At 37.0% G+C, this 72,089-nt stretch overlaps 2 protein-coding genes, 1 non-coding gene and 2 pseudogenes across 3 annotated transcripts; 2 read left to right on the forward strand and 3 right to left on the reverse strand.

Annotated features, from left to right (window-relative positions):
* Positions 1-4,629: 4,629 nt before the first annotated feature.
* On the forward strand, positions 4,630-5,592 carry LOC139184426 (olfactory receptor 13C8-like). Its single transcript, XM_070794181.1, has one exon. The coding sequence runs from the start codon at positions 4,630-4,632 to the stop codon at positions 5,590-5,592; it is 963 nt and encodes a 320-aa protein (XP_070650282.1).
* An 11,707-nt stretch (positions 5,593-17,299) lies between these two features.
* Positions 17,300-28,614, forward strand: LOC139184427 (olfactory receptor 13C3-like; annotated as a pseudogene).
* A 3,017-nt stretch (positions 28,615-31,631) lies between these two features.
* Positions 31,632-31,703, reverse strand: TRNAC-ACA (transfer RNA cysteine (anticodon ACA)). Its single transcript has one exon. It is a non-coding gene; the product is annotated as a tRNA-Cys (tRNA).
* A 1,462-nt stretch (positions 31,704-33,165) lies between these two features.
* Positions 33,166-37,897, reverse strand: LOC139184631 (olfactory receptor 13F1-like; annotated as a pseudogene).
* Positions 37,898-63,019: 25,122 nt separating this feature from the next.
* Positions 63,020-66,507, reverse strand: LOC139184632 (olfactory receptor 13C7-like). The gene has a single exon (XM_070795222.1). It carries the CDS (start codon positions 66,027-66,029, stop codon positions 65,067-65,069), a length of 963 nt encoding a protein of 320 aa, XP_070651323.1. The 5' UTR covers positions 66,030-66,507; the 3' UTR covers positions 63,020-65,066.
* Between the last annotated feature and the right edge of the window lie 5,582 nt (positions 66,508-72,089).

The following is a 72,089-nucleotide window of genomic DNA, read 5'->3' on the forward strand; positions in this document are numbered from 1 at the left end:
GTTTTAGTTAATCATGCTCTTCTGTATTTTTTCTTTTTATATGTACATTACTTTCCTCAGTCTTTAAAAAGTCACCTACATTCTCCTAAAACCAGATTCTACTATCATTTCCTTCCCTAAAAAATGAATGAACCCTTGTACAATATGTATTTAAATTTGATGTATAAATTTTACCATGCTACTAATCACAACTTTGCTTATTTTTTTCAACACTTTTATAAGGATCTATTTATGTTGCTATTGACATCTAGTTCATTTGCTCCGCACTTATGCAAACTGTTCTATAATGCATGCTCACATATGATAGACTAATTCCTCAGATGATGAATATCAAAGATGCTGCCAAACTGCTTTTGCCAGAAACAATGCAAGGATGAACATCCTCATGCTTATCCCCTTACAGTCATAGGCAAGAACTTACCTGAGACATATTCCCAGGACCGGAATGACTGGGTCCTGTCCAACTTTAATACATCCATAGCATTTTCCAGTATATCACTGTACACTCCCATCAGAGTTCTACCTGCCCACATGCTTGGCAGCATTTGATACATGTACTTTTTTAAAGAAAAGGAATACTTTATGGATATTTCAATGAGAATTTTTCTGATATGGAACATTTAGTAATCATTTTTCAGATTTTCCAAGTTTTAGAATCTTTCCATATACTTATCAACCCTTCTGTGAATCACTAATTGATATCCTTTGATCAATTTTCTATTAGTTTAAGGTTCTAAGTTTTAAAAGCTTTTCCTCCACCAAAAGTTCTCAAGATTTTCTATACTCTTATTAATTTAATAATTTTTCACATGTAAGTTGTTAATATATTTGATTTCCAACTGTATGTATGATAATACAAGGATCAACTTTTATTTTTTTCATATATAAAGACATTTTCTTAACATGACCAACTGAGCTATCACTTCCCCACTGTTTTAGTATTACAACACAATATGCCACATTCCAGTAAAACCATATGTCTATATTTGAGATCTCTTTTCTTTTCTACCAGACTATTTAAATGTTCCTGCACCATTATCATAAAATTTTTGTTACTGTGGCTTTCTTGGCATGTTTTAAATATGGATTTTCCTCTTCCTTTTCTTTTATAAAACTGTGTGCAAGTTGTACAATTTTATTCCTCAGTTTACATTTTAGAACAGATATTCATATACCTCAAAAAAAATCCAGCTAAAATTAGAATGCATTTAATTGACTGCGTAGACTAATTTTGGGGAAAATGGAAGCCTTATATTTTTATCCCATTTCTTAACATACTATACTTTTTAATTACTCCTGTTTTGCTATGCTATATAATTTTTAATGATATCTGTAAAGCCCTTGCAGCTGTAAAACTAGGCAACCTTATCTTAATTCAGATCTCAATCAGAGTGTATAACCTGTCTCCATTAATTATTAGTGAATAGTAATTTCCTGTAGATTTTATTATAGTTTCCTTTCAAGATTAGGAAATAACATTCTGTTTGTGAACTTCAACTAGTTTATATTAAAATTATGAATTGATCTTCACCAAATTTATTTTGTGCCTCTCTTGAAATAATTGCTTTTCACTTTCTTTTGTTTCATTTTTTTAAAATTGAAGTATAGTTGACTTAAAATGTGTGCCAATCTCTGCTGCACAGCAAAGTAACTAATTATACACAGAGATAAGTTCTTTTTTATAATCTTATTCACTATAGTTTATCATGGGATATTGAATATAGTTCCTTGTACTATACAGTAGGACCCTGTTGTTTCTCCATCCTATATACAATAGTTTACATCTGCTAATTCCAGACTCTGACACCTTCCCTCCCCAGCCCTCCTCCCCCTTGGCAACCACTGTCAGTGAGTCTCTTTCTGTTTTATTTTTTTTTTTTTTATTTTTAAACTTTACATAATTGTATTAGTTTTGCCAAATGATAGGTTCATTTGTGCTATATTTTAGATTTCATGTGTAAGTGATACCATGTGGTGTTTCATCTTTCTCGTTCTGACTCACCTTGATTAGTATAATAAGCTCTAGTTGCATTCATGTTGCTGCAAATAGCATTCTTTGGTTCTTTATATGGCTGAGTAGTATTATATTGTATACATGTATCATATCTTCTTTACCCTCTCATCTGTTGATGGACACTTAGGTTGTTTCCATGTTTTAGCTATTGTGAATAGTGCTGCCATGAACATGCAGGTGCATGTATCATGTGTCTTTTTTAATTATAGTATTGTCCAGGTATACATCCAGGAGTGGGATTGCTGGATCATATGGAAATTCTATTTTCAGTTTCTGAGGAACATGCACACAGTTTCCATAGTAGCTGCACCAACTTACATTCCCACCAACTTTAAGAGGGCTCCATTTTCTCCACATCCTCTCCAGCATTTGTTATTTGTAGACTTTTTAATGAAGACCATTTGACCAGTGTGAGGTGGGTACTTCTTTATAGTTTTGATTTGTGTTTCTCTCTAATAATTAAGGATGTTGAGCATCCTTTCATATGCCTACTGACCATATCTGTCTTCTTTGGAGAAATATTTATTAAGGTCTTCTGACCATTTTTCAGTTGTGTTGTTTGCTGTTTGTTGTTGAGTTGTATGAGCTGTTTCTACACTTTGGAGAATAAACACTTATCTGTTGCATCATTTGCAAATATTTTCTCCCATTCCCTAGGTTGTCTTTTCATTTTTTCTATGGTTTTTCTTTGCTTTTTATTTTCTTTCATCTACTGATATTATGATTTACTGGTGATGTTTAACAAAAATCTAAGGAAGAACAATCCATATGCCATAAAATAACAGTCCTTCCTTGGATTGTTATGAACACAAACTTTTAGAAATGTATCTGGCATAAATTAATCAATATATAATTATTTTATAATTATTGTTGCTAATAAAATTATTTAAAATGCAGCTTACTAAAATTATCTATTATTTATTGCATTGGTGGTTTTCAAACTATGCCCTTTGGAATTCTATAAAAATAAAATTGAAGGAGGATGAGTGAATAAGACCCTGAAGAGATATTGCTTTTCTCTTCCCTCCAAACCAGTGTAACTTATATCAGAGAAACTCTCTTTTATTTGCTTTGTATATTATCCTTCTTATAAATATTATTTTTGAAAGAAAAATGCTAGTTGCATATCAGTAGTATTTAAACATATTTTGAATAAAAACATTGTTACTAGAGTTGATTCCCTAAGTGACAGTTCTTACATAGGTAAAAATAAATTATGTGAGGCCTACAATACACAATATTACAATTCTCTATTCAGAATAAAAATGGCTTCATAAATATATTCATTTATTTTCTATTTTAAAAAAGAAAAAACATTTACTTGAACACATAATTCCTCATTATACTGAGGGAGTTAGATACTGTAGTGATACAAAGACATGTCCCTTCAGTGAGGCCACTGTCCTCATGGGGCAATATGCAATGACTAACTACCACCAAAGGATACTGAGCTCTAAAAGAGACTTAGTCACACAGGACTGCATTAAGACTTTGATGAACTCTAGACATTTTTGCTTTCATGGGCCCTTTCTTCCATAAAATAAGATTAAACCTTACATCTTATGTTTTTATTAATGTAGATATACTGTGTTGTTTAATCACTCAGTTGTATCTGATTCTTTGTGATCCCATGGACTGTAGCCTACCAGGCTTCTCTGTCCATGGGATTTCCCAGGCAAAAATACTGGAATAGGTTGCCATTTCCTTCTCCAGGGAATCTACCCAACCTAGGGATCAAACCCAAGGCTCCTGCCTTGGTAGGTGAATTCATTACCATTGAGCCACCAATTGGTAACTAATAATCATCTCCATTGACAAGCAAAGAAAAGAGAGAGGATGGTATTCTGGTACACTCTGGTAAGATGGAGAATGTGCTTCAAACCTAATGAGTCAGTTATACCTGAGCTCCATAATGGAAATGGATCTAATGTTTTCAAATACTACAGTTTTTTTGAACACAAGCTGAAAATAATTTTACAGCTTATATACTACCTTTAAAACATTTTTAAAATGTAATTCAAATTTACAAATTCAAAAAACACAGCACAGGAATCACTTGCAAATAAATTTTATCTGCCTGCTGCATCCAGATCACTGATACTAAATCAATGTGTTAAGAAGTAGAACCACTAGAAAGGGCAATAAACTGGCTTGAGATCGAAGCATCCTACAATCAAAAAGTGTTCCCTCTTAACTCTGAGAAAATTATCTTAGGATTCCTGCTCTAGCAGTCAAGGTTTAGAGTAAGAGATTGTCTCAGAGTTATCTTGTTGCTTTCAAATACAGAACTAAATAACAAAGGGCTTTCTTGGTGGCTCGGTTGGTAAAGAAACCGCCTGCAATGCAGGAGACCCAGGTTCATTTCCTGGGTCAGGAAGATCCCCTGGAGAAGAGAATGGCAACCCATTACAGTATTCTTGCCCGGAGAATCCCATGGATAGAGGAGCCTGGTGAGCTACAGGCAATGGGGTCACAAAGAGTTGGACACAACTGAGCAACTAACACTTTAATAACAAAGAATATGATTCTTAAAACAGGAGCTCTTGGAGACACTGAATTAACAAACATCTATTGTATTATCCATAGAGTGCTGCTGGAGAAAGGATATACACAACATGGGAAGAACCAATGATTCCGTGTTGAGAGAATTTGTTCTGACTGGGCTTTCTGCTCACCCAGAGCTCCAGACAGTATTCTTTGTGCTAGTTCTGTGTATGTACCTGATGATCCTGCTGGGAAATGGAGTCCTTATCTCTGTAATCATCTGTTATTCTCATTTGCACACCCCCATGTATTTCCTCCTCTGTAATCTTTCCTTCCTGGACATTTGCTATACAAGCTCCTCTGTCCCATTAATTCTTGACAGTTTTCTTACAGTAAGGAAAAGGGTTTCCTTCTCTGGATGCATGGTGCAAATGTTTCTCTCTTTTGCCATGGGAGCCACAGAGTGTGTACTTCTGGGCATGATGGCACTTGACCGCTATGTGGCCATCTGCTACCCACTGAGATACCCTGTCATCATGAGAAAAGGTGCTTACATGCCCATGGCAGCTGGATCCTGGGTTGCAGGTATTGTTGACTCAGTGGTGCAGACATCTCTTGCATTGCAATTACCATTTTGTGCTGACAATGTAATTAACCATTTTGTTTGTGATTTTCTGGCTATCCTAAAATTGGCCTGTGCTGATATTTCAATTAATGTGATCAGCATGGCAGGGTCAAATCTGATTGTTCTAGTTATTCCATTGCTAGTAATTTCCATCTCTTACATTTTCATTGTTGCCACTATTCTAAGAATTCCTTCCACTGAAGGAAAACGTAAGGCCTTCTCCACCTGCTCAGCCCATCTCACAGTAGTGATTGTATTCTTTGTAACAATCTTCTTCATGTATGCTAAGCCCAAATCTAAAAGCTCCGCTGGTACAGATAATCAAGACATCATTGAGGCCCTCATCTCTCTCCTCTATGGAGTGATGACTCCCATGCTCAATCCTCTCATCTATAGTCTGAGGAACAAGGATGTAAAAATTGCTGTGAGGAACATGCTGGGTAGGAAAAACTTCTCTGATGGAATATGAGTTATGATTTATTTATAGTATATATTCTGAGTATAAACTCAGAATTCAAAGCTGCTGCAGACACAAAATTCAAATAGAGAAGATTACCATGTGAAAACAACTTCACAAAATGTCATTCAAAACTATAAGATATTGTAAACTGCAACTGTCGCTTCAGGCCATGTTTTTTCCCAGATATATGATGAGGAATGTGATGGCAGGATCATTCAGTTTCAGTTCAGTCACTGACTCTTTACAACCCCACGGACTGCAGCACACCCGGCTTCCCTGGCCATCACCAACTCCTGGGGCTTGCTCAAACTGATGTCCATGGAGTCAGTGATGCCATCCAACCATCTCATCCTCTGTCATCCCCTTCTCCTCCTGCCTTCAATCTTTCCCAACATCAGGGTATTTTCCAATGAGTCAGTTCTTCCCATCAGGAGGCCAAAGTACTGGAGTTTCAGCTTCATCATCAGTCCTTCCAATGAATATTCAGGACTGATTTCCTTTAGGATTGACTGGTTTGATCTCCTTGCAATCCAAGGGACTCTCAAAGTCTTCTCCAACACCACAGTTCAAAAGCATCAATTCTTCAGCACTCAGCCTTCTTTATAGTCCAACTCTCACATCCATACATGACTACTGGAAAAACCATAGCTTTGACTAGATGGACCTTTGCTGGCAAAGTAATGTCTCTGCTTTTTAATATGCTGAGTAGGTTGGCCATAACTTTTCTTCCAGGAAGCAAGCATCCTTTAAATTTCATGGCTGCAGTTACCATTTACAGTGATTTTGGAGCTCCCCAAAATAAAGTCTCTCACTGTTTCCATTGTTTCCCCATCTATTTGCCATGAGGTGATGATCTTCGTTTTTGAACAATGGGTTTTAAACCAGCCTTTTCCACTCTCGTCTTTCATCAAGAGGCTCTTTAGTACTTTGCTTTCTGCCATAAGGAGGCAGGATCATATAACAGCTCTATTTTTACTTTTTAAAGGAACCTCCATACTATTATCCATAGTAGCTGCAACAATTTACAACAACAGTGTAGGAGGGTTTCCTTCTCTCCACATCCACTCCAGCACTTGTTTGTCGATTTCTTGATGATAACCATTCTGACTGCTATGATGTGATATTTCAATATAGTCTTGATTTGCATTTCTCTAATAATTAGCAATGTTGAACATCTTTTCATGTGCCTCTTGGCCATCTGTATGCCTTCTTTGGAGAAATGCTTATTTAGTTCTTCTGCCTATTTTGATTGCATTGTTTGATGATTAAACCATATGAGCTGTTTGTAAATTTTGAGACTAATACCTTGTCAGTCACATCATTTGCAAATATTTTCTCACATTGTGTGTGTTGCCTTTTAGTTTTGCTTTACAGGTTCCTTAGCTGACCAAAAGCTTTTGAGTTTAATTAGGTCCCACTCATTTTACTCTGAGAGACAGAACAGATATTGCTGTCATTTATATTAGAGTGTTCTGCCTATGTTTTCCTCTAAGAGTTTGTCCATTTACAGATGAATAGAAAAAGGAAATGTGATACATATATACAATGGAATATTACTCAGCCATTATAAAGAATGAAATAATGCCATTTGCAGTAACATGGACAGACCTAAAGATTGTCATACTGAGTGAAATAAGTCAGACAGCAAAAGTGAAATATTGTATAATATCACTTATATATGGAATATAAAAGTGATACAACTGAATTCCTTTATAAAATGGAGAGTCACAGACTTACAGAACAAATGTATGGTTACTGAAGGGTGGTGTGTAGTACTGTATTTAAAGTCATTAACCAACAAATACCTCTGACATACTACATGAAACTCTGCTCAATAATATGTAAAAACTAAATGGGAAAAGAATTTGAAGATGAATAGATACATGTAAATGTATGACTGAACTACTTTGCTGTACACCTGACAATAACATAACATTGCTATTCAACTATACTCCAATATAAAATAAAAAGCTTAAAATATATGATAAAATATACATTTATGACATATAAATACATGATATATCTTGGTTGCCAAAATATGTCTTGGTTACTGTTGTTACTATTAGTTAGTTACTTTTTAATTTCTAACTGCAGAAATTAAACATGCTTGTGGCTTTTCAGAAAACTATTATGGAAATGCAAAATATTGAAAATCTCTTAGGAAGCCCCAGGAAAACATAATCACTCTTAAATATTTAGAAAATAATAAAGACACATGTATATTACCATATGTGAAATGGATGACCAGTCCAAGTTCAATGCATGAAACAGGGCATACAAAGCTGGTGCACTGGGACAACCCAGAGGGATGGGATGGGGAGGGAGGCGGGAGGGACTTTGGGGTGGGGGAACACATGTACATCCGTGGCTGATTCATGCCAATGTATGGCAAAAACCACCACAACCAGGCAAGAGTACTGGAGTGGGGTGCCATTGCCTTCTCCAGTAAAGTAATTAGCCTCCAATTAAAATAAATTAATTAATTAAAAAGAAAATAATAATAAAGACAAAAAGTGTTCTAAAAGATACTTTGTAACCTAAAATAAGTACATGGCCAATTATTCAAAATCACTATGAATTAGTACATATATCATATATTTATTTTATATTGTTCATTTATTTATAATTTCTCTCTACCAACATATAAAGCTCTTATATGATGAGCAGGAACTTTTTATCATCCTATAATATCAAAAAGATCTAGTACAGAGCATGACATATAATGGATGCTCAATAAATATTTTTTAAAAAAATAAATGAACCACATCATGTATATATGCTGAAATTTGTATCTTCCATATCTGAGTTAACAATGGTTTTTCAAAAAAATATCTGATTCAATATAATATTTTATAAATTAACTAAATTAACATTTTCCCCTTCATGGATCATAGCCTTCTCATGGTAAAGGGGCTTATATAACTCAATGAAGCTATGAGCCATGCCATGCAGGGCCACCCAAGATGGACAGGCAAAAGTGGAGAGTTCTAACAAAACATGGTTCACTGGAGAAGGGAATGACAAACCACTCCAGTACTCTTGCTGTGAGAACCCCATGAACAAGAACAATATGAAAAGGCAAAAGGATGACACAGGAAGATGAGCCTCCCAGGTCGGAAGGTGTCCAATATGCTACTGGCAAAGAGCAGAGGGCAATTACTAATAGCTTCAGAAAGAATGAAACAGGGCAAACCGGAAACAATGCTCAGCTGTGGAAGTGTCTAGTGGTGAAAGTAAATTCTGATGCTATAAAGAACAATATTGCATAGGAACTTGCAATGTTAGGTCCGTGAATCAAGTTAAATTAGGGGTAGTCAAGCAGGAGATGGTAAGAGTGAACACTGGCATCTTAAGAATCAGTGACCTAAAATGGACAGGAATGGGCACATTTAATTCAGATGACCATTATATTTACTGTGTGCAAGAATCCCTTAGAAGAAATGGAATAGCCTTCAGAGTCAAAAAGAGAGTTTGAAATTCAGTACTTGGGTGCAATCTCAAAAAAATGACAGAATGATCTCGATTTGTTTTCAAGACAAACATTTCACCAAAATAGTAATCCAAAACTATGCCTGAACCACTGATGCCAAAGAAGCTGAAGTTGACCAGTTCCATGAAGACCCACAAAGACCTTCTAGAACTAATACCAAAAAAAGATATCCTTTTCATTATAGGGGATTGGAATGCAGAGGTAGGAAGTCAAGAGATATCTGGAATAACACTGAAGTTTGATCTTGAGCTCCTTAATGCAAAATTGAATTCAATTTCTTAAATTGAAGAAAGTAGGGAAAACCACAAGGCTATTCAGATATGACCTAAATCAAATTCCTTATGATTATATAGTGGAGGTGACAAATAGATTCAAGGGATTAGATCTGGTAGACAGAGTGCCAGAAGAACAATGGGTGGAAGCTCCTAACTAAAGGAGGCAATGAACACTATCCCAAAAAAAGAAATGCAAGAAGGCAAAGTGGTTGTCTGAGGAGGCTTTACACATAACTGAAGAAAGAAAAGAAGCAAAAAGAAAGGGATAAAAGGAAAGATACATCCAACTGAATGCAGAGTTCCAGAAAATAGAAAGGAGAGAAGAAGGCCTTTTTCGATGAAAAATGAAAAGAAGTAGAGGAAACAATAGGATAGCAAAGATTAGAGATTTCTTCAAGAAAACTGGAGATATCAAGGGAACATTTCATGCAAGGATGGGCACGATAAAGGACAAAAATGGTAAGGACCTAACAGAAGAAGAGATTAAGAAGAGTTGGCATGAATACACAGAAGTATATGCAAAAAATTCTTAATGGCCGGGATAACCATGATAGTGTAGTCACTCACCTAGAACCAGACATCCTGAAGTCAAGTGGGCCTTAGGAAGCATTATTATGAACAAAGCTTGTGGAGGTTATGCAATTCCAACCAAGCTATTTCAAATCCTAAAAGATGATGCTGTTAAAGTGTTGCAGCCAATATGCCTGCAAATTTGTAAAATAGCAGTGGCCACAGGACTGGAAAAGATGTTTTCATTCCAATCCCAATCTTTGGCACTTTTCAGACTACCAAAAGAATTTTCAGACTACCAGACAATTGTGCTCATTTCACATGCTAGTAAAATCATGCTCAAAATCCTTCAAGCTAGGCTTCAACAGTACGTGAACTGAGAACTTCCAGATGTACAAGCTGGGTTTAGAAAAGGCAGAAAAACCAGAGATCAAATTGGTAACATACGTTGGATCATAGAGAAAGGAAGGGAATTCCATAAAAGCATCTACTTCTGCTTCATTGACTATGCCAAAGCCTTTAACTGTGTGGATCACAACAAACTGTGGAAAATTCTTGAAGAGATGGGAATACCAGACCACCTTACCTGACTCCTGGGAAACCTATATGCAGGTCAAGAAGCAACAGTTAGAACAGGACATGGAACAATGAACTGGCTCAAAATTGGGAAAGTTGTAAGACAAGGCTGTATTTTGTTACCATGTTTATTTAATTTACATGCAGAGTGCATCATGTGAAATGTCAGGCTGGATTAATCACAAGCTGGAATCAAGATTGCTGAGAAAAATATCAACAACTTCAGATATGCAGAAGATATCACTCTAATGGCAAAAAGTAAAGAGGAACTAAAGAGCCTCTTGATGAGGGTGAAAGAGAGTGGAAAAGCTGGCTTAAAACTCAACATTCAGAAAACTAAGATCACAGCATCTGGTCCCATCATTTCATGGCATATAGATGGGGAAAAGTGGAAGCAGTGACGGATTTTATTTTCTTGGGCTCCAAAATCACTGTGGTCAGTGACTGCAGCCATGAAATTAAAAGACTCCTTGGAAGGAAAGCTATGAAAAACCTGCCTACTGCTGCTGCTAAGTCGCTTCAGTCATGTCCGACTCTGTGTAACCCCACAGACGGCAGCCCACCAGGCTCCCCGTCCCTGGGATTCTCCAGGCAAGAACACTGGAGTGGGTTGCCATTTCCTTCTCCAATGCATGAAAGTGAAAAGTGAAAGTGAAGTCGCTCAGTCGTGTCCAACTCTTGGTGACCCCATGGACTGCAGCCTACCAGGCTCCTCCATCCATGGAATTTTCCAGGCAAGAGTACTGGAGTGGGTTGCCATTGCCTTCTCCTATGACAAAACTGAACAATGCATTAAAAAGCAAAGATATCACTTTGCCAGCAACAGTCTGTATAGTCAAAGCTATTGTTTTTCCAGTGGTCATGAGAGATGTGAGGGTTGGATCATATAGGCTGCACAACCAAGAATTAATGCTTTTGAATTGTGGTGCTGTAGAATACTTTTGAGAGTCCCTTGGACTGCAAGATCAAACCAGTCATTTTGAAAGGAAATCAACCCTGAACATTCATTGGAAGCACTGATGCTGAAGCTAAAGCTTCAATATTTTGGCCAACTGATGTGAAGAACTGACTCTTTGGAAAAGACCTTGATGCTGGGAAAGATTGAAGGAAGGAAGTAAGAGAAGGGGACAACAGAGAATGAGATCATTGGATGGCACCGTTGACTCAATAGACATAAATTTGGGCAAATTGAAGGATACAGTGAAGGACAGGGAAGTCTGGTGTGGTGCAGTCCACAGAGTTGCAAAGAACTGAACATGACTTAGCAACTCAACAACAACAATAGTAATTGTAAAAAAAATAGTATCATATGGTCTCCCTTAATATAATAATTTACCTATTATTTTTTATGTGATGTGTATCATAAAGGAGAGGAAGTTTTATTTATCAGCTACCATAACTTTCCTGGGTTTGGAACATAATGAGATTAAGGTAAAAGAGTCCCCTAGCAATCCACCCTAAGTTTTACCCCAATAAAAACAGAAGTGACATGGTAGCAGGGAATTCCTTTTGGACTTTGAAAAGAGATCAGATCACAATGAAGACATCTCATCTCTGCATTGGATCACACAGTTTCTAAGTGGCTGGAGAACTAGACACAACTGGTAACCAACAGCAATTTCGATAAGAGGATAAGAAGTGGCAAGCTATTCAGCAAATTGAAGAGCTACAGAGTATCTGGTGTTGGAGGATAAGGAGAGCTCCACTTGAGACAATGTCTATTGCCTGATGAGTGCAACCATTGGAGTAGTGCCAATGTTAGCAATGGAAACCCCATTTCTGTTGAAGGAATTGAGTCAGATAGGTCAAGAGAGGAAATTCTTCTGGCCTGTTGAAGAGTCGATGAGAACTGAAATATAGAACACACATCAAAAGGAAAAGACTATAACTACTTCTAAATTGTAAAAGCAGGGCCTTAATATTTTCCTTTCTTGATAACACATAATTATTATTTTTCATAAGACTAAATAAATTAATTCATGTTTAGCACTAAATATTGCCTAGAACACCCTAACATCCAATAAACATCAGTGAATTTTTATTAATGCTCGGTGTATTTTAATAGGTCATAAAACTTTGAATAGGCACAAAATTGTCATTCTTACTTTTTTACAGAGTAATTTTGATGATATTATATTATTATCTCTCAGCTTCAAATCCACTTTTCTTTATGAGTTTCAGTTGAGACACTGAAAACCACATTTCTTCTTTGCTAGCTAGCATCTATTAAATTCTTCCAAAAGAGTTGCTAAAGAGAGAATTAAAGGTTTGATGAGGATAAGGGACTTGACCCTCCCTATTAGCTTTCTGCTCATGTTAGCATCACTCTGCTTATGGTTCTTCACCAATATAATGGCAAATTCTTAGCTGCTTCCAGTATTGGTTTCAGATTTTATTACTTCTTTTTTATAAGCCAAGAAAAGTGGCTTCAAGAAAATAGCACTTCTACCAGTGCTATTTCCTCAGAGCTTTGAGTCTGTCACTGAGATTTTACTTCTGGTAAATCAATAGCCATGCTAAGTCTTTACTTTGTCTTGAGGTATATTTAAAATGACAAAATATCCAATTCTGTGCTTGAGAATTATAGTGAGTCAGCTGGAACATAAATAGATAACTAGCAGGAAGCTGCTGTCTAACACATGGAGCCCAGCTTGGTGCTCTATGACCACCTGCTACTGCTAAGTCACTTCAGTCATGTCTGACTCTGTGCGACCCCATAGGTGGCAGCCCACCAAGCTCCCCCATTCCTGGGGTTCTCCAGACAAGAACACTGGAGCTGGTTGCCATTTCCTTCTCCAATGTATGAACGTGAAATGTGAAAGTGAAGTCACTCAGTCGTATCCAACTCCTAGCAACCCCATGGACTGCAGCCTACCAGGCTCCTCCATCCATGGGATTCTCCAGGCAAGAGTACTTGAGTGGGGTGCATTTCCTTCTCTGCTATGACCACCTAGATGCATGGAATTGGGCAGGGGGACTTATGAGGGAGGGGATACACATATATAATGAATACCACTTCACGATGATGTATGGCAGAGAACGCTACAACATTGTAAAACCATTATTCTCTGATTAAAAAAACAAAAATGAAATAGATTTCGTCAGGTTGTCATTTCCATCTGACCAAATCTATTTGTTTTTTTCATTTCCACAGGCTTCCCCGGTTACTTAGTCAGTAAAGAGTCTGCCTGCAATGTGGGAGATCTGGGTTCAGTCCCTGGGTTGGAAAGATCCCCTAGAGAAGGAAATGGCAACCCATTCCAGTATTCTTGCCTAGAGAATTCCATGGACAGAGGAGCTTGGTGGACTACAGTCCACAAAGAGTCGGACACAATTGAGTCGGACTAACACTTTTCATTTCCATACATAACTAAATAACAAGTACTAGGAAAGACATTTGTATTTCCTCTAAAGTTCCTTCCTTGTGTCTAAAATGTAGATTATAAAAATCTCTATACTCAAAAGTGAAATTTAATAATTACCATATGATCATACAAAAAGAAAACATTGAGTAGTTAATCAAGTCCTGAAATACATGTAACAAAGAATAAACTTAGGACCTTGAGAGAAACAAACAAAAAACACATCTCTTTTCTTTTTTTCAATGCGTATCTAGCACTCACCTATTAATTAATTACATACCAGATACACAGTCTGCTATTTCTACTAACTTGCTAAATTAATGCACAAATAAGTGAATGAAAGAAATAATATCAGAAAGGCATATATATTTTCCAAAATAATTTATCAAGATCATATTATTGAATCCTCTTGATAACTTTTCAAGGAGCTATTAGTTCCCTAACTTTACAGAACAAAAACCTGATTCCAGAAATGTAGAAATACCTGAAGTTACAACCAGGATTTGGGAAGCTTTCTATTTGAATAAAATAATTAACAAACTATAATGGGATACACATTATCCTAAATTACATGTGGAACAGGTATAAAAATGGATACATTTTTAGCCTGAGAGAAAAAATCGGCAAAATCAGTGAAAAATTATTAAACAGTGCATGTTCTCTCAATGAAACTAAGGGGAATTAACTAAATAAAAACTCTACAACCTAAGATAAACACACTTATAAATGACTAATGAGTAGCAATAATATTCAAAATATTTAACAACTTCTATGGCAGGTGAAACAACTTCTCATTCCAAAAAATCAGAATGAGCACCTGCCATAATCAGTGTGCCCATAGTAGTATGTGCCAGCCAAATTTAAGCCTTGCTTATAGATTAGAGAAAAAAGAATGACAAAAAAATTTAAAAACTCATAAAAGCAAACTTGAGCTTATACCCACTAGTATAGCTGTACTCTTTTTTTATGGTTAGTGTTCATTCTGATTAATTGGTAGCTGTTCCAGTCTGTAAAATATTTTCAGTATCAACCTCCTTAGAAATGAAACATAATTAAACACTGCAATTAAAATTTACCAGATACAGAAAGCAAAACAGTTTTTTGAGGGAGATGTTCATACTTGAATTCGTTTAAGAAACTTGACTTCATAAAGAAGAGGGGAGGAAGCAAACAGAAACGATAGAGACGAGGCATTATCTAGAGAATTTGAGTGCAAAGCCAATATGCAAGGTATTGTACTATATATCACACCTTATTACTTCTTACTAAATCTTCACAGTAACCTTAAAAGGTGTATCTCTTTGCTCTTAATTTTACAGATTAAGAGATTAAGATTCATAGATGTTAAGATCATGGAGGTTTTGACTGTGAAAGTTAGTTTCCAAACCATAGTCTTGACCATGGAGACATATTATTTCCTCTATTGCCTAGGAGTCAAAAGGGAGGTATTCTGAAGTCCAGTTGTATCTAAATCAGGAGAATTGATCCAAAGATGTTAGAGAGCAAGAAAGTTAAAATATCCTAACTGGATTTAACCTTGTAATTTCTCCAAAGCCATTAACTGGATATATCAGCGATATATTAAGGAGACAATGATAATCAAGTCCTTGGTGATTATGGTAAAAGCCATGAGTAAGAGTGGATAATACATTAATTTGTCTTGAGCCCAGTATTGCATCATCCTCCAGGGGAAAATAATTAATACACTTGTACTTAATAAGTAACAGAAAGTAATCACCATGAACAAAGTGTTTTAACTAACCAGAAAACTGCTGAATAAACCTAAGGTCATGGGTTTCAGTGTGATGCACTTTAAGGAAGGAGAACTTTTTAGGATATAAGAATCTTTAGCTCATCAAGGGAGGCAGAAAATATTACTGGTTATGAAATAGTATGTGTGGCCAAACAATTTAGATTGAATGTCACGTACATATCTACCTTACTAACCTATACTCTCAATTCAGTTCGGGTGCACAGTTGTGTCCAACTCTTTGTGACCCTATGGACTATAGAATGCCAGGCTTCCCTGTCCATCACCAATTCCCAGAGCTTGCTCAAACTCATGTCCATCGAGCTGGTGATGTCATCCAACCATCTCATCCTCTGTCATCCCCTGCTTCTTCTGCCTTCAATCTTTCCCAGCATCAGGGTGTTTTCTAAGGAGCCAGTTCTTCACATCAGGTGGCCAAATTATTGGAGTTTCAGCTTCATCATCAGTCCTTCCAATGAATATTCGGAACTGATTTCATTTAGGATTGACTGGTTTGATCTCCTTGCAGTCCAAGAGACTCTCAAGAGTCTTCTCCAACACCACAGTTCAAAAGCATCAATTTGTCAGTGCTCAGCTTTTGCTATAGTCCAACTCTCACATCCATACATGACTACTGGAAAAAACCATAGGTTTGACTAGATGGACCTTTGTTGGCAAAGTAATGTCTCTGCCTTTTAATATGCTGTCTCGGTTTGTCATAGCTTTTCTTCCAAGGAGCAAGCATCTTTTAATTTCAAGGTGGCAGTCACCATCTGCAATGATCTTGGAGCCCAAATAAATAAAGTCTGTCACTGTTTTCATTGTTTCCCCATCTATTTGCCATGAAGTGCATCTGTTTGCCATGAAGTGCATCTATTTGCCATGAAGTGCATCTATTCACCATGAAATTATGGGAACAATGCCATGATCTTCATTTTTTGAATGTTGAGTTTGAAACCAGATTTTTCACTCTCCTCTTTCACTTTCATCAAGAGGTTCTTTAGTTCGTCTTTGCTTTCTACCATAAGAGTGGTATCATCTGTGTATCTGAGGTTATTGCTATTTCTCTCAGCAATCTTGATTCTGGCTTGTGGTTTATCCAGCCTGTCATTTCTCATGATGTACACAGCATATAAATTACATAAACAGGGTGACAATATACAACCTTGACATACTCCTTTCCCAATTTGGAATCAGTCCACTGTTTAATGACCAGTTCTAATTGTTGCTTCTTGGCCTGTATATAGGTTTCACAAGAGGCAGGTAAGGTGGTCTGGCATTTCCATCTCTTTAAGAATTTTCCAGTTTGTTGTGATCCACAGTCAAAGGCTTTTGTGTAGTCAATGAAACAGAAATAGATGTTTTTCTGGAATTCTCTTGCTTTTTCTATGATCCAATGGATGCTGGCAATTTGATCTCTGGTTTCTCTGCCTTTTCTAAATCCAGCTTGAACATCTGGGAGTTCTCATTTCATGTACTGTTGAAGCCTAGCTTGGGAGAATTTTCTGTATTACTTTTCTTGCCTGTGAAATAAGTGCAATTGTGCAGTAGTTTGAACATTCACTGGCATTGCCCTTCTTGGGGTTGGAATGAAAACTGGCCTTTTCCAGAACTGTGGCCACTACTGGTATATAGACTGCATCACTTTTACGTCATTATCTTTTAGGATCTGAAATAGCTCAGCTGGAATTTCATCATCTCCACCAGCTTTGTAGTGATTCTTACTTAGGCCCACTTGACTTCACACTCCAAGATGTCTGGAAATAGGTAAGTGATCACACCATTGTAGTTATCTATGTCATCAAGATATTTTTTGTATGCAGTTCTTCTCTGTATTCTTGCTGCCTCTTAATATCTTCTGCTTCTCTTAGGTCCATACCATTTCTGTCCTTTATTGTGCCCATATTTGCATGAAATATTCCCTTGGTATCTCTAATTTCCTTGAAGAGATCTCTAGTCTTTCCCATTCTACTGTTTTCCTCTATTTCTTTGCATTGTTCACTTAGGAAGGCTTTCTTATCTCTCCTTACTCTTCTTTGGAACTCTGCTTTCAGAAGGGAATATCTTTCCTTTCTTCCTTTGCCTTTCGCTTCTCTTCTTTTCTCAGCTATTTGTAAGGCCTCCTCAGAGTCAGAATACTGAACTCCAAAGCCATTCTCTTTTTATAATTGCAAGATGCATTTTTAAATCATCAATATAATTAGAATAGCAAGCACCCTTACTGAATACCTAGTATGTATGTATCCTACTAGTGTGTATCCATACCTACCTTAAATTTTTCATATGCACTACCTCATTAATTCTCAGAATAACAATATCAGGTATCTGAGTTTCTAATTTTACAGACATGGAAACTGAGGCTTAGAGAGGTGTAAGTGGCCTCACTGAGGTCATAGATGTAGTGTCTGAAAAACCTGGGCTGTTGAACTCCAGAGTCTAATGCTCTAACCATCTCACTCTTCTGCTTCCTAAATGACAGAAAATGTTTTGCTCCTGTGGAATCAGTAAAGCCACAAGTATAATGCAGAGGCAAAATCCTTCTTTATCACAGAGAATCTCACAATCCTAAAATATTCTCTTCACCAACACATGTGCTTAAATATTTTGACAAAACACATGGGGAATGGCTGAAGGAAGTAAAAACTTGTAGCCTGGTATAAGAAAGACTCAGAAACAGAAATCTGGAAGTACTTGAAAAGCTGTCATGAAAAAGGAGCATATACTTATTCTTGCTTTTCCACAAGGAAAGATGGAGGCTGCATACAGAGAGTTAATATACAGCTAAATATAAAGAACTTTCCAATAATGATAATTATTCAGAAATAACCTGAGCATCTACATAAAGTGCTCTAATTGCCACTGGATTGGGGGCAGAAGTAAAATGAACAACCATACTACAGGTATGTTTCTGTAATCTCATAAGGGTTAGAACTAAATTAATTTTAAGATGATTTCCAGCTCTGAGATGGAATCATTTAGAATTTGACTACTTCTCTGGTGTGACTGCATCAGTTCAGTTCAGTTCAGTTCAGTGGCTCAGTCATGTCTAACTCTTTGCGACCCCATGAACTGCAGCACACCAGGCCTCCCTGTTCTTCTCCATCTCTCGGAGCTTGCCCAAACTCATATCCATTGAGTCAGTGATGTCATCCAAACATCATCTTCTGCCATCCCCTTCTCTTCCTGCTTTCAATCTTTCCCAATATCAGGGTCTTTTCCAATGAGTCAGTTCTTCCCATCAGGTGGCCAAAGTATTGGAACTTCAGCTTCAGCATCAGTCCTTCCAATGAATATTCGGAACTGATTTCATTTAGGATTGACTGGTTTGATCTCCTTGCAGTCCAAGAGACTCTCAAGAGTCTTCTCCAACACCACAGTTCAAAAGCATCAATTCATCAGTGCTCAGCTTTCGCTATAGTCCAACTCTCACATCCATATGTGACTACTGGAAAAACCATAGGTTTGACTAGATGGACCTTTGTTGGCAAAGTAATGTCTCTGCTTTTTAATATGCTGTCTCGGTTTGTCATAGCTTTTCCTCCAAGGAGCAAGCATCTTTAATTTTATGGCTGCAGTCACCATCTGCAGTGATTTTGGAGCCCAAGAAAATAAAGTCTGACTTTATAAAACAGTGACTGTATAAGAGTATGTGTTTAATTAACTTTACCATTATTGAGATTATTCCAAAGTAAATAAAATACATGCATTCCCCCTAACGAATATATTAGAACTATTATGGCAGCATTGCTTATAATAGTAAAGCAAGGTATATGTCCATTACTTGAAAATAGATTAAATAAATCTTGAAACATGTATTTAATACATGTGTGTGCTCAGTCACTCAGTCATGTCCAACTCTTTGTGACCCCATGGACTGTAGCCCACCAGTCTCCGCTGTTCATGGAATTTTCCAGGCAGGAATACTGGAGCAGGTTGCCATTTCCTACTTCAGGGGAACTTCCCAACCCTGGGTTCAAAATCATTTCTCTTGCATCTCCTGCATTGCCAAGTGGATTTTTTCCACAATGCCACCTGGGAAGTCCTAATAGAAAACTAAATAGTCATTATAAACCTATGCCCTGAGTATCTGATGATGTGTGAAAAATGCTTATGATTTACTGTTAAACCTAACAGGATGCAAATTACAGATAAACATAGAAATTTTATGATCTACAATATAATGTTTCCCACGTTTATCTTTAAAGTTCTTGAAATTGTATTTTTCAATTAATTTTGTCCAAATTCATCCCAATGTTGACCATAGTGCCTGCCCCTTAACAGGTGTTCAAAAAATACTTGATAAATAAATAATGGGAAAAGAACATGACATGTTTTTAATAAAGTATTTTGGAAAAATTAGTTAATATTTTAAAAATATCAGTCTTTTTCACACATTAGACACAAAATAACATAGTTGTCATATGGGAAAAACAAAGCCAAATAAAACCATAGAAGAAAATTTCACTCATATTTTTACGGATAATATGAAAATCTTAAAGAAAATTTATATAACATGTCAAAAATAAGAAGGAAAACCACAAACTGGAAAAGCATTTGCAGAAAATTTGAAGAGAAAGTGGTAATTTATTAAGTGTTCATATTAAGAGGAAAATTATCAACATACCCAGATAGTTAAGCAAAGGGTACAAATGAATAATAAAAAGGTAAATATAAATAGTGGTATAGAGGAAATGGTAAATCAACTAGCAACCATAGGAATAAAAAGTTAAGCAAAGTAATGTTTTATACAAATAGCAAATAGGGCTTCCCCGGTGTCTCACTGTGAAGAACCTGCCTGCCAATACAGGAGAAATCAGTTCAATCCCTAGTCCTGGGATCACACATGCCCAGGAGCAAATAAGCCTGTGGGCCACAGCTACTGAGCCTGTGCTACTGAGCTACCGAGCCAAGGAGCTGCAACTACTGAGCCCACAGGCCACAACTCCTGAGGCCTGCACACCCTAGAGCCCATGTCCCCAACAAGAGAAGCAGCCACAGTGAGAAGCCTGCACACCACAACCAGAAAGTAGCCTCTGCTCTCCAACCACTGAAAGCCTGTGCAGCAACAAAAACCCAGTGCAGTCAAAAGCAAAATAATATGTAAATAGAAAAGAATAAATACATTCTCTGGTTCTGAAAAATATATATTAAAAAGTGGTCTCTCCAAATACAGCAGTAGCAGAGTAATAAAATGTTTCATAAAAATAATTTTGCACATTTACTAAGAATTCTCTAATTTTATATCTTTCCATTCCACAATCCCATCTCTAGAGAGTAACCTTAAGTTATTTCCATTACAAGGAAAACAAATTAGATTGCCTGATACATAGATACCAATAGTCATTATATAAAACTCACAAAATACTAAAAACAAATTAGAATATCCAACAATATTAAAAGTAAAGGTTAGATTATTCTTAAAACATTAAAAAGAAATGTTATAAAGACTGAAAAATTCACATATAATTAATAATTTAAAATGGTAAATATTAATTAAAATTTATACATACTGGAATGAAGAAAAATTATTTGTGTGTGGTTGAGAATTAACAATTATGAATGATAAAATGAGCTTAAAGAGGTAGAATGACTTATTTAGGATTTTATTAGAATTTATCTAGTATTATTTATGAAATAAAAAGATAAATTCTTGGGGAAAGTTTAACTTTTTAAAGAAATTTTGGACATATTCTGACTTAAGTCCCAATATATGCTGAGGCCACTAAATAGATGTGTTCAAGGAATATTCCAAGTAATGTGTGGCTGGATAAGGTTTTTGCCAAGTCAGAATAATTGTGTTTTCAGATTGAGCAGGAGTGGGGGACACTATCTCTGGAGAATCTTAAGTTTCTGACTCACAACCTTAGGAACTAAAGAAGTTTATAAAAATAAGTGCTAAGTTAGCTTCCAAAAGAAGGTGAGTCTCTGGAGTGTCAACCTTAAGACAGATCATAGAAACTAGAGTTGCATCATTGATTTTTTTTTTAACATATTTGATTTCCCTCATGCCTCTTAAGAATATTCATGTACAGACAAATTATCTGATTGTGGCTGTTTTTCTCACATTTCTTTTTGGGAAAGAACAGTCGTCTTTCAAATCGAATGTCTTCTGGTATTATTTTTTATTTTATTTTTTAACTAGGATGGGGAACACGGGTATTATTTTTTAAATGCACAGGAAATTCAAATCTTGAGAATTTTTTCTACTACTTAATAGAATGGAATAAAAGAGAGATGTTTTTACCTAAATTATTTCAAAAAATACTATCAATAAATATAAAAACTTCTTGGTTGAGATGGTCATTACTCATGAGATTTTAAAATATGTATATACATTTATATGTATGTAAAGGAAGAAATATAAAACACAGTTATTATCTCCAATACTTGGGTAAAACTTAGTTTTTTTTTAATCACAAAATATTTCATGGAAAAGACTAGTGAGGGAAAGAAAGTTGTTTGCCATGAAAAACCCTTATAAATAAGAGGCTAGCAGCTACTATGTTTGAGTACTGAGAAGAATGGAGTTCACTAAAATCTTAAGTAAAAAGTATCTGGAGAAGGAGGACCTGGTGATTTATGCATTATTCATCCATAAACTATGCTCAAAAAGAGTTTGAAGATACATTAACTAAAGATGTTTATGGTAAAAATAGGATTAGAAACAAAAAATATATAACAGAGGTCAGAAGTAATTATGAGTGGTAGTCTGAGACCCAGAAGGCCAAAGTAAAAGAATAAATATTAAACATTTTTGAGTTCTCATTATATAATTAATCAAATTCCACTACATAGACCTTAATTCTCTATACGAAACTTGAAAAACTTGGGGGCATATTTTATTGTAATAATGTCTTTGTTAAGTGGAAGAAAATGAATGCCTTCAGTGTTTTCAAAAGAAGCAAATATATATATTATGTATTCGTTTACCATATGGGTCCTTGATGAAAGTTAAGTACATCCTATTAAATTGTAATTTTTATTTAATAATTTATAAATAAGTAAACATTGTGACACAGTGGTAAAATGAGGGCTTGAGAATCATAAAGGTAAGGTTTTACATCATAGTTCTGGTATTTACAAACTATAAGATACTGAAAATTATACTTAACCTTTGAAATCTCCAAATAATTTCTTCATTATTAAAAAATTCATTAAAATATTTGGATTATTCTGAGAGTTAAATGATAAAAATTATATGAAGTGCATAAACAGACTAGGACCTCACATGCTGTCAATTACTCATCTCTTGGTGAGATAAAATAAGAAATCTTTCCCTATGGTATATTAGTTAAGATTAAAGTTTATAAGACTATAAGTCTATAAATTGAGATCTGGGAAAATCCAATTATGTTTACAAAACATCAACTGTATTAACTGATTTTTAGAAGAACTGGAGAGAATAAAAGAATTATTTCCTCAGGTAAGATATTACATATAGATGTTATCTGTTTTTCAAAGAAAAATCTTAGTACTTTAAATGTTATATATTCAAGTAGCCAAGTCAATTAACAAAGGGAAAAAAAATTCTTAAAAGTTAGAGGTCTTTCAAGAAAACTTGGAAAAAAAGAAAAAGAAAGAAACAAGAGAGAAAAAAGATAATTAGAGACTTTTAGAAAATTAGAATCAGATTAAAAAATCACAGACTTTCATTTATATCTGTTACAACACTAAAATGATGCCTGGATGAAGTCCCACAGCATTAAACCACAGAGTGGTTATTTCTTCTAAAAGGCCAAAATTTGGGTGAAAAGACACCTAGGATCCAGGCCACTTTGAAACATCAACAAATATGAATTACATCTTCTACTGGCAGTACTGTTCTAGGCACCAATGACCTGCAATATCTTCTGAGAATATACAATTAAGGCAAGAGCTCAAATTCTTTATGCCAGTTTATCTCCAATAAACAATAAATCTATTTAACTGGAAGATTTAGAGAGTGGGGATTATAAATGCTTTAGGTCTACCAAAATAGAAGGTTCCCATGGATAACTGGACAAGGCACACCAGTATAACTCAGCCTCAACATGTAGTCTGTAGACACCTAAGACAATCACTGTACTATTTAAATTTTTTTTAACACTTTTGCTCTGAGTTAATCTTTCTAACATAATTGGTTACCTCCTTTGGTGTTTTTCTTTTTTATTATATTTTTCCTTTATGCATATTTTTTCAGAAGTTTGGGTAACTCAGAAAAGCAGAAAGAGTTCTCTAAGATAACCATGAGTGTTTTTGATACTTTTTCCCAGTCCTTCTATTCTGTCTAGGTTATTGAGGTTTAAATTTTAATTGTGCAAGCAATACTGCCAATGTTTTGCTTCTGTTTTCACTTAATCATTTTAAAATAACTTAAATACCACTTTTAGGTCAGAACATTTTGTGGCCCAGCAAATCAGTATTATATATATATATGTGTGTGTGTGTGTGTGTATCAAACAATTCTCTTAGGATTGGACAAGAATGAAAAACTATTTCAAAAGATAACTTCCAATAATGCCAATGTCTAGTAAAAAATGGAATTAGCCAATATAGAGATTAGGGAAAGCAATTTTATTAGAAACTATCAAAAATCTTTTAAAAATCTTCATTCCCTTGTTCCCAGATTCTGAGAATTCATTGTAAAGCCATAAAGTGAAAAGGCGAAGACATTTCAAGAACGATACAATTTAACAGAATATCTGTGGACTGCTTTTTAAAAGGTACACTAGCATTGCAAGAGTAATGAAAGTGATTTCCTCTACCTTATCCATTATCCTTCCCCTCCATCTCCATTTGAAAGCCTTAAAGCAGGTTTGTGGTATCTCTTCAAAAAGTTTGTAGGTGACATTTTTAGCAGCAATTATCTACGGGCTATTGTATAGAAAATGCACAACATAATTATCTTCTATACATAATTTCCAAATAGGATTCAGCTTTTAGCAGATGTTCCTAGAAAAGACAAGAGAGGACATCTGGCCTGATTCACAGCTTTCCTCGGGAAACTGCAATACATTCAAACTGCAGATGTCTGAAGCTCCTTCAAGGCCTCTCAGTTCAGTTCAGTCGCTCAGTCGTGTCCAACTCTTTGTGACCCCATGAATCACAGCACGCCAGGCCTCCCTGTCCATCACCAACTCCTGGAGTCTACCAAAACCCATGTCCATTGCGTCAGTGATGCCATCCAACCATCTCATCCTCTGTTGTCCCCTTCTCCTCCTGCCCTCAATCTTTCCTAGCATCAGGGTCTTTTCAAATGAGTCAGCTCTTCCCATCAGGTGGCCAAAGTATTAGAGTTTCAGCTTCAACATAGTCTTTCCAATGAACACCAGGACTGATCTCCTTTAGAATGGACTGGTTGGATTCCCTTGCTGTCCAAGGGACTCTCAAGAGTCTTCTCCAACACCACAGTTCAAAAGCATCAATTCTTTGGTGCTCAGCTTTTTTTATAGTCCAACTCTCACATCCATATATGACTACTGGAAAAACCATAGCCTTGACTAGACGGACATTTGTGGACAAAGTAATGTCTCTGCTTTTTAATATGCTGTCTAGGTTGGTCATAACTTTTCTTCCAAGGAGAAAGCGTCTTTTAATTTCATGGCTGCAGTCACCATCTGCAGTGATTTTGGAGCCCCCAAAAATAAAGTCTCACTGTTTCCGTTGTTTCCCCATCTATTTGCCATGAAGTGATGGGACCAGATGCCATGATCTTAGTCTTCTAAATGTTGAGCTTTAAGCCAACTTTTTCACTCTTCTCTTTCACTTTTATCAAGAGGCTTTTTAGTTCCTTTTCAGTTTCTGCCATAAGGGTGGTATCATCTGCATATCTGAGGTTATTGATATTTCTCCCAGCAATCTTGATTCCAGCTTGTGCTTCATCCAGTCTAGCATTTCTCATGATTTATTCTGGATATAAGTTAAATAAGCAGGGTGACAATATACAGCCTTGATGTACTTCTTTTCCTATTTGGAACCAGTCTGCTGTTCCATGTCCAGTTCTAACTGTTGCCTCCTAACCTACACACAGATTTCTCAAGAGACAGATCAGGTGTTCTGGTATTCCGATCTCTTTCAGAATTTTCTACAATTTGTTGTGATCCACACAGTCAAAGGCTTTGGCATAGTCAATAAAGCAGAAATAGATGTTTTTTCTGGAACTCTCTTGCTTTTTTGATGATCCAACGGATGTTGGCAATTTGATCTCTGGTTCTTCTGCCATTTCTAAACCCAGCTTGAACATCTAGAAGTTCACGGTTCACGTACTGTTGAAGCCTGACTTGGATAATTTTGAGTATTACTTTACTAGCATTTGGTGATGAGTGCAATTGTGTGGCAGTTTGAGCATTCTTTGGTATTGCCCTTCTTTGGGACTGGAATGAAAACTGACCTTTTCCAGTCCTATGGCCACTGCTGAATTTTCCAAATTTGCTGGCATATTGAGTGCAGCAGTTTCAAGGCCCCTATCATATATTTATTCCCAGAGAAAAAGTAGGTTGATAAGTGCACCTACAGTCAATCAAACTCAAATATTTACACCAAATAAAAATATATCCTGTCAAACATACCCTTCATACTCCCTTGGAAATACATGCTTATGAAGTAGGTAACAGATTGAATTGGATGAGAGTCCTCCTTTCCACAGCAAATAGATACATAAACATTCTATTATGCTGATTGAATTGTCTCATCACTGTAAACTGGACATTTCATAGAAAGCAGCATACCCTGTTGGCAAATGACTATTACTGAGAGAAATGGTCAATCCTATATCAGAAGTACACTTACTGTTTGAAAAACCTAAGTAAAACGCATGCATTGGATCAAGATGTTACCTCTAGGGATATTTATTAAGCTAAGAAGACTGTCTCAAGGATGAAGAGGTGTTTTCAAAATTGTGCTCTTTTACTTTTTATAAAGAAGAAGGTCATCTACTAATATTTACTCTTTATATGTTTTCAAATTAAAAATCATTTTCTCCATACTCTATGGCACACAACTCAGATCTAGAGCCAGTCTCTAATTTCTGTTTTGGAAAATGTTGAGCATAACTGAAAATTCAACAAATGGAAGAGGAAAAACTTTCATGTGGACAGAACTAAAAGGCAATTCTTTTGTGTGTGATTTTGTTCTTTGTATTTTTTTAATCTAAAGAAACCCAAACTTACCGCAATACACTTACTCAGAAGTCTCACCAATATATTTAGTTTTGCATTGTTTGCTCTTCAATTACAGTCACCATAGAATTGAAACACTGATGGTATGCTCCAAGTTATCAATGAGAGATGGTCTAAAAGGCCTTGCTATTCATGTGCTTCTAGACAATCAGCATCAACACCATCTGGAAACATGTTCATAAATTCAGATCTCAGATATCACTTGAGATCCACTGATTGAGAATCTTTTACAAAGATTTCCCATGTGACTCATCTGTATATTAAAGTTTTAAACACTCCACTAGATGGGTGGTTTTCTTCCTCAGTTGCACAATAGAATCATCTGGCGAGCACTATTTTAAAAGAGGCCTTATTTCCACTCCTTAGACAACTGGCATAATTTTGGGAGGGCAATAACCAGGCAGGTAAAAAAGGAGGGATGTAAATCAGAAAAGGTAGATATGAATAGCAATTTATTACTTATTGTGTATAAATGTGTTAAAATATTTTTAAAATATATTCTATGAAATTTATTTTCCTCAGCGAATTATAGTGATGATTAAATAAGTAATACATGTGAGCATATTAATAAATTACACAACCCTAAACCAATGTTACTGTTAATGACTGACATGATACAAAACCAAATAAATCAATATTCTTAAGATATTAAGCATGGTATTTCCAAAATAACAATTAACATAGTATGTCTGTGGTTCAACTAAGTCTGAAATAACAAACTTTTAAAAATGCAAATAGTTCTTCCCTGTCTCAGAACCTCTCTATCACAATCTCAGGAAATAAAACACAGGAGTTTGTATTTTTAATAAACTACCAATGTAACTATTGTGTGTCTTCTACTCCATAACTTATAAGCAGGAAGAGGAATATAAAAAGCTAATTTCACAACTAAAACCAACCAGCTACTTTCCCTTCCTCCAATGATCTCTTACTTCATATGATAATACTGTATAGACTCCTTAACAATTACATCTCTTCTGTAATACTCCAGGTATGCAAAAGTAAAATGGAAAGAACCAATTCAACAGGCATTGAGTTCATTTCTTCAGGGACTTTCTGAGTACCCAAGAGCTGAAAAATTCCTTTTTGTGATACTCTTGGTGATGTACCTGGTGATCCTCTTAGTGAACAGCACTTTGATCATCCTCACTCTCCTGGATTCCCACTTTTACATCCCTATGTACTTCTTTCTCAGTAACCTTTCCTTTCTTGATATTTTGTGCACATCCTCCTTTATCCCCTCAACAATGACACACTTTCTATCAGAGGAAAAAAAAAATCTCCTTCACTGGATGTATTGTTCTGATGTCTGTCTCCTTCACCATGGCATCCACAGAGTGTGTGATCCTAGCAGTGATGGCACGTGACTGTTACATAGCCATCTGCATGCCTTTGAAATACCCTATCATCATGAGCAAGGCACTTTGTATTCAAATGGCAGCTCTCTCATGAAGATGGGGCTTTCTCAACTCATTGACACAAACAATTCTTGCAGTACACTTGCCCTTCTGTGGGGAAAACGTCATCAATCATTTTGTTTATGAAATATTGGCCTTTCTCAAGCTGGCTTGCACAGATATTTCCTTGAATGAGATTACTCTGATGTTTGGCAGTGTACTGTTTTTGTTTGTTTCATTACTATTGATTTTCATCTCCTACATTTTCATCCTTTCTATTGTATTAAGAACCAATTCATCTGGAGGAAGAAAAAAGGCTTTTTCCACCTGCTCAGCCCACATTACAGTGGTGACTATATTTTATGTGTCAATCCTCTTAATGTATATAAACCAAATCCAAAGACACTTCTTCGGACAAACTGATTGCCATGTTCTATGCAGTAGTCACATCCATGCTCAGTCCTATCATCTATAGCCTGAAAAATACAGACGTGCATAGTGCCATGAGAAAATAGACAACTAGACTGCTTCTGAAGGAAAGGATGAGGAACTTGCAACTTTGAGCTTATGCACAAAATAAGCTCATATATTTGAGGCAAGGTTTTCAATACAAGCAGAACAAAGAAACTAAAGGATATATGTAAAATCACAGAATCTAAAAATTGGAAGGAAATTTCAAGGTAATAATCCGATTTTATCTTTTATGAAAATAAGGACAACTACTGTTAGAAGTGGGAGTAAACTTTTAGAAACAAAAAAAAAGTGAAATTGTGTTTTCCAAAAATACTTAACAAGTAAAACATATTTCACGCCCCTTTTTAAGAGAACTGTATGAGTTCATGTTTTTTTCTGTTTATTACTCATTTTTGTTTTACTCAGGGACTGGATCTGGCCCCAACCTAATTTTTCTAGTACAAATTTTTCCTCCTTTTTTCCATTGCTGTGTTTATCCCACCCCCTCTGCACACACTATGCTGTATTCACTGTGTAGTTATCCAAATATATCATGTTCTTTCACATTTAATGACAATAATATATGTCACTTCATTCCTATCATGATATATTCCCCATGGTGGCATCAGAGTCATCTAATTAAATACAATTTGAGTGTTATTTACTCTGAAACTCCTTCCAGAATTTACTCAGTGGAAAAGTACTATTTATAATAGCCAAGATATGGAAGAAACCTAAGTGTCCATCAACAGATAAATGGATAGAGAGTTGTGGTGTGCATATATATATATATATATATATATAGAGAGAGAGAGAGAGAGAGAAGAAACTATTAGTCACAAAAAGAATAAAATTTTGCCATTTGTAGCAATATGGATGGACCTAGAGCTTAATGAAATGAGTCAGAAAACAAAAAATACTCTGTTTTCACTATTATGAAGAATCTAAAAAATAAAATAAATGAGTGTATGCTACAAAACAGTAAGATACAGATACAGAGAACAAACTAGAGGTCACCAGTGTCTGATCACCAAACATATATGGGAGGAATAAGATGGGCTATAGGACTAAGAGACACAAACTACTATTTATAAAATAAGTGAGCAACAAGATGTATTATGCAGAAGAGGGAAATATATCCATTGTTTTGTATAAATAAATTGAATATATTCTATTAAAATACTGAATCACTATCTTGTATTCCTGAAACTAATAGAATACTATAAATCAACTATACTTTTTAATAAAACAGAAGGAAAAATAAAAATAAGGAAATAAAGATACACTAGCATAATTCAACCATGTATTAGAAGGATCTGCATATACATGTATTCTGAGAGATGGGAATAATTAAGGACAGTGGTTCTCAGAACCTATAACTTCTTCCTATTCTTAGAAATGTTATCACATACATTTTGTTTGTAGTTTTGTCCATTAAGCATGTGGACAAATACTGAAAGTAAAATTGAACTTGTGATCATTTTCATCTTGTAAGAAGTAGAGTGTTAGTGTGTTATTTTCAGTTTAGTTCAGTCACTCAGTCATGTCCAACTCTTTGCAACCCCATGGAATGCAGCATGCGAGGCTTCCCTGTCCGTCACCAACTCCCAGAGTTTGCTCAAACTTATGTCCATCGAGTTGGTGATGCCATCCAACCATCTCATCGTCTGCCATTCCCTTCTCTTCCTGCCTACAATCTTCCCAGCATCAGGGTGTTTTCCAAGGAGTCAGTTTTCACATCAGGCGGCCAAAGTATCAGAGCTTCAGCTTCAGCATCAGTCCTTCAATGAATATTCAGGACTGATTTCCTTTGGGATTGACTGATTTGATCTCCTTGCAGTCCAAGGGACTCTCAAGAGTCTTCTCCAACACCACAGTTCAAAAGCATCAATTTGTCTGTGCTCAGCTTTCTTCATAGTCTAATTCATCCATACGTGACTACTGGAAAAACCATAGCTTTGGCTAGACGGACCTTTGTCGGCAGAGTAATGTCTCTGCTTTTTAACATGCTGTCTAGGTTTGTCATAGCTTTTCTTCCAAGGAGCAATTGTCTTTTAATTCCATGTCTGAACCAAAAAATAAAGTCTCTCACTGTTTCCATTGTTTCCCCCCTCTATTTTCCATGAAGTGATGGGACCAGATGCCATGATCGTCGTTTTTTGAAGGTTGAATTTTAAGTCAGCTTTTCAACTCTCCTCTTTCACTTTCATCAAGAGGCTCTTTAGTTCCTCTTTGCTTTCTGCCATAAGGGTGGTGTCATCTGCATCTCTGAGGTTATTGATATTTCTCCCAGCAATCTTGATTCCAGCTTGTGCTTCATCCAGCCCAGCATTTCACATGATATACTCTGCATGTAAGTTAAATAAGCAGGGTGACAATATGCAGCCTTGACGTACTCCTTTTCCTATTTGGAACCAGTCTGCTGTTCCATGTCCGGTTCGAACTGTTGCTTCTTGACCTGCATACAGATTTCTCAGGAGGCAGGTGAGGTGGTCTGATATTCCCATCTCTTTAAGAATTTTCCACAGTTTGTTGTGACCTACAGAGTCAAAGGCTTTGGTGTAGTCAATAAAGCAGAAGTAGATATTTTTCTGGAACTCTCTTGCTTTTTCTATGATTCAACAGATGTTGGCAATTTGATCTCTGGTTCCTCTGTCTTTTCCAAATCCAGTTCGAACACCTGGAAGTTCTCAGTTCACGTCCTATTGTTTAAAGTGTGTTATTCAGGAATCAAAATATCAAGATTGGCTTGGGGAAAAAATGGCACTAAATAATTACTAGATGTCACCACCCAAAAACACCTCTCTAATGTCTCAATGTATCTGATAGATAATGTCAAATGTATCTGATAGATACATTTATCAGAATCCTCATAGGCAATAGCATCATTTTTTCTCCTTCAAATAGCACACATGAAAGAGCATCCTTTGACAATAAAGTGAAAGAAAGAAAGTGAAGTTGCTCAGTCATGTCTGACTCTTTGCAACAGCATGGACTGTAGCTTACCAGACTCCTTTGTCCATGGGATTTTCCAGGCAAGAATACTGGAGTGGGTTGCCATTTCCTTCTCCAGGAGATCTTCCCAACCCAGGGATTGAACCCGGGTCTCCTGCATTGTAGGCAGACGCTTTACCATCTGAGCCACCAGGGACCAATAAAAAATCATTATCAATTGACTGCTGCTTTCAGATTTATTCAATATTTTCTCATTTGACTGTCATGTCAGCCTCATAATTATATCTCATGATTGTCATGTCAGTAGTCAGTAAGCAGTACTCTGTCCATATTCCAAACTAAATAAGCAAACCATAGATATGTCTAGTTAGGTTTTTCCAAGGTCACACAGCTAAGACATGGAGCAGTACAAATGCAATCCTGAGTTCTTTGGTTCTAAAGCCCATGATTTTCCATAATACCACACTGCTATTCCTGTGGTAGCAATAATTAAGCTGACAAGTATTGATTTTGTAAACCAGAAGCATAATAGTCATTTCCACAGAAGTGTAGATTAAATCTCTGAATGAAGGTAGAATGAGTGAGCACAATTGGCTGAAATTAATAGTTGCTTTAAATCCAAACACTGTGTTAGTTGTTATTTATGTATACTCTCCTTCCACCTTGGCACATAGAGTGCTAGTCATTCTTCTCTACAATTATCTCCACTTCATTCTTCTACTCTTCCAATGGCCATAGAACATTGTCCCAAGGCATTAATACAATAACCACAATCTATCTACCTGTTTTGATGAGGTTGTTACTCTTTGGACAGACTAGTTCAACCTTTAGTATGATTTTCTCACTTGCTCTAAGATTTACCCTCTAAAGCTTCTCTATCTTTCTGCAAGTGGTAACTTTCAGCTTGAGTTAAAGCCATCACTATAATTCCATTAGCTCTGTGACATCTCCATGATAAAGGGTAAATTAGATGTGCATATCAACCTCACATTTAACCAACTGGTCCACAGGCAGAATATAAATGTTACAAAAGCTGCTGACTGTACACTTTGTAATTACTCATATATTGTGGTTTATAGAATAAGATATCTTCATACATTTCAATATTTTATGTCAACTTAATGAGTCTGGGGTATTGTAAATTCTGTAATATAGGGTTCATGTCTTGCCTTTCTTCTCTAAATGTTAATAGTTCATTTATATTCTTGGATTTAAACAACCAGGCATCTGAAAAAAGCACAACAGAAATGAGCTAATAGTTTCACTGAGGTACTCTGTAGTTTCTTTGAGTTAATAATATAAAGTCAGCACTCTATGACAAACAACATATCATTAAACTCTGATTTTTTTGTTCCTAATGACACATCTCCACCCCAGTTTTATTTAGGATTATTTTTATGAAGACCTTTTATATTTGTACACGGACATTCCCACACATCTATCTAGATACAAAAGCATACCCAAATATGTAAAACACAACCACATATTTATAGAATATATGATTGCTATCATCAAATGTCACTATTCAGAAAAATGTTAATCATAAATTAGCTCAAAAATCTACTAGTTACTATGCTTATATAGTACATATTTATAATACTGAATGCTTAATAATTGGCTACAGTGACATTAGTTAATTTTATATTCTAACTCCCTGAAATAAAATTTCTCATAATTAAGATCTGTGTAAGAGTCTGAGATATACTTATATATTTTTATATTATCTAACAACTTCAATTATAGATCAAGAAACAGATTTAGAAAACCACATGTCACATTTGAAATGAGTGTATTCCCCAATTCCAATGTTCTGATATACCTTGACCACTAAACATGCCTTAAATTTATGTGTTTTCACATGTGCTTATCAATGTTATTTGCCACTGGGGACTAAGAAAGTACAAAAGGGGTTTTTAATCAGCATCTTTTTCACAGTTGTTTTCATCTCTTTGTTGCTTAGACTGTAGATGATTGGATTCAATTTGAGGGTTAAAACCACATAGACTAGAGCCATAAATTTATCTTTTTCCTGTGAATCTACAGCTGAGGGCTTCAGATACATGGAGAGAGCTGTCCCATAGAACAAATCCACTATACTCAGGTGGGCTGCACATGTTGAAAAGGCTTTGCTTCGACCATTCACTGAGCTGATTCTTAGGATGCTGGAGAGAATGGACACGCAAAAAATAAAAATGAGCATAATCAGCACAAGAAAGAAGTACACTGATCACCAACATGATTAACTGAAACTTGGAAGTGTCTACACATGCCAATTTTAGGACAGCCAGAATCTCACAAATGAAATGACATCTACTTCCACTCAAAGACAGCTGCAACACAGAAACCATTTCTACCAGGGCAGTGAAGGAGCCTGTCACCCAGTAGCCAGCTTCAATCGGTACATAAACCTTCTTGTTCATGATGATGAGGTATCTCAGAGGATTGCGGATGGCCACACATCAGTCATATGCCAGCACGGACAAGAGCACACACTCAGTGGAGCCCATGGCCAAAGAAAAGTACATCTGGGCAGCACTCCCTGAGAATGAGATGGTGTTTTTCCCTGAAACAAAGTTTGCCAGGATTGGAGTCAGGACAGAAGTATACCAGATGTCCAGACATGACAGATTGCTGAAGAAGTACATGTATGTGTGTTGGTGAGAATCCAGGACACTAAAAGAAATCAGAATACTATTACCCAGTAAGGTGATCAAGTATATCAGCAAGCACAGCACAAATATGGTGATTTCAACTTTGGGATAGTGAGTAAATCCCAGAAAGAAAAAAATTAGAAATGACTGTTGAGTTTGTCTTGCCCATTTTAACCCTCCTAGTCCATCAGTAGTAGTGAATAAAAGTATATGTGGCCTATATTTAAATTTTACATTCTAGCAACTTTCAAGGGGTTTTTGTTAGGAGAACTTTAAAAAGAGCATTGCCCTCCAATACTACTAGCAATATCACATTAATTATTCACTCATTCATGCCACATTTACTAAATACACTGAGAATCTAGAGCTGAGTTAACACAAGTCCTTCTTTCAGGCAGTTCATAATCAAATATAGGGCACAGTCAATACCATAATATGCATGCCCCAGGGCAATAGGCAAATAGAATAAGAACCCTATCTCTTTGATGGGAGCAGATGATCAATCAAAAGTAGCACTGAATTTAATCAGGTCAAGGACCACGGGAGATGTTCCAAGTGAGGAGCAATTTTTTACAAAGTTATAATGAGAGAGAGTTCGCTTGCCCTTCATAAAGCTGAAAGTTATCTTATGAATAGACAGACACACTGACACAAGGAACATTAGGAGATAAGACTGAGAAGATTGGCTGGAGTCCAATGACTATGAGTGTGTGCGTGCTAAGTTGCTTCAGTCATGTCCAACTATAATGTCACCCAATTTCTCTCAAGAAGGCAATTTGAATATGAAAATAATATTGAACCCCTTCCTTTCTTAGAAACAAAATCACTTTCCAAGTTTTAGCATTTTATTATTCAAATAAAATTTCTTACACCATATCTTACAAGCAACCACATATTGAGATATATGTTTAAAAATCACTTTCTAAAGAGCAGGCTCAGATGAGCCTTCACATACATAGGCCTTGTGTTCTTTTTTATCTATGTCTCTATCCTCATCTCGCAATACTCTATTTCCATGCACACTTTCTGCTCTGAAATAGCAACAGACTTGTCATTCCTATACTCATCATGAATTTAACATTTCTATGTCTTTAATATATATTTTACCTCCTTGGAGCATCTTTGTTTCCCATCTGCAATCTTGTCTTTCATAATATTTCTCTTAATAACATTGCTCAGTCATCAGTTTCATTCTTTGTACCTATGTTATTGAAGTATATCACAATGAATTATACTCAGATGTGCATGTCTCTATCCTTCCCACCTTACGCTGTGAGCTTCAAGAGCTTGTTCCCCACAGTCCAGCAAAATGATAACTTGCACTAAAGATTTTTAATAACACATTGCTTCCTTAAATATGTTAATTTCTGATACATGTAAAATGCATACAATTTTACCATATATCTCTAAGCCAAAATAAAAACCTGAAGATTTCTCAATTAGTTTACATCTGCTTTCTTACATGTGACATTAAAGAATGTAGTTGAATTAGTTTTTAAACCTTATTTGATGTAGAATCTGAAAGGAAAGAGGATGAAGACCACACTTACTAAAAGAAGAGGTTCCAGTCATCCTCTGTAGAAAATTAGAATGCTATCCTCAGAGAGTGAAATTTGGGCTCTAAATCAAACCATGATTCTTACCAGTACATAAAATTAGGCAAATCATCACTTGAACTTTTTGAAACTTGCTTTCCTAATCTACACAAAGAAGTTAATTCCTATCTAGTACAGATATGAAAGATCTAGATTAACTTGCTTGAAATTCTTACTCCATAATCCCAATTTCATGGTCTCTCTAATATTTCAGAGAATCACAGTAATATGTTTATGATTTCAAGGACACCCTGTTTTCCAGAACAGCAATTGCCTGAATGCTGCTCCTGTGCCGGCCCATAGTGAGTCAAACTTTTAAAATTTATCACATTTTTCACAACCTGTTAAAATTTCAACCCCTAATCTGTTGGGGGCCAGAGTGAGGTACTCCGCCCATGACAAAGGTCATGAGGAAGGAGGCTCGACATACGCAAAGGCGGGATTGAGCCTCAGGAGTCCCCCTGGAACTCCTCGAGCATCTACCCCCATAACCAGAGCCTGCCTACTTTACTACTTTGTGCTCTCACCTACATCTCTGACTTTACGGGGGGCTGTCCCCCACCACCTCTTTCGGAGAAGGAGTTAACCTAGAGCTCCAGTTAATAATAATTCCTGGGCGTGATAACAGTGTTTTAACCTACAAACTCCTCTGAAGGTTCTCTAGCCTGCCTGACAGGCTTGTCCGGCCACATGTGATTGCTCACAGCCTCCCAACCATGAGAGGCACGAGATGCTTTAAACCTTCTAAAAACAGGTTCCTTAGAAAAGTTAGAAAACTATTAGTATAAGTATAATGGGCTGATTAGAAATTGTATTGGTGAAGGGTTTTTCATTTGTTGAGCCAATGTTTGTTGCTAAGTCTCCACATCCCCTGCCCTTACACACATTAATGAATATATAGAAGAAATAAGCATTAACCTTTGATATTAATCACGTTATACCTTAGGCTAAGTAAATTCTTTCCTTAACTAAAACCCACTACACCCTCACCCTATAGGAATGTAACTTTATTTGGGTGGTGTCTGTTTTAAGAATAATCACCCCTGGAGAAATAAGTGTCCTGGTTGACTGTTGTCACAAGGAGAGGGTCATAAATTGTCAGCAGGCCCCCCTGGCCAGAAGATGATGTAACACCCCTAAGACCTCTGTATACATTTGTATGAAGCACCTGACTTTGATAAAAGTCAGGACTGCTGACCCCGCGTGACTTTTGCATAACATCTCAGTGTATAAAAGTAGACCATGGAAAATAAAGAATTGGGATCAGTTTCTCGAAACACTGGTCTCCCCATGTCTCTCTCTCACTCTGGCTGAGTCTCCATCTGGAGCGCGGAACCCACCAAGCTTACTAATTTTGCCTGGGCTTCTAAGATCCGACCGGGGAGGCCTCAGTGTCTCCTCTCCTTCGGGAGAACGGAAGGACGCCTGTGGCCTACGTAAGTGGTGCAAGCTTCTTGTCTTGAAGTTTTATTGGTCCCCCGCGTAAACCAAGCTACTCAGCCTCTTTTCTCCACTGAATTTTCCTACTGAGCTATCCTTATTCTATTACTCTTTATATCTCTAATTAATATCTAATTGAAGCTATCGTATCCTGATCCTCGCCGACGCCGTCCCCGCTTCGAACTCCCTGGATCAGCCAAGGCTGGACCCCGGCACTAATCCATGTGTGAAAATAAAACACTTTACTTATTATTTCCAGAAAGGCAAAAGTTAGGCATGCCTGGTCTCTAATATCCACTTTGGTCAGTATATAACATCACTTCCACTGAGGGTTTCTCTGTTGGGCTTTCCCCACCCAGCACTCAGTTTTCTTTTCTTTTCAGTGCTCTGGCTCTGGCCCTTCATGCCCAATCTCTCCTTTCTGTCTCACTTCACCACTCTTTTGTCCACTTTCAGAAGCAAACCAATGAAGTCTTTCCCTTTTCTCATCCAGATTGAGTCCCACTCATTTCTTCATCCTTATCTTAGATCTTTGTCAGAGTCTTCAGTACTCCAAGACATTTTACATTTTATCTTTCTCTAAAATGATTTCTGATTCCAATGCTAAGACAATTAAGTATTTCCCAACTAACTCCTCTCTTTCTTTCTAAATGTCAAAGCCAGAATAGACTTAGAGAACTTCTAATCCAACTTGCCTTTTTAAAATTGAGAGATGTTTGGTTAGGATTTGTCTGAGGTAAATGTTTGGAATATATAGCCAAAAGTTTTATCCTGTATTCAGGACTCGTGTCTTCAACTCGTTTTCCTTACCAACTAATTACTTCTTTTTTAAAATAAATATCTTTATTCTGGTTTACTGGCCTAGTTGAGACCCATTAATAAATTTTGTAAATCTGAGATTACAGAAAGAGATGGCTAACATCCTTCTCCCATTTACCTCAGCACATGGAATAAGCATCTTCCCTTCTGGCTGATGTGTGCTTCAATATTTAGAGTTAAAGTTGATCTTCAGCACAGACTTTCTTATTAATCTGGCACAGTGCTCAAAAGAAAAAGATCTTATATGTGGACTGGGTGGATAACAGGCCTCTATCTTTGTGAAGAACATATGAACACACACTATACATGATTTCCCTATGGATTAAGCCCGTCTCTGGCCAGCAGTGACCACAGGACTAGGATCCTTCATCCATATCCTTTCTGCTAACAGGACCAGTTACTAGATATGTGACTCTGAACAAATAACTTTTATCTCAATATTCTCACCTACACATGGGGATTTTTTTTTTCTTTAACACATAATTTATTGATTTCTTCAATCCCCTAAATTTTATCATGCAAAGTTAAGATGATTTGCGACTGAACAATTTTCAGAGCAACTATTTCCAGGTGGCTGCCGTCTATGGGGTCGCACAGAGTCGGACACAACTGAAACGACTTAGCAGCACCAGCAGCAGCAACACAGATAAAGAATAATATGAATTGTAAATATATTTTGGAATATTCAATTTTGAGTATTATATTGCCCTGTTGAATGTTACCATGGAGATTTTAACAGTGTCATTGTGGTGTTCTTTAGAGAGAGAGTTTAAACGCATAATGCATCTGGCATATGGTAAACACTATTTTGGTTTCCTTCATCTTCAATTGTTCATTTTTTCAAATTCTTTCATGTTTCTGTCCCCAGTTTCACATACCTACAAAGGTATCACTAAATTTTTATCAATCAGACCTGTTCAGGCATATGTTCTCTTCTTACCCAACTAATCATGTATAACTTTCATCATACATGGTATAATATTGATGCATGTTAGAGCAAACTTTCTTCACTTGGTGGTGAAGAGTGTGTACCACTGTAGCAAAAGCCAGCACCATTGAAAACACGGAACTTACAGGTTGATTTTTTTAAAGGCTATTTCAACTCATTCTGTTAAATGTTAAATGAGAGTGTGTCACAAATATTATGGTCTCATGGGTTTGATCTCTGGGTCTAAAGTTTTCACGGGAACACATCACCAGCAACAACAACAACAAAAAATTAAAATTTCTCAAAACAATTCCAAAAATACTCATGCACATATAATAACTATGAAAGTCAAAATTATTTTGTTAGCCAAGGACTCATTGTTCCATTTCATCCTCACACAAATCAGAAAATGTATTCAACAACAAGTGACAAAATTTTCAAAATAGAGAGACTGCAGGGTAGGGAATGTCTGTTCATGATCAGCACTGTAAAAAATGTTTGCAAACCAAACCAAAGAAAACTGAATTGTTCTCATGAGGTAAACTGTTATAGAATCAGAACTCTAGTGACACTAGCCTAAATTATGATCTAGATAAGACTGCAAATCTGCTGCCTATTCAAAGCAACCTCACTGGACCAGTAAGAAATGACACCAGTAGACATGTACTCACTTACACCAAACCAAAGACCAGGAAACTATATTCTGATTAAATGATGGATTCTTGACCTAAATATACAGCTTTTTAGGATATTCAAATCACTTCAGATTTCAAATTACTGTTTTGGTTCTATTTTTCATTTTTCTCTTCAGTATATTGATGAAAATATCATCTTAGAATTTTTAAATTCCTATTTTTTATAGACAATTCATGATAAAAATATATTCTATCTCCAAAACACATGGCTTACTTTGACTCAGTTCAATATCCCCTTGGAAATATGTTTTTAGTATTTCTCAGTTATTACCTTAATGGAAGGTCAACTTGCCTCCTAGGTTGCAACACATAGCAGATTGCTCTGCACTGGTCTTCTATTTGTAGCTTATTGCACAAAATTTTACACAAGGTTGATAAATTTCTGAAGGTATTACCACTGAGGAGCCATAATATAACAGGACTTCTCTGGAAAACATTAATAGCAAAGGCATTATTCCAAATTGTTTTAAAAGCTCCTATACATTGGAGCCAAATAAGATTGTTTACAAAGGGAGTATATTTTGATTCTTCTAGTACAAAAGTAAGAGGGAAGTTAATATTTGAGAATATGGAAGATTTTATCTGCCCTTCAAACCCAAGTAGAAACACTGCCCCATTGTGAAGACCCAGGAATTTCTCTAAAGAATCTTCTCCAGACTCAGGAAGGCAATTTAAATATTTCTTGCTTCCAGGGATTCATGAAATTTTCTAAACCCTAAGTTTAAATTGCTCAGGGGGAAAATGTTTAAAATTCTTGAAAACTTCAAGAATAATGCCCTAAAGACTTAATTATATTCATTACTGTATTTCAAATAACCAATCAGAAGTACTGAGAATTCATCTTATCTCATTCTCAATCTTATGATATACGGCTGGAATCCTTAATCCAAACATATTTTAATGTTTTTATCCACACCTTTGTTCATCCTACTGTCTTATTCACAATATTGCAGAAACATCTCGTTTAGGTACATTAACTCTTGGTTATTAAAAATAATTATAAAAAGACAAATTTCTAGGCATTGTTGTAAGAATTTTATATATATATCATTTAATTCTAATTTGTTAAGCAATTAGTGAGTAAAGAGAAAAGGGTTTTATTGTACAAAATAATTATTTCATCTGGCTCTGAAACTCAGACTTTACATGTGCTATGTGAATGAGTGGCATTTTGAAATTCACAACAAATTCAAAAGTTTGAAATCATGTAATTTAAACCTATAAGCCATCGTGCTATTCAGTTTTCTGTTGTAACTCCACAACCTAACTTCTAACTCAATCCCATTGCATTATATAAGCATCTTCAAAGAATTTACCCAAAGAGATACACCCAAACTAACTGACATATAGTCACTATCTATCTAATTTACATAATTAGGAGGTAATGGTGAATACATATATATTCCAAGTGCCCTGAGCTGTTTTTTTTTTTTTTTTTTTTTTAACTTTTGCAGGCAGAACTCACCTTTCCTTGAACTGCATCACCCAAATAGTGAGAACAGTTTGTTTACCACAAACCACTAACATAGGTAAAACAAATTTTTACTAAAAGTCTGAAGATAATGGGGGGAAACAGCAATTGAACAGGGAAGTAGTTAAAATTGGGTATCCAACATCATTGTTTCTAAAGTTTATTGACCTGACTACAAGGAATTGGTTTCTGAATGTCATATTAGGTCCTGGTCTGTCACCATATGATTAAGCTTCTCTCCAAGAACAGAGCTCTTCAACCATTTCTTCCTTTCTTCACCCCAAGTCACAAGGGGTCCTCAAAATCCTATGTCCAACATTACTTAAGTGAAGCACCAGAATAAGTAACATCAGAACAATGTTTCAAGCAAATGAAATTATTCTTTTATATTTTTTGACAGATAAATTTTAGTTTCTATTTTTTAACATATCTTATAACAGATATTTTTTAAAAATACAAATCATTCTTCCCTGCTTCAGATTTTGTGTATCACAGTCCCAGGAAATGGAATATAGCAGCCTGTATTTTTAATAAGTTACCTATGTTGCTCAGCTGTTTTATGCTCTAGAAGAGAAATCCCATGAGCTGATCTCACTGATATTACCAATACTCCAGATAGCGCTCACATAGTTTTTACCTCTTACTTTATGTAACATAGGACAACTCGTTTAACTTATGTGCAGTTTCTTTTTCTGGATCATTTCAAGAAAGAAGAAGAAAATGCAAAGAATCATCTGGACAACTGAAATTGAATTCATTCTGAAAGACCTTTCTGAGTACCAAGGAACTGACAAAAATTCATTTTTGTCATGTCTTTAGTGATGTGCCTGATAAACCCTGAAAACAGTACCTTAGCTATCTTCACCCTCTAAGAATCCTTCCTCCACATGCCATGAATACCATGGACTTCTTTTTTGGTAACCTGTCCTTCCTGGATATCTGGCACACATCCTCTCTTGCCCTCCTTCCTATTATTAAAAAAACCTATCTCATTCATAACTTTAAAAATGCCTATCTCTATATGTAATGCAGTCCACAGAGTGTGTGTTCCTAGCAGTGATGGCATGAGATTTCTACATGGCCATAAACAAATTTCTGAGCTAATTCATCATTGTAAATAAGACACTTAGTGTTTAGATGGTAGCTATCTGGGGATTAAACTTTCTCAATGGATTGGCACAAAATGTACTCACATTATGAGTGTTCTTTTGTGGAAAAAATATAATTAATAATTTTTTGTGAAATAGTGCCTTTAATAAAGCTGTCTGCATAAATATTTTTAATGAGTATAATAATATTGGGCAATGTAATATTTTCATTTACTCCATTACAGCTCATTTTTTGCCTATATTTTCATCATACATGCTGTACTGAGAAGTGGTGATTGTGTTTTATGAAACAATCCTCTTCGTGGACATGAAGCTAAAGTCCAAAGAATGATTTTGAACAAACTGATTACCCTGTTCCATGAGGTCAGATCAGATCAGTCATTCAGTCATGTCCGCCTCTTTGCAACCCCATGAACTGCAGCACTCCAGGCCTCCCTGTCCATCACCAACTCCGGAGTTCACTGAGACTCACGTCCATCGAGTCAGTGATGCCATCCAGTCATCTCATCCTCTGTCGTCCCCTTCTCCTCCTGCCCCCAATCCCTCCCAGCATCAGAGTCTTTTCCAATGAGTCAACTCTTCGCATGAGGTGGCCAAAGTACTGGAGTTTCAGCGTCAGCATCATTCCTTCCAAAGAAATCCCAGGGCTGACCTCCTTCAGAATGGACTGGTTGGATCTCTTGCAGTCCAAGGGACTCTCAAGAGTCTTCTCCAATACCACAGTTCAAAAGCATCAATTCTTCGGCACTCAGCCTTCTTCACAGTCCAACTCTCACATCCATACATGACCACAGGAAAAACCATAGCCTTGACTAGACGAATCTTTGTTGGCAAAGTAATGTCTCTGCTTTTGAACATGGTATCTAGGTTGGTCATAACTTTCCTTCCAAGGAGTAAGCGTCTTTTAATTTCATGGCTGCAGTCACCATCTGCAGTGATTTTGGAGCCCAGAAAAATAAAGTCTGACACTGTTTCCACTGTTTCTGCATCTGTTTCCCATGAAGTGGTGGGACCAGATGCCATGATCTTCGTTTTCTGAATGTTGAGCTTTAAGCCAACTTTTTCACTCTCCTCTTTCATGAGGTAGTCACCCCATAGTCATTCCTATCATCTATAGCCTGAGAACAAGGAGGCCCTACGAGAAAAATAGTGAGTAAACCCTGGTTATGGAGAAAATGATAAGACACTGACATATTTGAGTTTATGAACAAAACAAGCTTATGTATTTTGAGGCAAGAGTTCTAATATAAGCAGAACAAAAGAAAGTCATATGTAGAATCATAGAATTTCAGAGTTAGAAATGTCATGATCACAAGTCTAATTATATCATGTTCTGAAAACATCTGTAACCTCATAAAATTGTAAGACTAATCAAAACAGTATGGTACTGGAACAAAACAGAAATACAGATCAACAAAACAAGATAGAAAGCCCAGAGATTAACCCATGTACCTATGGGTACCTTATCTTTGACAACGGAGGCAAGAATATACAATGGAGGAAAGATAACCTCTTCAATAAGTGGTGCTAGGAAAACAGAACAGCTATGTATAAAAGAATGAAAATAAAACACTTCCTAATACCATACATATGAAAAACTTCAAAAGGGATTAAAGACCTAATGCAAGGCCAGAAACTATAAAACTCTTAGAGGAAAACACAGAACACTCTTTGACATAAATTTCAGCAAGATCCTCTTTGACCCGCCTCCTAGAGTAATGGAAATAAAAACAAAAATAAACAAATGGGGCCTAATTAAACTTAAAAGCTTTTGCACAGCAAAGGAAACTATAAACAAGATGAAAAGGCAATCCTCAAAACAGGAGAAAATAATTGCAAATAAAGCAACTGACAAAGGATTAATCTCCAAAATATACAAGCAGCACATGCAGCTCAGTATCAGAATAAAAAATAACCCAATCAAAATGTGGACAAAAAACCTAAACAGACACTTTTCCAAAGAAGACAAACCGATGGCCAATAAATGCATGAAAAAAAAAAATGCTCAACATCACTCATTATTAGAGAAATGCAAATCAAAACTACAATGAGGTTATCACCTCACACCGGTCAGAATGGCCATCATCAAAAAATATACAAACAATAAATGCTGGAGAGAATGTGGAGAAAAAGGAACCTTCTTGCACTGTTGGTGGGAATGTAAATTGATACAGCCAATGTGGAGAACAATATGGAGAGTCCTTAAAAAACTAGGAATAAAACTACCATAGAAAAGAAAGAAAGTGAAGTCGCTCAGTCATGTCTGACTCTTTGCGACTCCATGGACTGTAGCTTACCATGCTCCTCCATCCATGGGATTTTCCAGGCAAGAGTACTGGAGTGGTTGCCATTTCCTTCTACAGAAGATCTTCCCGACCCAGGGATCAAACCCGGATCTCCTGCATTGTAGCCAGACACTTTACCGTCTGAGCCACCAGGGAAGTCCCAAAACTACCATATGACCCAGCAATCATAGCTGCTGGGCATATATCCTGAGAAAACGATAATTCAAAAAGACAAATGTACACCAGGGTTCATTGCATCACTATTTACAATAGCCAGGACATGGAAAGAATATAGATGTCCATTAACATATGAATGGATAAAAAAGTTGCAGAATACATATATACAATAGAAAACTACTCGGCCATAAAAAAGAATACATTTGAGTCAATTCTAGTGAAGTGGATTAAACTAGAGCTTGTTATACACAGTGAAGTTAAATCGGAAAGAGGAAAACAAATATTGTATATAAACACATATATATGAAATCTAGAAAAATGGTATGATGAACCTATTTGCAGGGTAGGAATAGAGACAGAAACAAAGAGAAGAGAGTTGTAGACACAGTAAGAGGAATGAGAGGGTGAATGAATTGAGAGAGTAGCATTGAAACACACATATTACATTACCATATGTAAAACAGATAGCTACTGGGAAGCTGTTGTATAACACAGGGAGTCCTACCCAGTGCTCTGTGACAACCTAGAGGGGTTGGATGGGGTGGGGGCGGTGGTGGGAGGGAGGCTTAAGAGGGAAAGGAAACATGTAAACTATGGCTGAGGCTTCCCAAGTGACACAGTGGTAAAGAATCTGCCTGCCAACGCAGGAGACTTAAGAGAACTTGGGTTTGATCCCTGGGTAGGGAAGATCCCGTGGAGGAGGGCATGGCAACCCACTCCAGTATTCTCGCCTGGGAGATCCCATGGACAGAAGAGCCTGGTGCCTTACAGTTCATGGGGTCACAAAGAGTCGGACACAACTGAAGAGACTTCGGATGCATGCATGCATGGTAAAAATCAATACAGAATTGGAAAGCAATTATCTCCCAATTAAAACTCTTTTTTTTAAAAAGTAGGGTTTGGAGAAAGACTGGCTAAAGAGGCCTTCTGATTGCCTACTACAAGAAGCTTGAAAAAAGATTCTGATAGGGCCATAACTCCTGTGGCATAGGCAGTCTGTGTCCCTGTACTTTTGGCACCTCCAGGGTCCCTGCAAGCCAAGCAGCTGCTCCACCTTCATGCTCAACTCTCACTGGGACAGAGCTGCCACAGGCAAAAATAGTCTTGTGTCTATGCACGCAGGGTTGCTTCGGTCATGTCTGAGTCTTTACGACCCTGTAGACTGTGGCCTGTCAGGCTTCTCTGTCAGAGAGGAGGGTTCTCCAGGCAAGAATACTGGAGCATATTGGCCAATACTGGTTGCCATACACTTCTAGAGCACTATATTTCCTGCTGCCCTAGCTGCCAACTCCCCTGAGTACTTGCTGCTACCAGAACCCCTGCGACCCAAGCAGCTGCACCACCTCCACACCTGGCCCTCACAGGGGTAAACCCAAGTCCTCCAGGGCAGCCTCAGGAACAAACCCCAGTGGACGACTCACATGTAGAGGTGGAAATAAAACCACTATTGAAACCCAAGGGTAGTGTGGCTAAGGAAAAAGACCCAAAACCTTCCCACCAGCTGTACAAGCTGCAGATTAAATCCAAATGATCAACTAAGCAGATTCTGTGTCTATGGAATATATAAAAGGCCATTGAGAGCTATCACGAAAGAAAATGCACTATTTCTGATAGCTGCAGACACTGGAGGCAGGAACACAGAGGAGTAGGACCAGATTAGAATCTGAGAGCCCCCCCAGCAAAGCCGAAGATCAGCACAGTGTTGGAGGGCATCCTAGGGAGGTGAGGTGAGGTGGACTGTGACTCCCAGTGAGGGAAAGGACTCTGACAGCAGTGCCTCAAGAAAAACACTTATTATTCTTATTTTTTTACTTGTTCAGTAGATTCTTCTGGATTTTTTTCCTTTATTTCCCTTTTTTCTACCCTCTGTTGTACTTGTCAACTTTATAGGCACCAAGAAATCCAGTTAAGCTTTTGAGCTTTTTTTTTTCCTCTGTCACATTTTTTATTGTTGTCACAAACCTCTGCCTCTACATTGGGTATTTGCAGTTCTCTGGAGTTTTCCTCTTTTTTTTATTTTCTCTTTTTTAAATTTTAATTTTTAATTTTTAAACCTATTATTATTTTTTTCTACATTTATTCCTTTGTTCGCTTTTCCTACTGTTCTTTTCCCCTTGCAGTTAATCTTTAACATATATAATTCTTCTTTTTCTACCTCTATTTAACTTTGCATAGCTATCCTTTCTTTCTTTTCTTACTCTCCTTTCCTCTCAACATATTTGTTAGTTTTATTTTCATTGCTTTATTCCCCAAATGGCGCCTTGCTTTAGTTTTGATTTCCAGCTTGTGCTTTAATTAGTTTTGTTCTGGTAGATATAATATTTGGTTTCTTTTCTTCGCCAGGTCAATCTATCATACTTTATTTTTGTTGGACTGTTTTGATTTTGCCTATGGGTATATATTCAGTCACACTTTCCATTGTTGTTATAAACCTCTGCCTCTATGTTGGGCTTTTGCAGTTCTGTGGAGTTTTCCTTCTTTTAAAATTCTTCCGATTTGGGGTTTTTTTTTTCCCCCTCTTTTTTGTAACTTTAATTTTTTAAACCTATTATACTTTTTCTTCGGAGAAGGCAATGGCACCCCACTCCAGTACTCTTGCCTGGAAAATCCCATGGATGGAGGAGCCTGGTGGGCTGCTTTGTTTGCCTTTCCTACTATTCTTTTCCTCTTGCAGTTAATCCTTAATGTATATAAGTCTTCTTTATCTACCTCTGTTTAACTTTGCATATATATTCTTTCTTTCTTTTCTTTCTTCTCAACATATTTGTTAGTTTTGTTTTCATTGCTTTATTCCCCCCTTGGTATCTTGCTTTAGTTTTGTTTTCCAGTTTGTGCTTAAGTTAGTTTTGTTCTTAACTGCTAATTATAATTTTTTATTTCCTTTGTTTGCCAGGTCAATCTACTGTACTTTATTTTTGTTGGACTATTTTGACTTTGCTGATGGGTATACATATATACGTGTATATTCCATTATTTTAATTATTATTTGTCTGATTTTGTAACTTCCATTTGTCTGGGGTTCATCTTTTGTTGCTCATTTTTTGGATATTTGTTTAATCTCACTTAATGCCACAAACCACTTGTGGAATCTTTGTTCCTGACCAGAGAACAAGCCCTGAGCCTTTAGAGTGGGAGCACTAACTTCAAGACCCTAGACTACCAGAGAACTAACCCTAGGGGGTTATCAAATAGTGAGAACTCACACAAAGGAAACCACTTGAATACAACACCTGGCATCACCCAACCACCAATAGCACCCTGGACAGGATGCCTCAAGTAAACAACAAACAAAACAAAAATACAAACCCAATCATCAGCAGACAGGATTACCACCTCACTCAGCATTGCTCATCAGAAGAAAAGCAAACAAACAAACAAAAACTCAACACAAATCTCACCCTATAAGAAGTTTACACAAACCACTGGACCAAACTTAGAGGGCAGAAACCAAAAGGAAGAAAGACTTCAACCTGCTTCAAGGAAAGAATTCAACTTTCTTGAATCCTCAAACACAATCACTTAAAACAAAACAAAACAAAAAAATACTTAAAGGCAGAGAAATACTGCACAAATGAAGGAACAAACTAGAAACACAGAAGTCCAAATAAATGAAGAGAAAATAGGCAAACTACCAGAAAAAGAATTCAGAATAACGATAGTAAAGATGATTTAAAAAAAAAAAAAAAAAAAACCTTGAAAACAAAATGGAGAAAATGAAGAATCAATTAACAAAGACCTAGAAGAATTAAAGAATAAACATACATAGACAAACAACACTATTACTGAAATTGAAAATACTCTAGAAGGAATCAATAGCAGAATATCTGAAGCGGAAGAACAAATCAGTGAGCAGGACGATAAAATGATGGAAATAACTTCTGAAGACCAGAATAAAGTAAAAAGAATGAAAAGAGTTGAGGACAGTCTCAGAGAGTTCTGGGACAATATCAAATGCACCAACATTCGAATAATAGGGGTCCCGGAAGAAGAAGAGAAAAAGAAAGAGTATGAGAAAATTTTTGAAGAGATGATAGTTGAAAATTTCCCCAGCATGGAAAAGGAAATAGTCAATCAAGTCCAAGAGGAAAAAAGGATCCCATACAGGATAAACCCAAGGAGAAACATGTCAAGACACATACTAATCAAACTGCTTCTGCTGCTGCTGCTGCTGCTGCTGCTGCTGCTAAATCACTTCAGTCGTGTCCGACTCTGTGTGACCCCATAGACGGCAGCCCACCAGGCTCTGCCATCCCTGGGATTCACCAGACAAGAACACTGGAGTGGGTTGCCATTTCCCTCTCCAATGCATGAAAGTGAAAACTAAAAGTAAAGTTGCTCAGTCATATCCGACTCTTAGCGACCCCATGGACTACAGGCTACCAGGTGCCTCCATCCATGGGATTTTCCAGGCAGAAGTACTGGAGTGGGTTGCCATTGCCTTCTCTGACTAATCAAACTAACAAAGACTAAACACAAAGAAAGAATATTAAAAGCAGCAAGAGAAAAGCAACAAGTAACATACAAGGGAAACCCCATATGCTTAACAGCTGACCTTTCAGCAGAGACTCTTCAGGCCAGAAGGGAATGGCAGGATATATTTAAAGTACTGAAAGGGAAAAATCTACAACCAAGATTACTGTGCCTAACAAGAATCCCATTCAAAATTGATGGAGAAATAAAAAGCTTTTCAGGCAAGCAAAAGTTAAGAGAATTCAGTACCACCAAACCAGTTTTAAAACAAATTTAAAGGGACTTTTATTGTCAAGATGGAGAAGGCAATGGCAACCCACTCCAGTACTCTCGTCTGGAAAATCCCATGGATGGAGGAGCCTGGTTGGCTGCTGTCTATGGCGTCACACAGAGTCAGACACAACTGAAGTGACTTAGCAGCAGCAGCATCATATTGTCAAGAAATACAACAGAAGAAAGAGGATCTACAAAATCAACCCCAGATGATTCAGGAAATGGCAATAGGAACATATATAACAATATTTACTTTAAATGTAAATGGATTAAGTGCTCCAGCCAAAAGACACAGACTGGCTGAATGGATACAAAAGCAAGACTCAGATATATGCTGTCTACATGAAACCCACGTCAGACCTCAAAACACATACAGATTGAAAGTGAGACAATGGAAAAATATATTCCATGCAAATGGGAAGCAAAAGAAAGCTGGAATAGCAATCCTCATATCAGATAAATTAGACCTTAAAATAAAGAAGATTACAAGAGATAAGGAAGGACACTACATAATGATCAAGGGATCAATCCAAGAGGAAGACATAACAATTGTAAATATCTATGTACCCAACATAGGAGCACCTCAATACATAACACAAACACTAACATATATATAAGGAGAAATTGACAGTAACACCATAATAGTAGGAGACTTTAACACCCCACTCACACCAATGGACATTTCATCAAAACAGAAAATGAATAAGGAAACACAAGTCTTAAATGATACATTAGATCAGATGGGCCTCATTGATATCTTCAGGACACTGCATCCAAATGCAGAAGAATACACCTTCACTCAAGTGCACATGAAACATTTTCCAGGATAGACCACATCTTGGGTCACAAATAAAACCTCAGTAAATTTAAGAAAATTGAAATCATGCCAAGCATCTTCTCCAACCACAATGCTATGAGACTAGATACCCATTACAAGAAAAAAACTGTAAGAAACAGAAACACATGGAGACTAAACAGCATGTTTCTAAATAACCAACAGGTTTCTGAAGAAATCAAAAGGGAAATAAAAAGATTTCTGGAAACAAATGACAATGAAAACACGACAACTTAAAACCTATGGGATGCAGTGAAAGCAGTTCTAAGAGGGAAGTTTATAGCAATACAATCCTACCTCAAGAAACAAGAAATACATCACATAGCCTAACTTTACATCTAATGGCACCCCACTCCAGTACTCTTGCCTGGAAAATCCCATGGATGGAGGAGCCTAGTGGGCTACAGTCCATGGGGTCGTGAAGAGTCAGACACGACTGAGCGACTTCACTTTCACTTTTCACTTTCATGCATTGGAGAAGGAAATGGCAACCCACCCCAGTGTTCTTGCCTGGAGAATCCCAGGGATAGGGGAGCCTGGTGGGCTGCCGTCTATGGGGTCGCACAGAGTCGGATACAACTGACGAGACTTAACAGCAGCACACCTAAAACACCTGGAAAAAGAAGAATGAAAAAACCTCAAAATTAGTAAAAGGAAAGAAATCATAAAGATCTGAGCAGAAATAAATGAAAGAAACAATAGTAAAGATTAGTAAAATTAATTTATTAAAGATTAATAAAATAAAGTTTGGTACTTTGAGAAGATAAACAAAATTGACAAACCTTTAGACAGACTCATTAAGAAAAAAAGAGAGAAGAATCAAACCAACAAAACTAGAAAAAGGAGAGATTACAACAGGCAAAGCAGAAATAAAAAGGATTATAAGAGACTGTTATGAAGAACTATATGGCAATAAAATGGATAACCTGGAAGAAATGGACAGATTCTTAGAAAAGTTCAATCTTCCAAGACTGAACCAAGAAGAAATAGAAATTATGAACAACCCAATTACAAGCACTGAAATTGAAGCTGTGATCAAAAATCTCCCAAAATACAAAAGCCCAGGACCAGATGGTTTCACAGGAAAATTCAATCAAGCGTTTGCTGCTGCTGCTAAGTCACTTCAGTCATGTCCAACTCTGTGCGACCCCATAGACAGCAGCCAACCAGTCTCCCCCGTCCCTGGGACTCTCCAGGAAAGAACACTGGAGTGGGTTGCCATTTCCTTCTCCAATGCATGAAATTGAAAAGTGAAAGGGAAGTCGCTCGGTCGTGTCCAACTCCCAGCGACCCCATGGACTGCAGCCCACCAGGCTCCCCCATCCAGGGATTTTCCAGGCAAGAGTACTGGAGCGGGGTGCCATTGCCTTCTCTGCAATCAAGCATTTAGAGAAGAGCTAATGGCTATCCTTCTAAAACTCTTTCAAAAAATTGCAGAGGAAGGAACATTTCCAAATTCATTCTACAAGGCCACCATCACCCTGATACCAAAACCAGACAAAGACAAAACAAAAAAAAAAGAAAACTATAGGCCAATATCACTGATGAACATAGACGCAAAGATCATCAAGAAAATTTTAGCAAACAGTTCAGCAACACATCTAAAAGCTTATCCACCATGATCAAGTTGGGTTTATTCCAGGGATGCAAAGATTCATCAATATATGCAGATCAATCAATGTGATACACCATATTAACAAATTGAAAGATAAAAACCATATGATAATTTCAATAGATGCAGAGAAAGCCTTTGAGAAAATTCAGTACACAATTATGATTAGAACTCTTCAAAAATGGGCATAGAAGTAACATACCTCAACATAGTAAAGGTCATATATGATAAGCATACAGCAAACATTATTCTTAATGGTGAAAAACTGAAAGCATTCCCCCTAAGATCAGGAACAAGACAAGGGTGTCCACTTTCACCACTATTATTCAACATAGTTCCGGAAGTCCTAGCTACAGCAATCAGAGGAGAAAAAGAAATAAAAGGAATTCAGATCAGAAAAGAAGTAAAGCTCTCACTGTTTGCATATGACATGATACTGTACGTGCTGCTGCTGCTGCTGCTGCTGCTGCTAAGTCACTTCAGTTGTGTCCGACTCTGTGCGACCCCATAGACGGCAGCCCACCAGGCTCTTCCCTCCCTGGGATTCTCCAGGCAAGAACACTGGAGTGGTTGCCATTTCCTTCTCCAATGCATGAAAGTGAAAAGTGAAAGTGAAGTCGCTCAGTCATGTCTGACTCTTAGCAACCCCATGGACTGCAGCCTACCAGGCTCCTCCGTCCATGGGATTTTCCAGGCAAGAGTACTGGAGTGGGGTGCCATTGCCTTCTCCGGATACTGTACATAGAAAACCATAAAGATAGTGTCAGAAAATTACTAAAGCTAATCAGTGAATTTAGCAAAGTTGCAGGATACAAAATCAATACACAGAAATCACTTGCATTTCTATGTACTAACAATGAAAAATCAGAAAGAGAAATCAAGGAATCAATCCCATTCACCACTGCAACATAAAGAACTAAATATCTAGGAATAAACTTACCTAAAGAGACAAAAGAACTATACACAGAAAATTACAAGACACTGATGAACGAAATCAAAGATGACATAAATAGATGGAGAGATATTCCATATTCCCAGGCAGGAAGAATCAATATTGTGAAAATGAATACACTCCCAAATGCAATCTACAGATTCAATGCAATCACTATCAAATTAACAATGGCAGTTTTCACAGAACATTTTTCACAGACCAAAGAATTTCACAATTCATATGGAAACCAAAAAGACCCCGAATATCCAAAGATCTTAAGAAAGAAGAATGGAGCTGGAGGAATCAACCTTCCTGACTTCAAATTATACTACAAAGCTGCAGTCATCAAGACAGTATGGTATTAGCACAAAAACAGAAATATAGACACCGAAACAAGATAGAAAGCCCAGAAATAAACCCATGCACCTTTGGGCATCTTATTTTTTACAAAGGAGGCAAGAATACGCAATGGGGCAAAGACGACCTCTTCAATAAATGGTGCTGGGAAAACTGGACAGCTATGTGTAAAAGAATGAAATTAGAACACTTCCTAACACCATACACAAGATAAACTCAAAATGGATTAAAGACCTAGGTGTAAGACCAGAAGCTATAAAATTCTTAGAGGAAAACAAAGGCAGAACACTCAATGACATAAATCAAAGCAAGATCCTCTATGATCCACCCCCTAGAGTGGTGGTGGTTTAGTCACTAAGTCATGTCTAACTCTAGAGATCCCATGGACTGTAGCCTGCCAGGCTCCTCTGTCCATGGGATTCTCCAGGTAAGAATACTGGACTGGTGTGCCACTTCCTTCTCCAAGGGATCTTCCCGACCTAGCAATCGAAGCCAGGTCTCCTGCATTGCAGGAAGATGATTTACCAACTGAGTTATGAGTGAAACCCCCTCTTAGAGTAATGGAAATAAAAACAAAAATAAACAAATGGGACCTGATTAAACGTAAAAGCTTTTGCACAGCAAAGGAAACTATAAGAAAGGTCAAAAGACAATCCTCACAATGGGAGAAAATAATAGCTAACGAAACAACTGACAAAGGATTAATTTCCAAAATATACAAGCAGCTCATACAACTCAATACCAGAAAAACAAACAACACAATCAAAAAGTGGGAAAAATACCTAAACAGACATTTCTTCAAAGACCAACAGATGACTAACAAACACATGATAAGATGCTCAACATTGCTCATTATCAGAGAAATGCAAATCAAAACTACAATAAGGTTATCACCTCACATGGATCAGAATGGCCATCAACAAAAAGTCTACAAACAATAAATGCTGGAGGGGGTGTGGAGAAAAGGGAACACTCTTGCACTGTTGTGGGAATGTAAATTGATACAGCCACTATGGAAGTCGGTATAGAGATTCCTTTAAAAACTAGTAATAAAACCACCATATGACCCAGAACACCCACTCCTAGGCATATACTCTGAGGAAATCAATTGAAAGAGACACATGTATCCCATTGTTCATTGCAGCACTATTTACAATAGCTAGAACATTGAAGCAACCTAGATGCCCATTGACAGGTGAATGGATAAAGAAGTTGTGGTTGCATATACACAATGGAATAGTCAGTTCAATTCAGTTCAGTTGCTCAGTCATGTCCGACTCTTTGCGACCCCATGAATCGCAGCACGCTAGGCCTCCTTGTCCATCACCAACTCCGGGAGTTCACTCAGACTCACGTCCATCGAGTCGGTGATGCAATCCAGCCATCTCATCCTCTGTCGTCCCCTTCTCCTCCTGCCCCCAATCCCTCCCAGCATCAGAGTCTTTTCCAATGAGTCAACTCTTCACATGAGGTGGCCAAAGTACTGGAGTTTCAGCTTTAGCATCATTCCGTCCAAAGAAATCCCAGGGCTGACCTCCTTCAGAATGGACTGGTTGGATCTCCTTGCAGTCCAAGGGACTCTCAAGAGTCTTCTCCTCAGCCATAAAAAGGAAATCATTTGAGTCATATCTAATGAGGTGGATGAACCTAGAACCTATTATACAGAGTGAAGTGAGTCAGAGAGAGAAATATAAATACAGAATCTAGAAAAATGTTACTGAAGAATTTATTTACAAGGCAGCAGTGGAGAAACAGACATAAAGAATAGACTTATGGACATGGGGAGAGGGAGGAGAAGGTGAGATGTATGGAAAGAGTAACATGGAAATTTATATTACCATATGTAAAATAGATAGCCAACAGGAATTTGCTGTATTGCTCAGGAAACTCAAACAGGGGCTCTGTGTCAGACTGGAGGGGTGGGATGGCAAGGGAGATGGGACGGAGGTTCAAAAGGGAGGGCATATATGTATATCTATGGCTGTTTCATGTTGATGTCTGACAGAAAACAGCAAAATTCTGTAAAGCAATTATCTTTCAATAAAAAATAAATAATTTTTTAAGTAGGGTTAAGTAATCTGTGAAGAAGGCTGAGCGCCGAAGAATTGATGCTTTTGAACTATGGTGTTGGAGAAGATTCTTGAGAGTCCCTTGGACTACAAAGAGATCCAACCAGTCCATCCTAAAGAAGATCAGTCCTGGGTGTTCATTGGAAGGACTGATGCTAAAGCTGAAACTCCAATCCTTTGGCCACCTCATGCGAAGAGTTGACTCACTGGAAAGACTCTGTTGCTGGGAGGGATTGGGGGCAGGAGGAGAAGGGGACAACAGAGGATGAGATGGTTGGATGGCATCACCAACTCGATGGACATGAGTTTGAGTAAACTCCGGAAGTTGTGATGGACAGGGAAGCCTGGTGTGCTGCGATTCATGGGGTCGCAAAGAGTTGGAACGACTGAGCGACTGAACTGAACTGAAGTAATCTAAGAAATGTAAGTAAACTTAGGAGGACAAAACAAAATAATATATTTAAAATTATCTTTCCCAGAAAATCCAAAACAAATATTTTCAGTACTCTTTATCTGAAATATTTTTGATATATGTTTGCTTATTATCAATATTTTTTACCTAGAGACCTCATCTGCCCCAGCATACATTTGAACCACATATTTCAATTTCTGGTTTCCTGACAATGTTGCTCCCTTTTCTTATCACATACTGTGCTGCAGTGTGGTTACCCATTATTTCATGTTTTTTCTCATGTAAGGACAATAATACACACAATTACCTCTACACTATTACATTTCTCCTTCTCTGGTGAAATCTTAGCAACAGTAGAAGACACAGGTCAAATCTTACATCCCCTGTAAAGCCTTCCAAGATTCCCTCGAGTTAATTACTCCCTCCTCTATGCTACCCTGACCCTTACCTACTCCAGCAATTTTTCTTTTATGCTATAACCACTTATTAGCTTCTGAAATCTTCCCAATGGCATATTATCATCCACTATTCTCTGTAAAAAGTCCAGTGCCAAGTTAATTAAAAATAGTAGGCCATCATTAACCACTGAATTAGTTGAAATGAAAAAAAATAGTATAAATATAAATCCAAGTATCTAAAATATTGCACAATAAGAAAAATTTATATATTATTTAATCCCCCAAACCACAATTCCAAATATTTTTGTAAAATATAACATAATCTTTATATGTAGGGAACATAAAACAAAGGAAGATAAACAACTAAGTAGAATATGCTGAAGAAGTTAAAAATTTTCCCTTTGATTGACTAATGAGTTATAATACATGGTGGTGTTTCTTAAGATCCCATTGACCCTCTTATTTTATATTTCCACTCTAATTCTGCACTATAAACTCAGGTTTTACTTTTAAGAACAAATTTTAAGTTAATTCCACATATTTGCCAGTGATAAGTATGTTGTCAAAAGTCTATGGAAGATAAAGAGTTTTTGTTGTTTTATTTTGCCATGAAAGAAATTTAGTTTGCAGCACAAATGGAAAGATTCCCCTGATTCAAAATAAAAATTAAGAATCAAAATTGTAATACTCCTTCAGAGAAATGGAAGTAAAACTAAGAGACAACCTTTTTTTTTCTTTTTAAGAATTTCTCACAATTCTTCTTGTCTTCCTGAAATATTTGCTCATATTTAGCTTATTCCTCAAATATATTCTAAAAGTAATGTAGGGAATATAAGCTCAAGTCTTGGCCACCATATATGACCTGTGTGATCTTTATTTGAGCCTGAGTTTTCTCATCTATCTTTCAACATTATCTGGTGATAATCCTTAAGAGTAGGGAAAATGTCATATCTATAATGAATCCCTAGTCCACACAAGGCACATCCACAGTGTTGAATAAATTAAAGAAGAAATCAACTCCAAGTCAGCACTTACATTATCTATCATTATTAATTAATGAAACAAATTTTAAAAGGTGGTGTATCAACCTAGAGGGGTAGGATGGGAAGGAGATGGGAGGGAGGTTCAAAAGGGAGGGGATGTATGTATACCTATGGTTGATTCATGTTGAGGTTTGACAGAAAACAACAAAATTCTGTAAAATAATTATCCTTCAATTAAAAAATAAATAAATTTTTTTAAAAGATGGTGTATACAAGACATGTAGCACACCACAAAGATGTCTTATAAATTAATTAAATTATACTGCCTCTTCTACCTACTGCCTTCCTTATTTCCTCTCTGGTTTTTGAAAATAAAAAAGTTAAGCAATGATTCATGGGTGTCTGTACCTGAATGAGGCAGTGAGAGACAATCATATGCTGCACTTTTCATTGTTATTACTTAATTAAAAGAAACTTTAAGATAGTATAAATGAGCTTACTATTATTTTTTTTACCTAGTACATTTTATGTACATACCTATTATCTATTGTTTTCTGAGTTTTGGACAATAAGGTAGTTAATCATGAATTCCTAAGTGGTTCCATTTGAGTAAAGTGCAAATCAGAGGAAGCACTAGTAGGAAGTGACTAAAGAGGAGGAGTTGACCAAAGAAAGTAAACTCAGGAGTTCAGCCTTCATTTTACCTGATTAAGGAAGGAATAGATGATGGGGAGACTTGAGGTGGAAAGAGACTAACAAGCCAGACAGAATAAATAGAGAAATACAAAAATGTAATGAGGCCCTCCTATGAGCCATATGCTTTCAAATAATGCCTCATTTGACCCTTAATAAGACAATAATACATTCAAATTTCACTATTAAGTTACATTTAACCCTTATGGTATGCTCAAATCTGGCCTCAGGAGAATTTCAAAATCCTTATTCATTGTAGCATATTCTCCATTCCAAATATCAGCATTACTTTGTTTTTGACGTATACTAGGAAATGACATAAGTATGATTAGTTAATGAATTAAGAAGAGGGCAATCTCATAAAAAGAAAGAGGTGTAAACCTTCTTAGTCATAAAATATGTGGCAGGAGCTTCTAATTTTTCTATTGTTTTCACTGTGACTGAAAGAGTTCCTATAGAACTCAAGATTCTCAGAGATGACAACTATAAACTTTGTATAAAGTACCAAAAAAATTACTCAGAAGAAGTAATGTTTTTGTGAGTTTCACATTTCAGGCTATTGGCTGAACTAGGCATTGTATGGAATGGGAAAAACTCTGATATTAAACTAGCACTTTCTCTGGACAAGCCAGTCGTGTTCTGGGAAAACACAGCCACTCTAACTTAAGAAAAGAATTCCAGAAAGGAGAGATACAGAAAAAGCATCATGTTCTGCGTTAAAATCTTAACCAGGTTCTTTGACTGACTCCTATGCACAACTCAGCTAAAGATAAAAAATGTACATTTAACTAAAATATGAACAGTTGACAAAAAGACCACATTTACAGTTTGATTCAAACCAGTTCATCACAAAACCAGCACATAGGAATTTATTGTAATTCAGAGTCTCCAAATATCACATTGTCCCAGAAACAATCCAAAATTACTTATCATATAAAGAATCTGAAATAGATGACACACTCTCAAGATAATAGGCAGTCAGTAGAAGCCAAAATTCTGAGATAGCCCAAATGTTGAAATTATAAGAAAGGATGATAACTAGTATAACTATTTAGATAAAGTAAAGGAAAAAATATTCACAAAGAAGAAAAAAATACCAAATTTCAGTGGAGAAATAACTACAGAAAGAACCAAATGGAAGTCTATAACTGGAAAGTATTACTATAATATCAGAAATTTAAAATTCATGGAATGGGTTTAACAAAAGAATAGAGATGATCCAACTGAGCTATCAGGGAAGCCCAAATAGAAGTGATAAAGAATCCAAAACCTGGAATAATATCAACATCATGGCACAATGAATCATTCTCTTTTCTCTCTCCTTCAGTCAGTTCAGTCACTCATTTGTGTCCAACTCTCTGCAATCCCATGGACTGCAACATGCCAGGCTTCCCTGTCCATCACCAACACCCAGAGCTTGCTCAAACTCATGTCCATCGAGTCAGTGACGCCATCCAACCATTTCATCCTCTGTCGTCCCCTTCTCCTCCTGCCCTCAATCTTTCCCAACATCAGGCTCTTTTCAAATGAGTCAGTTCTTCGCATCAGGTGGCCAAACTATTGGAGTTTCAGATTCAGCATCAGTCCTTCCAATGAATATTCAGGACTGATTTCCTTTAGGAAATGGGGTCGCAAAGAGTTGGACATGACTGAGCGACTTCACTCACCCACTCATTCAGCTTTCTTTATGGTCCAGCTCTCACATCTATACATGACTACTGGAAAAACCATAGCTTTGATTATACAGACCTTTGTCAGAAAGGTAATGTCTTTGTTTTTTAATATGCTGTCTAGGTTTGTCAACTATTATCGTCCCATATATGGGCTTCTGAGGTAACTGAGATGGTAAAGAATCTGTCTGCAATGCAGGAGACCCAGGTTTGATCCCTGGGTGGGGAGGATACCCTGGGGAAGGGAATGGCAACCCACTCCAGTATTCTTGCCTGGAGAATTCCATGGATAGAGGAGCCTGGAGGGCTACAGTCCACAGGGTCACAAAGAGTTGGACACAACTGAAGAAACATAGCAGCAGCAGCAGCATTGTCATATATATATATAATACATGCAATATACAAGATCTATGATAAAATATAAAGAGTGCCAACCTAGGCATAATATGTTCCAGAAGGAGAACAGAGAAAGAAGATGATTGAAAATGTATATAAAGAAATTATGACTGAAAACTTACCAAATCTAAAAAAGGGTTAGATGAAGGAATCACAGAGGGTCCCAAACAAGATGAAATCAAACAAACTCACATCAAGACATATCATAACTAATTAAAATGGCAAAAATTAAAGAGAGGATTCTAAAGGTATCAAGAGATAAACAGTCAGTTACAAGAGAACCTCCATAAGGCTATCAGTTGATTTATCTGCAGAAACTTTTCAGGCAGAAAGGGAGCGGCATGAAATATTCAAAATCCTGGAAGGAAAAAAACCTGAACTCCAGGATATTCTCCTCAGCAACATTATCATTAAGACTAGGAGGAAAAATAAAGGATTTCTCAGGCAAGCAAAACTTAAAAGATTACAGCAATACTAAACCTAACCTAAAAGAAATACTGAAAGGTCCTCTCCAGACAGCAAAGAAGCAAGAGTCTATAGGGAGAGGAAAAATCACAATAGGATAGGCAAATATACAAAAGGACTGAATCTCACTCTAAGCCAGTACATAGATTTAAAAAAACAAACAAACAAAAATTTGTAAAAGCAATTATAGCTACAATAAATAATAAACATGAACATGTAAAGTAGGAAAGGAAAATCACAAAATTTGGGGGAGGAAAGTAAAAAAAACATAGATCTTTTAGAATGCATTTTAATTTATATGACTATTAGTCTGAAGCATGTAGGTATTATTGTGGGTTAACATTCTTGAAAACTAGGGTAACCAGAAATCAGAAACTACAATAGATTCACACACACCCAAAAAAAAAAAAAAAAAGTAACTCAAGCATAAAAATCAAAGAAAACCATCAAATCAAAAAAGAAAAAGAAGAAAAAAATAAACAAAAATGAACTACAAAATCAACTGGAAAACAGGGTTAAAATGGCAATAAGTACATATCTATCAATAATTACTTTCAATGGCACTGGACTAACTGCTCTAATCAAAACATATAGGGTGAAATTTAGAATGATGGCACTGATGAACAAATTTGCAGGGCAGCAAAGGAGATGCAGACATAAAGAACAGACTTTGGGACACAGTAGGGGAAAGAAGGAGGGATAGGATTTGAGATAGTAGCACTGAAACATATACATTACTGTCTGTAAAACAGATAGTGGGAATTTGCTGTATGATGCAGGGAAATCAAATCTGGTGCTCTGTGACAACCTAGAGGGGAGGTATGGGATGGAAGCTGGGAGGGATGTTCATGTTGATGTAGGGCAGAAACCAACACAATATTGAAATTATCCTCCAATTTAAAAAAAATTTTTAAAGAGACAAACAAACAAAAAAGACACAATAGACCAGATAGACTTAATCATCACCTACAGGACACTACATTCAAAAAAATTAAAAAATACACATTCTTTTCAAGTGTGCATGAACCACATACAAAAATAAGTCTCTACAAATTTAAGAGGACAGAAATTATTTCAAGTGTCTTTTCTAACCCTAGCATTATGAAACTAGGAAATCAAACAGAAAGAAAAATAGGAAAAAACAAATACATGGAGACTAAACAACATGATACTAAAAAACCAATGGGTCCACAAAGAAGAAATCAGATATAAAGGACAATGAATAACTACCTTACAAAATTGATGGGATGCAAAATTAGTTCTAATAGGGAAGTTCATAGTGATACAGGATCTGGTTTTGAGACCTGATCTGCTATTGAGAAACTAATGAATAAAATAATCATATTTCCCATTTGTCTAGTATCTTAAAGTTTTCAAACATTTTCATATAAAGGATTGCATTCTATACTCACCTCACATTGACCAACTGATCTTTTCAAGTTGGATTTTAATAACTGTAGAACCCAGAGAATGTGTGATTTCAGAGATGGTCTAACACTATACTATTTGACTCCAGGTTTCCTTAAAATGTTCTTTACATTTTCATATATGAATATATTTGTAAACACAAATGAACAAGATAAAATAATGTAAATACTGAACAGTTGAGGGGGAAATACTACAGAGCATAGTGTTAGTGACAAAAAAATGTACAGTAAGTACTTAGTGAAGTTTAAAACCAAAAAAGGAACAGAAATATAAGGAAAGAATGAGGAAAGAAATTCGCATTCAGGAGTCAAATTGGTTCTTTTATATCAGAGCTAATTCTGGTAAAGTCTGGAAGATTTTCTAAACCTGTGGAATGTTCCCATTCATGCTACCTTCTTTTTCTTCTCTGTTGCCTCTATTAATTAAAGTAAAACTTTAAAGGAAAGAATGAATCATGAGTTATTTGAGAAACCTTGTTCCATAACCAATCAGGATGGGAATAAAAACTGCAAGGGTGGATCTCAGTACTCTGAAGCCTACAGGAAGGAAAACAAGGTAAGGGCAAGTGGCTGGTCAAGAAATGTGAAAGTGACCAAGGAATTTATCAGCAGGAGGTGTACCACTTCAACCTCTGCAGTTCCAAAATGACCCCTCTAAAACACCAATCCAAAAGTATCCAGTTCTTTCTTACAGCTCTTACTGGATGCTATAGTATACCATAGTAGTTTTAAAACTTTTCCCAGAAACTTTTATTTTTGCCAAATAAAATATGAAGAAACACAGAACATATGAAACAAAGGCAGAGCCAGCTAGAGGGTGAGGGGGTATCAGAGATCTGACTTCTTGGAATGTCCTATTCTACCCTCACTCTTTCAGTGCAATACAGATCCAACATACTATGAATGCATTTCCTTTGAATGCAAACAAAGGAACCCGTTTAGAAACTAGTGGAGAAGGAAAATATTTAATATTAAATATTCTTCATATTTTGTTCAAGTCAGTCTATATTCCTCAAGATTGTGACCCCTTGGTGATGTTTTGGTTTTCGTTTCCATGTTGTTTATATTTATATTTATGTGTGTATATATATATATTTATGTGTGTGTATGTGTGTATATATATGTATTGCTAACAGGTAGCATAATGCCTGAAACAAAGTAGATACTCAGTAAACACTGGTTGATTGAATAATTGAATTAAGGAAGAGATGACTCAATGAATGAATGGAAAGCTCATATTTTACAGGAAATTCATGTAACAGTAAAAATACCTAATCTGTGACACTTTAAATCCATTATTACAAAGTTCCCAGAGAACTGTACAACCAAGTTCTTCAGAGACTAAGTAATTTTTATGTCACTTAACAGTAATTATAATTTTCACTCAAAGTCATACTGCTCATCTGTTGAAACAAAAATAGATCAAATTTCCTCATCAGTTGGGATGTATGCACAAAGCCTCACATTCCTTCAGACAACTCTGTACAGAAGTATGCTTGCCAGATTGCAGGCAAGAGAATATCAGCTCTAGGAAAAATAGCATCATTTTTCTACTCTTTCCTATGAAACTCCAGTACTTTGGCCACCTCATGCGAAGAGTTGACTCATTGGAAAATACTCTGATGCTGGGAGGGATTGGGGGCAGGAGGAGAAGGGGACTACAGAGGATGAGATGTCTGGATGGCATCACTGACTCGATGGATGTGAATCTCAGTGAACTCCGGGAGTTGGTGATGGACAGGGAGGCCTGGTGTGCTGCAATTCATGGGGTCGCAAAGAGTCGGACACGACTGAGCGACGGATCTGATCTGATCTGATGATATACACACAGCCAGGTATCTAACACCCAAAAGTGGTCATCCCTCTCTAAATTCAAACACTACCCCATTATGAATTGCTGGGAGCCAGCATGAGGAACTCCGCCCGTGGCAAAAGTCATGAGGAAGGAGGCTCAGCATACGCAAAGGCGGGATTGAGCCTCAGGAGTCCCCCTGGAAATTCTCGAGCATCTACCCCCAAAACCAGAGTCTGCCTACTTTCTGATTTGTGCTCTCACCTACACCTTTGACTTTATGGAGGGCTGTCCCCCACTACCTCTCTCTGAAAAAAGGAGTTAACTTACAGCTCCAGTTAATAAAGTTCCTTGGTGTGATAGTGTTTCAACCTACAAACTCCTTTGGAAGTCCTCTAGCCTGCATGAATAGGTTTTTCCAGCCACATGTGATTGCTCAGGGCCTCCCAACTGTGAGGGGCATGAGATGTTCTAAACTGTCTAAATACAGATTCCTTTGAGCAGTTAAAAGATTGATTAGAAATTGGATTGGTGAAGGGTTTTTCACTTCTTGGGCCAATGTTTGCTGCTAAGTCTCCATATCCCTTACCTGCTGTGTCCCTGGCAGTGTATTGATTAATATAATTGGTGTAAGTAGTAGCTTTAATGTTTGTAACCTTGGACCCTTGAGTTAATTCTTTCTCTTGTTATAGCCCACCACACCTTTGCCCTGTAGGAATGCAACTTTATCTAATGCTTTTGGAGGGTGGCGCCTGACTAATCACCTTTAGAGAAAAATAAGTTTTCTGAAGAAAGGGTCTTAAAAGTTAACAGGCCTCCGGGCCAGAAGATGATGCAAATCACCTAAACTTTTGCATATGATAAGTTTGCAGGAAGAAACATACTGCCTGGCTTATTGCATGACTCTACCCCTTCCCCCATTATCCTCTATGCATAACTTAAGGTATAAAAACTACTTTGGAAAATAAAGTGCGGGCCTTGTTCACTGAAACTTGGTCTCCCCATGTCGTTCTTTCTCTCACTTTGTGGCTGAATTATTCAGCCTCTTTTCTCCACTGAATTTTCTCACTGAGCTATCCTTATTCTATTACTCTTTATATCCTTAATTAACGTTTAATTAAGCAATTGTTTCCTGATCCTCGCTGACGCCGTCCCCGCTTCAAATTCCCTGGATCCACCGGGGCTGGACCCTGGCAATGAATCATTTAGTGCTGAATTTATGTAGCACTCTGACCCTTAAAAGGCACTTTGTACTTTACCTTCCTAGGAAAGTTTTGAAACTAGAAAATTGATGCACATAGAAGATAAGCGGTTAAACTAGTTAAATGCTACTTCTGTTTACATAAGATTATAGAACTCATCATTCTAGAGTTAAACTAATTGTGGTTTGGATGAGAATCTTTTCTACCCATAGATTTCTTTCCCTTTTCTCTTTAAGAGAGTCATGAAGAACGTGGGCCTTAGATTTCTCTCACATTTAGACCCTAGGAACAGAAAAATGAGAATTTCAAGAATTAATGGTGCTACCAATCCTTACATTTATTTTGGAACTTACAGGTGAGAACTAGTCCTGCATTCAGAGTAAATGAATTTTTTAAAGCAACATTCACTTTCCCCCTGAGAAGCATTTCTGACAGAGTATATTCTTCACAGCTGCCTTCACATCTTTGTTCCTTAAACTGTAGATAAGGGGATTGAGCATAGGTGTCACGACTCCATAGAAGAGAGAGATGATTTTGTCTGTGACTTGGACTTTGTCTGCACCAGAGGAATCTTTAGCCTTGGGCTTTGCATACATGAAGAGGATGGTTCCATAGAATATAATCACCACTGTTAAGTGGGCAGAGCAGGTGGAGAAGGCTTTGCGCCTTCCCTCTGAAGAAGGAATCCTCAGGATGGTAGAGAGAATGAAAACATAGGAAATGAAAATAAAAAGTACTGGGACCACAAGAAAAATCATGTTAGCAACAACCATGCTAATAACATTTATGGAGATATCAGCACAGGCCAATTTTAAGACAGCCAAGATTTCACAAGTAAAATGATTAATGACATTATCCCCACAGAAAGGAAGCTGCATTGCAAGAGAGGTTTGCAACATAGAATTGACACCCCCTGCAATCCAGGACCCTGCAGCCATAGGCACATACGAATTCTTGCTCATAATGATGGGGTATCTCAAAGGGTTGCAGATGGCCACATAGCGGTCAAATGCCATCATGCTTAGAAGGACACACTCCGTGGCTCCCATAGCAAAAGAGAGAAACATTTGTACTCCACATCCGGAGAAGGAAATGGTCTTCTTTGTAGTTAAGAAACTGCTAAGAAATAAGGGGATAGAAGAACTGGTGTAGCAAATATCCAAGAATGATAAGTTACTGAGGAAAAAGTACATGGGGGTATGCAGGTGAGAGTCACAGACACTTACAATGATGATGACACCATTTCCCAGCAGGATCACCAGGTACATAAATAACACCAGTACGAAATAAATGGCTTCAAGCTCTGGGTAGCCAGAAAGCCCCAGCAGGACAAATTCTGTAACAGAAGACTGATTGGTCTTTCCCATATTAATGGTCTTTCCATTAACTAATGATCTTTCTCATTTTCTTTCAACAAAAGAAATTCTGCAGCAGTTGGAATACATGCGGATCTGTTACCGCAGTGTTTGTAAGAGCTGTTTGCATCCTTAAGTGGTTTCCCTTATGGGTAATGTGGACCTATAATTGGATACACAGATAGCATAAGAATATGCTAAAATCCTCTAAGCTAAAATCAGTTAGACTTTCAGAACTCATGAAGAAGGCTTAAATTCAAAGAAAAGAAAATGTGTCCTTTTTAGAAGAAATTCCGAACAAATACAGCTGGGTTAGAATTATGTCTCACATTATGAGTTTGAAATTATTTTGAATGCAATGTCACCATAACATTTTGATCAAACATTCCAGAATACAACTAATGTTTTCCATAACAAAAATAATTGTTTTACAGCTACTAAAATCAAATGGTATGTGTAATCCTGCATCAACAGTAATATAACCTCAGTTGCAAATAGATTGCAACTAGAAAAACAAACGAAAAAGCTACATCTTTAGCAAAAGGATGTTTGGTAATTTCTAATTTGAGGAGAAATGTATACCTATAATATCCTAAAATATTAATTAAGGCATTAGTAATACTTATAAAAGAAAATATTTTATATACAATTATTCTTCTTAGTCTCTTTTGGTACAAATTGGGAAATCTAAGTAACTCTATTTTCCTGCCAGATAAAGAATAACAAGTTGATCTCAGAAAACTTTAGTGCACCAGTCATAATCTCCAGTCAAAACAAAATATATGTATATATGAACTGAAAGATTTAAGGGACAGGGAATTTACTCTTTTACCTCCACATTTGAGAAAATATAGATTAGCTTCTCCCTCCACAGAAATCTAGCAGCTTAACTTCTGCTCTAAGAGCTGCTCTGCTGATGATCCTCTCACTGCATATTCAGAAAACCTATAATAAAGAGAGGTGAGTCATTCTAAAATATTCTTAAACATTAGCAATATGTTATAATTACTTGTATCAGTATTTTTATATTAAAACAGAAACAGAAGTTGACTTACTTTTTTATGAGATTGCTAGTCTCATAAATTCCAACCCAGTAAATTCAGTAAAATTCAGTAAAACAACTAAAAGAAGAACTATTTGTTTATCTTTTTTTTTCATTAATATAAAGTAGCTGTCATTTCTACATTGTGGGGAAAAAAAGGCAACTAACCACTAGCAAAACAGAACTGACTTTCAGTAAAATGAAAGCTAGAGCTTTTTACAGTCATTTATTTCACTAGTAAAGCATCAGCCAATGGAGTACCAAAACAACTTAAGATCTTTGCTGCTTTGAGGATGTTTTTAATCCCAAAAGCAATTTAAAGTTCACAGTCTGGTTTGAGTAGAATTTAGAAAATTTCTAGTACTTTGGGGATGAAGTCCCTTAGAAGCAATTAAAACAAAGTTGCTAATATGTAATATGTAACTCACAAAACAAATCTGATTCTACACCCTTTGGGAAGTACAAATTTAGAATTGTTAGCCAGGTAAAATCATTGACATGAAAATTAGAATTGACTATATCTGATGGAAAGACATGGTAGTAATCTGTGACACTTAGGTCAAAATTGAACTTACTCTCTGGATACAAAGAAGATGGTAAGACACTGGAATGAAATAAGTTATATATAGTGATGAGTGTTCTTGTATCTAAAACTACAGCATTTTTAGATCCACCTCATTAGAACTGCTTCAAATGTATTCTTTTTAATGGCTGAGTAATACTCCATTGTGTATATGTACCACTGCTTTCTTATCCATTCATCTGCTGATGGACATCTAGGTTGCTTCCATGTCCTGGCTATTATAAACAGTGCTGCAATGAACATTGGGGTACATGTGTCTCTTTCCCTTCTGGTTTCCTCAGTGTGTATGCCCAGCAGTGGGATTGCTGGATTATAAGGCAGTTCTATTTCCAGTTTTTTAAGGAATCTCCACACTGTTCTCCATAGTGGCTGTACTAGTTTGCATTCCCACTGGAGCCTATTATACAGAGTGAAGTAAGCCAGAAGGAAAAACACCAATACAGTACACTAATGCATATATATGGAATTTAGAAAGATGGTAACAATAACCCTGTGTACGAGACAGCAAAAGAGACACTGATGTATAGAACAGTCTTATGGACTCTGTGGGAGAGGGAGAGGGTGGGAAGATTTGGGAGAATAGCATTGAAACATGTAAAATATCATGTATGAAACGAGATGCCTGTCCAGGTTCAATGCACGATACTGGATGCTTGGGGCTAGAGCACTGGGACGACCCAGAGGGATGGTATGGGGAGGGAGGAGGGAGGAGGTTCAGGATGGGGAACACATGTATAGCTGTGGCGGATTCATTTTGATATTTGGCAAAACTAATACAATTATGTAAAGTTTAAAAATAAAATAAAATTAAAAAATAAATAAATAAAACTACAGCATTTTTAGAAACTGAAGTTCCAACAGGACATGCTACCTGTTGTGTGTGCAGAAGGTAAGAATATTATACAAAAAATAAGTAGGAAGTAGTGGGGAAGAGTTGTAAAGATTCATTTCAGAAAAAGAAAGAAAAACGGAAATCATCAGTTCAGCTCAGCCGCTCAGTAGTGTACGACAGTTTGCGAGCCCATGGACTGCAGCACGCCAGGCCTCCCTGTCTATCACCAACTCCCAGAATTTACTCAAACTTACATCCATTGATTTGGTGAAGCCATCCAGGCATCTCATCCTCTGTCGTCCTCTTCTCCTCCCACCTTCAATCTTTCCCAGCATCAGGGTCTTTTCAAATGAGTCAGTTCTTCACATCAGGTGGCCAAAGTATTGAAGTTTCAGCTTCAGCATCAATCCTTCCAAAGAATATTCAGGACTGATTCCCTTAGGATGGACTGGTTGGATCTCCTTGCAGTCCAAGGGACTCTCAAGAGTCTTCTCCAACACCACAGTGCAAAAACATCAATTCTTTCGTGTTCAGCTTTTCTTATGGTCCAGTTCTCACATCCATACATGACTACTGGACAAACCATAGCTTTGACTAGAGAGACCTTTGTCAGCAAGGTAATGTCTCTGCTTTTTAATAAGCTGTCTATGTTGGTCATAACTTCTCTTCCAAGGAGCAAACGTCTTTTAATTTCATGGCTGCAGTCACCATCTGCAGATATTTTGGAGCCCCCCAAAATAAAGTAGGTCACTGTTTCCCCACCTATTTGCCATGAAGTAAGTGATGGGACCAGATGTCATGATCTTAGTTTTCTGAATGTTGAGTTTTAAGCCAACTTTTTCACTCTTCTCTTTCACTTTCATCAAGAGGCTCTTTAGATTCCTTCACTTTCTGCCATAAGGGTGGTGTCATCTGCATATCTGAGGTTATTGATATTCCTCCCGGCAATCTTGATTCCAGCTTGGGCTTCATCCAGCCCAGCATTTCTCATGATGTACTCTGCATATAAGTTAAATAAGCAGGGTGATAATATACAGCCTTGATGTACTCCTTTTCCGATTGGAAACAGTCTGTTGTTCCATGTCCAGTTGTAACTGTTGCTTCCTGACCTGCATATAGGTTTCTCAAGAGGCAGGTGAGGTGGTCTGGTATTCCCATCTCTTTAAGAATTTTCCACAGTTTGTTGTGATCTACACAGTCAAAGGCTTTGGCATAGTCAATAAAGCAGAAATAGATGTTTTTCTGGAACTCTCTTGCTTTTTCAATGATCCAGCGGATGTTGGCAATTTGATCTCTGGTTCCTCTGCATTTTCTAAATCCAGCTTGAATATCTGGAAGTTCACGATTCACATATTGTTGAAGCCTGGCTTGGAGAATTTTGAACATTACTTTACTAGCATGTGAGATGAGTGCAATTGTGCGATACTTTGAGCATTCAAAACTGATTTCCTTTACAATGGACTGGCTGGATCTCCTTGCAGTCCAAGGGACTCTCAAGCGTCTTCTCCAACAAAACAGTTCAAAAGCATCAATTCTTCAGCGCTCAGCTTTCTTTATAGTGAGACTCTCACATGCATATATGAATAGCCTTGACGAGACAGACCTCTGTTGGCAAAGTAATGTCTCTGCTTTTTAATAAGCTGTATAGGTTGCTCATAACTTTTCTTCCAAGGAGCAAGCGTCTTTTAATTTCATGGCTGCAGTCACCATCTGCAGCCATTTTGGAGCCCCAAAAAATAAAGTCAGCCACTGTTTCCACTGTTTCTCCATCTATTTGCCATGAAGTTATGGGACTGAATGCCATGATCTTTGTTTTCTGAATGTTGAGCTTTAAGCCAACTTTTTCACTCTCCTCTTTCACTTTCATCAAGAGGCTCTTTAGTTCTTCTTCACCTTCTGCCATAAGGGTGGTGTCATCTGCATATATGAGGTTATTGATATTTCTCCTGGCAATCTTGATTCCACCTTATGCTTCATCCAGCTCAGTGTTTCTCATGGTGTACTCTGCATATAAGTTAAATAAACAGAGTGATAATATACAGCCTTGATGTACTCCTTTTCAGATTTGGAAACAGTCTGTTGTTCCATGCCCAGTTATAACTGTTGCTTCCTGACCGGTATACATATTTCTCAAGAGGCAGGTCAGGTGTTCTGGTATTCCCATCTCTTGAAGAATTTTCCACAGTTTATTGTGATCCAGACAGTCAAAGGCTTTGGCATAGTCAATAAAGCAGAAATAGATGTTTCTTGCTCTTGGTTTTCGAACTCTCTTGCTTTTTTGATGATCCAGTGGATGTTGGCAATTTGATCTCTGGTCCCTCTTCCTTTTCTAAATCCAGCTCGAATATCTGTAATTTCATGGTTCACATACTGTTGAAGCCTGGCTTGGAGAATTTTGAGCATTAGTTTGCTAGTGTGTGAGATGAATGCAATTGTGCAGTAGTTTGAGTATTCTTTGGCATTGCCTTCTTAGGGATTGGAATGAAAACTGACCTTTTCCAGTCCTGTGGCCACTGCTGAGTTTTCCAAATTTGGTGACATATTGAGTGCAGCACTTTCACAGCATCATCTTTCAGGATTTGAAATAGCTCAACTGGAATTTCATCACCTCCACTAGTTTAGTTCGTAGTGATGCTTCCTAAGGCCCACTTGACTTCATATTCCAGGATGTCTGGCTCTAGGTCAGTGATCACACCATCGTGATTATCTGGGTCATGAAGATCTTTTTTGTACAGTTCTTCTGTGTATTCTTGCCACCTCTTCTTAATATCTTCTGCTTCTGTTAGGTCCCTACCATTTCTGTCATTTTTGACCCCATCTTTGCATGAAATGTTCCCTTGGTATCTCTAATTTTCTTGAAGAGATCTCTAGCATTTCCCAATCTATTGTTTTCCTCTATTTCTTTGCACTGATCACTGAGAAAGGCTTTCTTATCTCTCCTTGCTATTCTTTGGAACTCTGCATTCAAATGGGTATATCTTTCCTTTCCTCCTTTGCTTTTGGCTTCTCTTCTTTTCACAGCTATTTGCAAGGCCTCTTCAGACAGCCATTTTGCTTTTTTGTATTTCTTTTTCTTGGGGATAGTCTTGCTCCCTGTCTCCTGTACAACGTCACAAACCTCCGTCCATAGTTCATCAGGCACTCTGTCTATCAGATCTAGTCCCTGAAAATGATAAAATATGGTCCACTGGAGAAAGGAATGGCAAACCACCTCCTATTCCTGCCTTGAAAACCCCATGAACCGTATGAAAAGGCAAAAAGATAGGACACTGAAAGATGAACTCCCCAGCTCGGTAGGTGCCCAATATGCTACTGGAGATTAGTGAGAAATAACTCAAAGAAGAATGAAGATATGGAGCCAAAGCCAAAACAACACCCAGTTGTGGATGTAACTGGTGATGGAAGCAAGGTCTGATGCTGTAAAGAGCAATATTGCATCAGAGCAGATCAGTCCCTCATCGTGTCCAACTCTTTGCAACCCCATGAATCACAGCACACCAGGCTTCCCTGTCCATCACCAACTCCCGGAGTTCACTCAGACTCATGTCCATCAAGTCAGTGATGCCATCCAGCCATCTCATCCTCTGTCGTCCCCTTCTCCTCTTGCCCCCAATC

Source organism: Bos indicus, chromosome 8 (assembly GCF_029378745.1).
Source record: "Bos indicus isolate NIAB-ARS_2022 breed Sahiwal x Tharparkar chromosome 8, NIAB-ARS_B.indTharparkar_mat_pri_1.0, whole genome shotgun sequence".
Lineage (NCBI taxonomy): Eukaryota > Metazoa > Chordata > Mammalia > Artiodactyla > Bovidae > Bos > Bos indicus.

What these genes read in the sequence shown, in the direction of transcription:
- LOC139184632 (XM_070795222.1), bottom strand. Translation starts at nt 66,029, where the DNA reads ATGGGAAAGACCAATCAGTCTTCTGTTACAGAATTTGTCCTGCTGGGG.
- LOC139184426 (XM_070794181.1), top strand. Translation starts at nt 4,630, where the DNA reads ATGGGAAGAACCAATGATTCCGTGTTGAGAGAATTTGTTCTGACTGGG.